This window comes from Polypterus senegalus, chromosome 14 (genome assembly GCF_016835505.1).
Source record: "Polypterus senegalus isolate Bchr_013 chromosome 14, ASM1683550v1, whole genome shotgun sequence".
Classification (NCBI taxonomy): Eukaryota; Metazoa; Chordata; class Cladistia; order Polypteriformes; family Polypteridae; genus Polypterus; species Polypterus senegalus.
In genome coordinates this window covers 42,561,973-42,634,061 of record NC_053167.1, presented here as the reverse complement: position 1 = coordinate 42,634,061, position 72,089 = coordinate 42,561,973, and the positions used below count along the sequence as shown (strand labels likewise).

Below are 72,089 nucleotides of genomic sequence, written 5' to 3'. Positions count from 1 at the left end.
AGATATGGAAGAAGATGATCCGCTGTGGCAACCGAAAGAAGAAGAAGGGAACATTTTAATTAGGTTTCTCCCTGCTATCTACTTGAAGTCTATAAAATTACAAATACTGAAACATTTTTGCTTTGCATTTGTAAAGAAAAAAAAATCTTCATTTTTGAATCTCTCGAGGAGATGTGAAGATCAATATGCCAAGAACACTAAATTGCAGAATTCCTTCCTTATATTCTTGTTTGCACACAACTCTTATTTGAATAGCTAATATTTAGAAACAAATAAAATGGTATCACAACCCATGACAGAAATGAAAATCATTATAATAACAGAATCTGTGGTGCTTATCAAATTTAAAAATGTGTTGACATTGTATAATGATTCTTGATTCAACTGAGAATTTAGCATATACAGTACATTAATGCAGTAAATAAACAATCATGCAAACTAATGGCAGACTAATTATAACCCCGAGCCTTCTCTTTATTTTGTGAAACAGAACAAGTCTCAAAATAACAGAAGAGAACTACAGAAAATTGAGGCAATAATACTTAAAACGTGAGGTCTCCTGTTCATTATTACTCTAACATTTAATTATGTGGATCCAATAAGTCAAAGGATGGTCTGATAAAATCATGAAATCCTCCTTTGAACACTTAATTATCATTGATAAAAAATTCCAATTCATCTCTAAATATACATTTAAGGTAACTTTAATATTACTGTAAAAATAATTTAATTTTAATTATTCTGTGCAAATTACTTTTTGGGTACAAAACAGTTTTCTTTTTTGGTACAGTAACAAAGTAGGGGTATAACAGGAATGGAAACTAGATAAGAACATTGTTTCTAAATATCTGTTTCTCTTTGGGTCTGAGTGAGAGGAGTAGCCTACAGGAGAAGATGGAGTACCTCCAGACTTGTTTAAGTCAACATTTGATCATCTTTCAAAAATGTTGGGATAGAAGGTCCTCCATTTTACAATGAAAACCTGAGGGATGGTGGCAGGATTGGCTCACCAGCCACCGTAAAAAAGCTTCACACTGTTTCAGTGTGGTGCTGAGGTATCACCCGCTGCACTCGGGCCCCAGTCCAGGTGGTTTGTCGTGTGGTGGGTGTGGCAATGAGTGCATACTCCAGACCCAATACATAACCTAATTTTTTAAATATAAACTGCTAAACCTGACTAGTTTGTAAAAAGAGATTTGCATCCTGTGGTGTTTGTGAGAGCACCAGAGAAACGAAAGAGTGAGCAGCAAGAAGGCTGAGAGAAATAAAGTATTTTGTTTTTTTGCATGATAAAGTGTGCTAGCATAAGTTGTGTCATCAACGGCACTCTTGGTCAGTGCAAAAACAGAACACATTATGCTTTTTAATTTTTTTCTGTTATTGAGAAGCATATTTAATAAGATAAAGCATTAACATTTTATGAAGTTGTATTAAAGACAGCGTTTCTCAACCTTTAAGTATTTGCGAGCCCAGTTTTCATAACAGTTTTAATCGCGCCCCCCCTAACACTTTTTTGAAATTTAGTTGCATATTTTATTATACCTACTTAACTTTTATCGACATTTATCTAAATCTATATTTATTGTTCTAGTATCAGTATGTAGTTTAAGTTCATTTGTTTTGGTTTCAACAGATGTTTTTTTCATATTTTTGATTCTTGTTTTCTTTTTTTCACATCTTCGCCCCCCCCTTTTTGTTACTTCGCGCTCCCCTAGGGGACCCGCCCCACAGGTTGAGAACCACTGATTTAAGATTTAGCTATCTTAAGTATTTACAGTTATCATTACTACATTTTATGAAGAACAATTTTAATTCACAGCTGTCAGCTAGAAAACATTCACCGTGAGAACGATTAAAAACAAGTTTTCAATTCATATTATAGCAAAAGAGTAAAAAAGACTAGTGAGATCTCTGCTGCAACAAGTTCTTTGGTATCATAATAACTGTAGCCAGGTTTCAGCCAGCAATGATGAAAATACATCCAAAGAATGTCCAAACTATAATAATAATAATAGTAATAATAATAATACATTTTATTTGAAGCGCCTTTCAAAAAACTCAAGGTCACTGTACAATCAGATAAAAATTAAACATTCAATAACTTAAAAATTTAAAATCCAAATAAAACAACACAAGTAACAATTACAGTGAATAAGCAATTCTGAACAGATGAGTTTTAAGATTAACCTGAAATTGGTGAAGGGTAGTCATGTTCCTAAGGTAAGCAGGTAATGAGTTCCATAAGGAGGGTGCCGATCTGCTAAATGCTCGGTATCCCATCGTGACAAGACGTGCTGGTGGATTATTTAAGTTGATGGAAGAAGAGGATCTGAGCATGTGAGAAGGTTTAGTGACTTGTAGGAGCTGTGAGAGATATGTAGGGGCAAGATTATGAATAGCCTTATATGTAAGGACTAAAATTTTATAGTTGACCCTAAACTTTATTGGCAGCCAATGAAGCTGCTGAATAACAGGTGTAATGTGATCAGAATAGGGTGTTTTAGTAATTATACGAGCAGCCAAATTCTGAACAAGTTGAAGTTTATGTAGTAACTTTTGGGGCAGACCAAAGAGAAGTGAGTTGCAATAGTCCAGGCGGGAGGTGGCCAAACTGTTGACTAAAATAGCAGTAGAATCATTTGACAAAGATGGACGCAGGCGATTAATGTTACGCAGATGGAAGTAAGCTGCTCGGGTAACAGAACTAATGTGAGACTGAAAAGACAACGTGCTATCCAGAATTACACCAAGGCTTTTCATCTGATCTGTACAGGTAACAGATGTGTTGTCTATTAATACTGAGATCTTTGATGCATTCACAATTGCAGATTTCGTGCCCATAAGAAGCACCTCAGTTTTATTACAGTTCAACTGCAAGAAGTTAGAAGAAAACCAAGACTTGATCTCAGCAAGGCAATTAGTAAGTGAGGATGGTGGAAGCGATGCAGATGGTGAAGTTGAGATATATAACTGGGTATCATCTGCATAACAATGAAAGTTTATCTTCCATTTACGAAAAATGACACCCAAAGAAAGCAGATAAATGATAAACAGCAAGGGGCCAAGGACAGAACCTTGAGGAACCCCAGATACTACGGGAGTGGGAGTAGAGGTACATGTGTCCAGCTGAATGAATTGAGCTCTGTCTGTAAGATATGACTTAAACCAAGTTAACGGAATGTGAGAAATACCTAGTGCAGATAACCTTTTTAGTAAGGTGGAATGACAGACAGTGTCAAATGTAGCACTGAGGTCAAGAAGAACAAGGATTGTGATTAGGCCTGAGTCTGCAGCCACTAAAAGATCATTAATGTTCTTAATTAGTGCCGTCTCAGTGCTGTAAAAATATCGAAAGTTTTCAATTCATATTATAGTAAAAGAGTAAAAAAGAGACTAGTGAGATCTCTGCTGCAACAAGTTCTTTAGTATCATAATAACTGTAGCCAGGTTTCAGCCAGCAATGATGAAAATACATCCAAAGAAGTCAATTTAAAATGTAATGGATGAAAGTGTTTGCTACTGGTTGTGCCAGTTAGGAGCTCAGTCACTAGTGGGAATAAAATTATAAAGGAACTCTTGAATATTTTCTTTCAGTTTCATGCTGCTCATTTCTTGCATATGTATGTATGTCTTAGATTGAACAAAACATCCCAAAGACCCACTAAGGTTGAGTATGTGAAACCTGAGTAGAAAGATGCAAACAACAAAATGCTCAACATTTTACACCTGCTTGTGATGTCATATAAATGAGAATTTTCAGCCTGACGTATTGGAAATTACAGGTCACCACCTGCATCTTGTGGAGTCTCAGTATCATACACATATTACGCGATGGCTAGAAAAATCAAAGGACATAATATGAGTACAAATACTTGTGAAAGAGCATCACATACAATAAACTATAATTGGAAGGACTAGTTATTGCATCAAATCACAGAAACCAATATCCATGTGTTTAGATCAATGTTCGTTTCACTGTGATGCTACATTAGTTTCTTTACATAAACTGAATTCTTACTGTTTCAAATGCATAAGTCCTTGACATGGCAACATAAGATAAGGTTAAATGAAAATATGCAAAGATTTCCAGCAGTTTCCCTTTAACTTATAATAACAGATAGATAGATAGATAGATAGATAGATAGATAGATAGATAGATAGATAGATAGATAGATAGATAGATTTATTTATTTCCCAGGAGGGAATGTGGCTTTTAAAGAAGCTCTTTAAATAAATAAATACATAAACAGCTCTAAAAGTAAGTAAATAAGTAAATAAATAAATATACACTCACACTTTGGTCTGAACACACACTGGAATTAGTATAAAGCAAGAAAAATTAAAAAAGAAAAAAAAATTTGACTTGGCTGTCATAGTCACAGTGAGGCATTATGCAGATGTATTACTGTTTGTATGAAGGAGCCCCCAGTACCGTTTCTTGACACACTTCTACTGAATAATTTGTTGGCTGAAAGTCCTCAGTGTTAGTGTGTCAGAGAGTGGATGTGCAGCATTGTTCATAATGGCACTCCGTTTTATTTTAATTCTCTTCTTTGCTACGACCTTAGTGTGTGCTATAGCTGAGCCTGCCTTTTCAATTAGCCTGTTGATTCAGTGGACCTCTCTTGATGTGATGTTACCAGCCCAGCACACCACAGAGTAGAAAATTACAGCAGCCATCACAGAGTTATAAAAGATGTGAAAGATGGAACTCAGTCCCCTCAGGAAAATAAGAGCTCATTCTGCCATTTCTTATATAGTCCCTCTGTGTTCTGAGACCAGTCCAACCTGTCATTAATGTGGACCATCAAGTAATTGTAGGAGTGGAGCACCTGTACATCCACATCATCTGAAACATTCTGCAAGTGACATGACCTGGTGTTATATTTTGTAGTCAGAGGTGTACAGAGTAAAGATAAAAGGAATCAGGACTGTTCCTTGTGGTGATCCAGTGTTGTTCACATCCATATCAGAAACACAGCCCTTGAGTCTCACAGGGATGGCTGGATGGTACTGAAGGTGCTGGAGAAATCAAAAAACATAATCCTTGCTGCCAGCATTGTCCAGGTGGGAATAAGCCCTATGGAGCAGACAGATAATTACATCCACCAGTCCAGTCTTTGTCGAATAGGCAAACTGCAGTGGGCCCAGGTGGTCTACCACAAGAGGACTCATGTAGTGCAGGACCAGCCTTTCAAAGGTTTTCATGATGTGACCCTACATCTTCACTTCCTCATCATAAGGCTGCACAGCCTTCTCATGGCACATCGTGTTAATAAATATTTTAATGTCAATGTAATGTAAAGGGGGCTATATTCCTTCTCAGTACCATACATCTATGCATGCAATCTGCACTGAAATTTACAGCATATCTACTATAATAATAATAATAATAATAATAATAATAATAATAATAATAATAATAATAATACATTTTATTTGAAGCCTTTCAAAAAACTCAAGGTCACTGTACAATCAGATAAAAATTAAACATTCAATAACTTAAAAATTTAAAATCCAAATAAAACAACACAAGTAACAATTACAGTGAATAAGCAATTCTGAACAGATGAGTTTTAAGATTAACCTGAAATTGGTGAAGGGTAGTCATGTTCCTAAGGTAAGCAGGTAATGAGTTCCATAAGGAGGGTGCCGATCTGCTAAATGCTCGGTATCCCATCGTGACAAGACGTGCTGGTGGATTATTTAAGTTGATGGAAGAAGAGGATCTGAGCATGCGAGAAGGTTTAGCGACTTGTAGGAGCTGTGAGAGATATGTAGGGGCAAGATTATGAATAGCCTTATATGTAAGGACTAAAATTTTATAGTTGACCCTAAACTTTATTGGCAGCCAATGAAGCTGCTGAATAACAGGTGTAATGTGATCAGAATAGGGTGTTTTAGTAATTATACGAGCAGCCGAATTCTGAACAAGTTGAAGTTTATGCAGTAACTTTTGGGGCAGACCAAAGAGAAGTGAGTTGCAATAGTCCAGACGGGAGGTGACCAAACTGTTGACTAAAATAGCAGTAGAATCATTTGACAAAGATGGACGCAGGCGATTAATGTTACGCAGATGGAAGTAAGCTGCTCGGGTAACAGAACTAATGTGAGACTGAAAAGACAATGTGCTATCCAGAATTACACCAAGGCTTTTCATCTGATCTGTACAGGTAACAGATGTGTTGTCTATTAATACTGAGATCTTTGATGCCTTCGCAATTGCAGATTTCGTGCCCATAAGAAGCACCTCAGTTTTATTAGAGTTCAACTGCAAGAAGTTAGAAGAAAACCAAGACTTGATCTCAACAAGGCAATCAGTAAGTGAGAATGGTGAAAGCGATGCAGATGGTGAAGTTGAGATATATAACTGGGTATCATCTGCGTAACAATGAAAGTTTATCTTCCATTTACGAAAAATGACACCCAAAGGAAGCAGATAAATGATAAACAGCAAGGGGCCAAGGACAGAACCTTGAGGAACCCCAGATACTACGGGAGTGGAAGTAGAGGTACATGTGTCCAGCTGAATGAATTGAGCTCTGTCTGTAAGATATGACTTAAACCAAGTTAACGGAATGTGAGAAATACCTAGTGCAGATAACCTTTTTAGTAAGGTGGAATGACAGACAGTGTCAAATGCAGCACTGAGGTCAAGAAGAACAAGGATTGTGATTAGGCCTGAGTCTGCAGCCACTAAAAGATCATTAATGATCTTAATTAGTGCCGTCTCAGTGCTGTAAAAACATCGAAAGCCTGACTGGAATGGTTCGTATAAACTGTTAGCAGATAAATGCTGATGTAGTTGAGAAGCCACAGTTTTTTCAAGAACCTTTGAAATAAAAGGAAGATTAGAAATTGGCCGAAAATTATTAAAGTCAGTAGGGTCATCCCCAGGTTTTTTCAGTAAGGGGTGAATCACTGCAGTTTTCATAGACTGGTGAACAATTCCAGTGGAAAGTGATGAGTGAATAATTGAAACAACAAGAGGAGCTAGCGAGGGAAGGCAGGCTTTAACCAGAACAGTGAGAATTGGATCCAGGTGACAGGTCGAAGGCTTAGAGCTATTGATGAGATCCATGATTTCTGAGGTGGAGGGAAGCTCAAACATAGAAAATGAATGAGTAGGAGGAGGAAAATCATCAATGGTGGAGTCAATAGCAGCAGAGCTTAAATTATAATGTATTGCCTGGATTTTATCATTAAAGAATGTCATTAAAGTGTTACAGAATTCGTTAGAAAGGCAGTGCAAGGAAAGAGAGTCTGGAGGACTTGTTAGCGATCTGAGCAGGGAAAAAAGTGTTCCGGAGTTCCCCTTGTTGGAAGAAATTAGGGCAGTAAAATAGGCAGCTTTAGCATGCCGTATGCTGTCCCTATAGTGATGCATATGGCTGAAATACATCTCTTTATGAACATTAAGACCTGTCTTCTTGTACAACCTTTAGATTTTAAAATGCACAAAGTTGGTGTAAACCATGGGGCAGTATGTGTAAATGAAACTGATCGGGTTTTGAGTGGGACTACCGAATTCAAAATGTCAAGAAGTCCTTCGTTATAAAAGTTAACTAAATCTGACGGAGAAATAGTTTGTAATGATTCCACAAATGCATCAGTACCTAATTGAAAATTGTCCATGTTGATATTTTTAAAATTCCTAAAAGTTATTACACGTTGAGGTTTGATGGTGTAGACAGTAAGAGTCATATTAAATGTAAGAAGAAAATGATCTGAAGAGGGAAATTCTTCCGCAGTACAATCATTTGGAGTGAGTCCAGTACAGCAAATCAAATCCAAAATATGTCCTTTGAAATGTGTCGGGGTTTCCATAAACTGCTAAAAGTCAAAGTTATCAAGGCAAGAAATAAAATCTTTGGTCGCCAAGGACTTACTGTTATCCAAATGAATGTTAAAAACACCCATTATTATTATGTTTGAAGATAACGAGGACAAATAAGCTAAAAAAGCAGAAAAGTCATGCAGAAACTCTTTGTTGAATTTAGGGGAACGGTAAATAGTTGCAACAATGGTGGGAATAGAGTCAGGTAGTTGACAAACAAGAGACTCAAATGAACCATAGGAAGAAACTGTCAGCGGCGTAACTCGCATTGTCTCGCGGTAGAGTATCGCGAGACCTCCTCCACGACCAGAGTTGCGAGGTTGCGCCATGTAAACAAACCCAGGAGGTGTTGTTTTGTTGAGCAAAGTAAAGTCCTGGGGTTGCTGCCATGTCTCATTTAAAGAAAGAATGTCGATTTTACGATCCGTAAGAAGATCCTGAATGAGATGGGTCTTTCCTGTAAGAGAACGGATGTTAAGATGAGCAAAATTGATGGAATCCTCGCTGAGATGAGCAGGAGCGCTAGCCACCGTAGCTAGGCTGGCTAACACACTCGGATCCGAGGCTCTGCCAGATGGCCTCAGCGGTGGACGAGAAGTGGACCAGTAAGAGGTTATTGAAGCTCGAGTATCCTGTTGAAAATTCCGGCGGGAGCCTCTGTGGATATATCTCTGTCGTGGCTGAAAAAAGATGTCCGGGAAGGTTAACAGGACGTCCATAGGAGATCCAGTCAACCTTGGTCGGAGTCGAAGAAGATCCGCCGCCGAATATTGATACAGGCCCAAACCGGCTGAATCATCGTCGACAGGAGGCAAAGGGCCAGAACAAGACAGGTAAGAGCCCTGCATATCCAGTTTCTTTGCACTGATCCTGCCATCGTTAGAAGTTGTTAACCGTACCCAGCAATCCGATAAGATTTCAAATCGAGTTCAATTTGGTCAAAAAGTTTAAAGCTTACTTGAAAAGTTCACAGAAAGTCCACAAAACTTGTTATGAATTGTTCAAGAAATGCTTAAAAGAAGTTAATTAAAAAGTATTTAGAATTTAACCTTTCACCACCACCACTCACCTTGGAGGTCAATCATCACCCGAAAGATCACCTATCACCTAATAACAGCAAACAGAAGTATTTTATGTTGGACCTTTCTATCATGGACGTCATCTTAGGATGCTTTTCAAGTACAACTCTATAGTACATTTGTATAAATTATCTGCTTTAATGTTGGAGTGCAGGAGACATGGATCAAATCCCCTATGTGTGCCTACTGATGTTGAATAGTCTTTAATCCACTATTTACATATTCTTGGATTAAACAGGAATTTCACAGGATTTGTTTGGTATCAAGAAAAAAAGTGTAACTAATGAGTCTGAAATTTTTCTGAGAAATACCTTTTACTAGATGTATCAGCTTTAATAGGACTGCCCAACAAGAAGAAATACCTAGGATCAAATGAAATAAGATGTGATTAACTAATGCACAAAATTAAATAGATGTTTGTCAATTTCATTTTAGGTGACACAGTGGCTAGCATTTCTCATCATCTCATTAATCACATTTGATTCAGTGATCCTTTATTGCAGGTTCACTGGTTTTCTCTCTGAGTGAAGTTTGCTCAGACTCCCTGTGTCGGTATAGGTTTGCTCAGGGTAGTCTGATTTTCATCCAATATCCATAAATACATGTTGTTTATGTTACTTTAAATGGTACAGTAAGTTTTGAGTGACGCTGTCCGTATTAGTGGGCAAAGAAATGGACTGGCACCAGCTTTATGTACCCATAAGAAAGGCTTCGGAATATTATGCTACATATTTTTAAACTTCACTATGATATTCCACTCATCAAAAAAGGTAATTTTACTAATTTCTTTATAAGATTAAAACATAGCGTATTTTTAGATTTTTAATGCAGATAGTAATGTGTGTGCCCTGCGGTGGGCTGGCGCCCTGCCCAGGGTTTCTTTCCTGCCTTGCGCCCTGTGTTGGCTGGGATTGGCTCCAGCAGACCCCTGCGACACCGTAGTTATGATGTAGTGGGTTGGATAATGGATGGATGGATAGTAATGGTTGTTTGATACATTTCCTAAAATGTAGGCAAAATCTAATGGGTTCTGCAAATGAGCAAACATCCCCTACTCAATAGATTGTTACCCACTTCAGGTGAACTCCGTTAACATTCAAATAACTTTAAATTTGACCATGGTATAATCCTACACTGATGGATAAAAGCAAAAGTACATTATAGATTCAAAAAGGCAACACTGAACTGCATGTAACAATAAACACATGAAAAATATGAAGCTTTGGTGTACTTTAAAATTATCCTGAACAGCTAAAAGTTTCTTAACATGAGAAAAAAAAAATCCACTCAGCCTTGAATCCAAAAAAAAAGATGACATGGCTCTGTTGTGTTATTGCACTAAAACACTTGTTATCACAACATTCGCCACAAGAAATGTTCAGACATCTGCAACTTAAGACACAATGCAAAATACTGAAAGCAGCACCTCCCCAGTGTTGTACACATAACAAACATGCAGCAGAATGACAAAATGTGTCAAAACTGGAAAATCCAAAGTAAAGACCAGAAAACAGAGCAGAGATATTCTAGTTACATTTAGCAGAAATAAGGCAAATTGCTTTCCTCTGAAGTATAAACTCAACACGACTAAAATGTAAGCAATAAAGAAAAAGCAAAAAAGATAAATACATTTATATTACCTTATTCCCATGCTGTATGCTTTTTGCAGCAACAGTTCAATGTGGAACAGCAACAAGACCAATGAAAGCTGCAGTAGAAATTGCTTTCCCACAGTATCTGAAAGATTGATGCCCCTCCACACTACAACGCTTTTTTTTTTTACATCAGTCTCCACTTTTGCTTTTCATCCACACTGCCCAAACAGGATTGGTAAAAGTGAATATTTTTGAAAACTCAGATTATAATCACACTCTGATTGGTTTGTGCTTATTATGTGGCCTTTCCCTGATTGGATCCTGCTCATTTCAACATCTCATTCCCTGATTGGTCACCCTTCATGAATGAAATTGTATTCCAACATAGCATGCATAGAAGCTTGTTGCTCTGCTTACCTCTATGCATCTAAATTGCATTTTGTGCATTTTTAGTGCTTCATTTATGGACAAAGGACAAATTATTCACTAGTAGCTACAATTCTGTGATATTATTATTGTTGGCAAATAATTCACTAGTAGCTACAATTCTGTGATATTATTATTGTTGGCAAATAATTCACCAGTAGTAACAGTTCTGTGATAAATCCCAGTTTTGTGATAAGTAATGGCTGGCAGCATTACCAACCCTTCAAGGACTTTTTCTCCAATGTGCACATGCCCAGTGCAGAACATCTATATCATATGCTTTTCTTTGTTACTTTTGTGTGAAAAGTGATACTTTTTGAAACGGTGTGAACATGCTAGTATGAACAAACTTTTTAAAATGAAAACATAGTAGTGAGAACATATTCTGACACAGCAAAACAAACAATCAACATTAACTTAAGATTTTTTTAATCAGCAAGAACAGACACTCACATTCATATCTCTACATGCTGGCATTGCCAATAAAAGTTTGGCATTAATGCAGTGGCCTCTTATGACCTATAAACTGTCTATGGGGAAGCTCTGCCAGGCCTTTATGCAGCAATCACTGGGCATGAAAGTACTGTATGAAATATGTTTCTGTGTTGTCCTGAAACCCATCATAAAAAAGACAGCAAACAAAGTTTCATTCCATTTTATTCCCATAAATGCCTGTTATGTCCACCCTATATTTCATTTCCACAAGTATTTATCATACAAAAGAGAGGTTTGGGATTTCCCAGCTGCCTGTGAAATGTTCTAAATTGCATTACCTTTGAAATCAACACACAAGCATGCAAAATACAATTAAATGTTCTGTCAAGCTGCTGCATCACCAAACACTATACGTGTAAGCTGTCCCTTAAAAAACCTGACTGTCCCTATTTAAATATAAAAACAGGATGCATTGAATGTATACTCTTGTTATGATTTTGTGTATTTTCTTAATTTTTCTTCTGTATTTTATTTCCATTTTGTTCTAAATATTTTTGATTTTTTTGATTATCTTGTGTGTCTCTCTTATTTTGTATATATTTTTAATTCACATTTTCACTGTAATTTTGTGCCATATTGTTGGTTGCAATACAGTCCCATTGCCATCATGTGATGGCAGGAAGTTCCGCATTGTGACATTACAAACCAGGAAGTATATAAGGCTAAGGCAGGCTACACCAAGGTTCCGACTTTGGTTTGATATGGGCCATTTTGGAGCAATCTCCTTGGTCATTGCCATGGTAATCTATCTACTGTATCTATCTATCTATCTATCTATCTATTTTTGAAATCTCTGAGATTTAGATAAACATGGTGTTAGTGTGTGATTATTGTGATTTGGTTCGCCTTTAAAACTTGATGACACCAGCTTGACTGTACGACAATTTTCACTATCACATTCTGAGTCATTATACTCATCTTGTGTTTTTCAACCACATTTTTTGCCTCTTCAGTTTCTTGGGTTATCTTTAATTATTTTTTTCTGTCTTTTACCATTTTTGGTAGAATAATCTTGCTTTTGATGCCAGGTACTGAATAATCAACATTATCATCATTTTCACTTAGCAATACGCTAAACTGGGTAGACTAGGCCTTTATGCTTTCAGAAGCTTTTTTCAAAAAATCCTATGGGAATTCACTCACTTCAGGACCAGCTGAGGAATTGTGTCCCTTGAGCGTGTCCTGTTTCTTCCTCAGGTTTTATCCTAGTTCTACGTGCCTTGTACAGCCCCCATTAGAAATGCTGTAGAGATGTAGCTTTTGATTTATAACACAGTCTACATTGAAGGATTTAGCTCCCTCTTGACCACCACTTTAACCACAGTCTTGTACAACATCCACAAAACTGCTACCACTATAATTAAAAGAATTGGTCAACCTCAAAATTACTTCTTATCTCACAAATGAGCAATACTCTGAGGGAAAAAAACTTCTTCACTTTGTGCAGCTATTCATCACTTACCTAAAAAGAATACTGCTTTTTTTAAGAGATCAGATGTCGAATTTAGAAGTGCTGATTCTAATCTCAACCCCATCACACTGTGCTGGAAACAAATTCAGTACACACAGGAGATGACTATCGAATGAAGCCAAGAGTACAAGAACATCTGCAAACATGTATGCAATGTTTAAGTTAGCAAATTATCGTCAGCTGCACCTTGATTTCTTGTCAATGAAAAGAACAGAAGACAAGATACACCCTTGATGTAGTCCAGTGTCAATAGTGAAGGGCTTAATCTAACGCCACGTAGGCAAGCACAATTCTTACTAACAAATACAGAAATATTCTAGCACACAGAAACAGACCCAGGAACACCAAAATACTTTGAGGTACACAGCAATACAGTTTTCCAAATCATCAAAGAGTGTGTACAGTAAACAGGACTATCAAATTCCCATGACACCTCAAATATCTGTGTAAGGGTAATAAGTTGGTTTCATTGTTCCACAGTCAGGACAGAATCTGCATTGGATCTGGAGTTCAGATATTGGGCAGAGTCTCCCCGTCAGTGCCCCAGCATATTCTTTCCTAGGGAGGCCTAGGAGTGTAAGCCTTTGGTAAGTGATGTACACCTTCTTTCCTTCTTTTTTTTTAAAAAAGGATCAACACTCCAATCTGCCAGTCCTGAGGCTTCCCCCAACTCCTCACACGCAACACAAAAGGGGATGCTAGGTAAAACATGCCCAAAATTTAAAGTACCTTCACCATTTATAGTCAGATATCATCCATAGCTGGAGCCTTGCCAATAAGGAGCTTTTCATTCACCACAGTGAGTGACCTATTCCTAATCAATGTTTCTAGCACTGTCTCCTCAGAAGAGAGTGTATCCACTGGCTTAAAGAGTCTGACAAAGTGCTCCTAACACCACTTGAAAATATCACTATTTGAGATCAATGCAGAGCTTAGAACAGTCAGGACAATGTCCTGGCTACCTCTCCTGAGTCAAACCATTTGCCAAAGCCTTTTTGAAGCCATGGACAATTAATTTTGACAACATCAAGAAACTCTACTGACCAACTGGCTTTGGGTACTGTTGCATCTGCTGCATTTCTGTCAGCTCTGTGTCCCTTAAACTTTCACATCGTCCTGCTAACATTGCACAAAGACCTCTTTATTGAACTAGACAGCCTGACTTACTGCTAATGGCAAGAGAGACCAGAGTTTGCTTCAATAACATAAACTTGCCTATACTGTAAAGATGTTCAACATAGACCTGTCAGACTCTGTGTTCCTGACCTCTCCCAAGATGTAGGTAAAGCCCTCCGAGTTGTAAGAGTTGAACTCAATCCTAACAGAAGAATCCAGTTGTCACACCCAGGAAACCCAAACAACCCCTCATAGTCTTTCAGGTCTGTCCAGGTCTGTCCAGCTAGAGCCTCAACTCTTTAAGCCATGTCTCAACCAAATGGTGATCAGTTAATTGTTTAGAAATTTGTTATTTAAGAGTCCCGAATATATGACTGCAGCCTAGAAGTTACAAATCCATTGTTGTTCATTGATATTTGGCACGCTGGCACATGGTATACTTGTAAACATCTTTTTGTTTGAGCCTGGTGGTCATTTTGGACAATCCATGACTGGCATAGAAAACCAATAACAAATCATTACTCAGGTTCAAATCCACCAAGTCTCTCCTAGAGAGTAAAATAGCCTTAACAAGTATTTATAAAATAAAACATTTATTTTTAGTAAAAATGTTCCGTAGGGCACAAAAGGTATTGCTGAGCAGAAGCAACAAGGCAACCCAAAGCAAAAGGTCTCAAAATAGTATATCCAAAAAAAGAGCACAAGGTCAAAAATCCAGAATTACAATAAGTACAGAAGAATCACAGAACTCACCCAAACCCCCAAGTGCATTAAAAAGAACTACCAGGAACTGTGGGGGATCCTGTGGATTTATAGGGTGGAGGGCAGTTCCCTGTGGTGATTGGCGAGAGACTGAATGAAAGTAATATACAAATAAAACAATGACCCAAAAGATAACTAAAATGCATAAAACACGGATATGAACTGCAGCCAGGGGAGGAACCAGGAAATATAACATAATAGTGTGTAGCAGTGAGTCAGAGTATTTTTCAACTTGGTTCAATACAACTGAATCTGGCCAAACAACATCCGTCGCCCAGCCATCAGACTATTACTGGCAAACACCACTTGCATGCCTGGTTGCAGGAGTGGATCTGGATATCCATGCTCTTGGTTCTCTTTGATTAAATTACGAGTATCATGAGTATCATGAATTAATGGATTACTTGAAGACAAGCTGCTATATGTGGTTTTATCAGGTTCACATCACACCAGAAAATGGAATTATAAGGATCACTGGGAAATGAAAGTCCTCCCACCAATCCAAGCACACAATCATAGAAGGAGACTGAAAACATCTAAATAAGCATAAGCTGCCATATTTGGGGTATTCATAAGAAATGTAATGACTTTTTTCTTCATGAGGTTGAAGTACATAATAAACAAGAAAAGATTCATTAGATATCTGAAATATTAAAATGTTCTAAATATTCTTGATTGTAATAGAAAATCATTTTTCATCCTCTTTCAGAGGTCTGTAGAGTGATAGATGCCAGGTGAATGATAAAAAAGTAATAAAAAATCTGAATTTCATATGTTTGAAATGTGTCATTTTTAACCTTCTGGGAGAAGCTCTTAAGGTGTTAGGACCACCAGTAAAAGCACCAGCATTCATCAAATTATGATCAGCAAATCTTTAGAAATCTTTAAAAATAAATTAATGTTTGCAAAAGTGCTCTGTGGCACAAAATAAGCAAACAAGGCACAGCCAGGGATGCCAGAAAAGGCAACAGAAGTAGAAGGTAAAGGATTTCTAACCACAAATCCTGACTACAATGTCAAAACTAGAACAGTAGGTGAAAAATCCAGTAAATCACAAATAATCAAAAAGCAATAAACACAAGAGAATTCACCACCAACACCAGCACAGACTTTATAGGCCTGAGTGCAGTCCATTGAGTCTTTGAGAGGCCCTGCCTCTTGGGGGACCAACCACAAAACACATGGATCAGATACGTAGATACATAGAAACTAAATGATAAACAAATTAACCAAAAATGAACAAAGCAAACATATAAAACAGCATCTGAATCCCAGCCAAAGGAGGAATCCTGCTTGAAAACTTTACTAGTGAGTCAGGAGGCACAAAAAAAAAAAAACTGAAATGATTTCAATATGTTCATAAATAATTTCTTATGAACACAATATGGTTGCCAATTATTCACAGTGGAAAAGTAACACATAGAACAAATATCTGTTAATGAAACATGAATGTGACACCACAGTAACAAGGATAAACTTTGGCAGTTGTGTTCTTTCTCCCAAGGCTTATGTGTTTTGTCCATGGCTTCCAGTTCTCCTTTTCATTCAGTTCTACATCAAAACATTTTCAGTACTTCAGGCAGATTGAGTTCAACAGAAGACACATCATTTACCACTTTAGTAAACATTTCCTATGTTTTTTTTTTTAATTATTAATGCCCAACACAGAGTGGCTGATGCTCTTAACGAATATATGATGATTTTTCTGCATGTGAATTTGATTCTCAGATGCTTTCTTTTCCTTCTGTCCCCATCTTGTTTCCATTGCTCTAGCTGAATGGCAATTGAAAAGCCTGTCCTCAAATGGCATGAGGGGATGTTGCAATAGGCTTACAGCAAAGTGTGTGCACAAGTTTCTTGTTTAGGAGCATTTGGGATTTATCATGAATATGATCAAATGTAATTTACATGCAACTTCAGTTAATTGGAAGATTTATGAGTAAAATGTAAAAATGTGCCCCAGTATTTGATAAAAGAAGCTCATTGTATCTGTTAACAATAAAAATGGAAGACCCTCCGTACATTTCTTAGGCTATGTCTGAGGTTTATGGAAAGCACACAGAGAAAAACAAAACAAAAATACTTTGGTATTGATGAAATAAAAGAAAACCAGTTCTTGATGAAAATAAACATTTGGACAAGTGATTGCAATTATATGCATTTCCGTGAACATTTTAGAATTTATTAGCACAAAGAAATCTGGGATTAGCAAATACAAATATATATATAATTTAAATTAGTTATAACTTTGTAAGTATATGCGATAGAAAGAATTTGTAAAAAGGATTAGAAAGCTTGATGTATCTAGTTTTTTTTAGTCTTTAGAAGTTTTATTTTTGCCGTATTTGGGGAACTGAAAATCCACAGGAGTCTGTTGAACATGAAAGAGATTCTCACAAAGTTAATGTCTGGTGTGCTTTGGGAAAAAAATCGAGTTATAGGGTCATTCTTTTTTGAAGGGCGTGTTGTTAATGGTGATAGCTATTTAGAAATGCTGCAAAACTACTTTATTCCTCAACTTGAATAATTAGGACTGATAGAGAATACAATGTTTCAACAAGATGGTGTTCCTTGACACTTTGCTTTGCATGTTAGACGGTTTCTACATGAGAAATTCCCTAACAGATGGATTGGAAGAGGTGAACCATTTTCTTGGCCTCCACATTTGCCAGATTTGACTTCATTGGATTTCTTTTTATGGGGACATGTGAAAACGAATGTTTATTCAACCAAATCTTGATCATTAGAAGTATTACAAGTTAGGATAACTGATGTGATTGCTGGTATTACTGAAAATCAGCTTGAAAATGTTTTCAGAGAACTACAGAATCGTATTACCCTTTGTATTAGTAATGATGGTGGACATGTTGAAAATTAACAAGAACAATAAAAAATGCAAGTTTTTCTTCTTTCTAATCCTTTCTAGAGATTCTTTCTATCACATATATTTACAAAATTACAACTATTTTAAATTGCACATGGACTTTATGGACACTCTGTATATATATATATATATATATATATATATATATATATATATATATATATATATATATATTGGACCACCAGGGGGAGTATAACCGCCAGGACACAACTCACATTTATTTTTCTACATGGAAAATGCTTACTCTTGTTTCTCATCTCACAGCACAGTCACAATAAGCACAGTTCTCTTCCTTCTCCACTTTCTTTCCCTTCGTCTCCACACCTCCTGGCAAGCTTCATTTTCTTCCACCCGACTCTGGCTCCCCAAGTAGTGGCTGCTGGCTCCTTTTATAAGGCACCCAGGTGCTCATTGACCTACTTAAGTCAACACTTCTGGAACCCAATAGGGCTGCACCAAACTCCCATGGAGCACTGCAGGAGTCTGAGGCACAACTGCAACCCAATGTGGCCATATGCCACAATATATATAAAAATAAAGCAGGAGAAGTTTGGCATGCTGAGATGGATTGTCACATTCTTGCAATTTGTTCGTTCTAGTATTGGTTTTCAGAATAATGTGCAGCAGGAGATGGTGAAGCAGCTTGTGTTAGACAGTATGCTTTCATTTCATGGTACTTAGCATCAATCAACATGTAATGGTGGTGACTAAGTAATTATTGCAGTATTAAAATGTTTTAAACATTCAAAATATATGATATCAACTAAAAAGAAAGTGTCAAAAATTAATAAATAAACTAAACAGAAAAGAGTCAAAAATAAGTAAATAAATAAATAATCCCACCATAAGTCTTTAAAGATAAGTAGTGGACTTAAATATCTATTATTTGTTTAATTTAATACAAAAAATAATTTCACTATAGAAATATTACAAACAAAACAAAAACCAATAATACACAATAACATACATCTTAAAGAAATTGACTCCTAATTTAACTGTAAACACAAAAGTTAAATACATTAAAAACTGACTGAGGAGAATATTCTAAACACTCTAAATTAGAAAAAAATGTTCCTTCCTGTTGTACCTGTAATTTTAAAGTATGGGACCAGATGATGAAATAAAGTAAAAAAAAAAAAACAAAACAGGCAATATTAGTAAACCAGAATCAAAGAGCTCTAACTGATAGTCAAAACGATACTGAATAAAGTGTATAGCCAGGAATTCAAACAACAAAGAAAATGTGAGAGAAACATGTTGTGTATTCACAATCTTGAACAACTAGAAAGTGCACAACACTGACCTTTTTATTGCTCTGACCCTGTAATGTCACACTCTGTACACTTCCTATTGATCCTACACAGCAATGACATAATAACAACAAACAAGTAATTAGTCAAATTCTGGCCTAACGCTATGTCATTGTTTTCTGTATTCTTATGGAACCACAAAAGGTTTAGCCTCAAACATTCCACACTGATTACAGAATGAACTGGGGGGTGGGGAGTAATCTCTTCCAGGTAATGGAACTTCATCTAAGGGCATTTCTGGAATGGCATATTTTGACTTTGCTCTCCAATTATCCTTCCTTACTGCAGACTGAGAGTAAAGTGGCCAGCTGCAGATTCTTAACAGCTCTTCTTTTTACTCTACTAAAATTAAAATCTTAGGCACTGTATTATGACCAGGTGATAAGTTATACATTACTTTTTTGGATCAAATTTTGACCAGGTCCTCAGTGGCACCAGCATACCCCAGTTTTCCAGATCTCTGCAAAGATTTCCAGATGTATTGAAAGCAAGCATGACTGGATTAAGGCATCTCAGACCTTGGAGATATTCTTGATGATCCTAGCCTCTGTACATTTCAGGCACTGCTATGCTACTCCATTCTTTTCCTTCTTTTTTACCACTTACTAAGGTCTGCCATTTAATATACAACTAGCATCACTACTCCCATTACACCCTTTTATTAAAATGTATAACCGAGTACCCTTATACCCAAGACCAGTAGCAGCCCTCTCTTCAAGGTTGCACAAAACCTCCCGCTGTCCCTTGCCCATTCAGTTTATTTAACAAAAAAAATCTCTCCATAACTCCTCCACTTTCATGGCCCACCATTTTCAAAAATATTGGCAATTAGTCCAGGAATCCCAATCTTCAAATTATCTAGTTCGTATTACTACTCAGGATTTACCTGATCCTTAGAAGATGATTTGCTTTGAGGCAAACCTCAGATGCCCACTGCTTTCTATTTCAAACTAGGGCTTTAGGAACCTTCCTTCATACATTTGGGGAATGTGCCACCGCTGCTGCCATTTCGTCTAAAGCTGCTACCTTTATGTCTTCTATCTTTTCTATGGTTATGCCTCTGACACCTCAGATATTTTTATTGCTGTGCCTTACTCTCCCATCTCTTAGTTCTATTTAAACAAAAACTATTTTTTCCTTGGGACAATCACTGTCATTTCAGCTCTGGCCTTCTGTTGGAATTCACCATAGTCTCTTTCTGTTAAAATGTGGAAGGTACCTTTAATCAGCCTTACCTGATTATGTTGTCCCATCTGCTAGAATTAATGAGGGATCTGGGACCAATACTGCCAAATGGCATTAACCTGATGATATAATAATGAACCAAACACTCAGTCATCCACGTTGATAACTGGATCTGCGTCTCATGGGACATTGGGTCTCCTGGTCCGACAGTGCCTCTTCTGCTCAGTGCAATCAGATCTTCCATCTTGTTTCAGATAAAATGTGAGGGTGTGGGTGGGCACTGAGGACAGTATTCTTGCTGTCTATTGGATAAAATAATATCAGGCTGCAAAAAAAAAAAAATCAGGAATTTTTCTAAGCATTTTGCCACTCTTTGGTAACTTATCAATATTCATGAGTGGGGCGGAGCCTTTAACTAATACAGTAATCCCTCCTCGATCGCGGGGGTTGCGTTCCAGAACCCCACGCGATAAGTCAAAATCCGCGAAGTAGAAAACATATGTTTGTATGGTTATTTTTATATATTTTAAGCCTTTAGAAACTCTCCCACATTGTTTATAAATATTCTCCACACAGTTATACAGTAAACCCTCGTTTATCACGGTTAATCCGCTCCAGACAGATAAATGAATTTCCACGAAGTAGGATTCTTTATTTATAAATCTAATATTTTCGCAGTTAGAGCACTGAAAACCTGTTTACGACCTTCTAAATACATTTTTTAACATTATTAGAGCCAATGAAGGGATCAATGTGAAGATAGCCTTTCAGCATTTTTTAGAGGAGCGTCCGTCCGTATCTTCTAAGCAAACAGCCTCTGTGCAAACAGCCCCTCTACTCACACCCTATTCGTCAGGAGCAGAGAATGTCAGAGAGAGTGAGAGAGACAGAGAAAAGCAAACAATGAAAAATCAATACGGGCTGTAAGAGCTTTTAAGTGTGTGAAGCACCGCGCGGGAAGCATATTGTATATCATTGAGGAGTTTTATTTAATACGTAATACGTGCTCTGATTGGGCAGCTTCTCAGCCATCCGCCAATAGCGTCCCTTGTATGAAATCAACTGGGCAAACAAACTGAGGAAGCATGTACCATAAATTGAAAGACCCATTGTTCGCAGAAATCCGCAAACCAGCGAAAAATCCGTGATATATATTTAGATGTGCTTACATTTAAAATCCGCGATGGAGTGAAGCCGCGAAAGTCGAAGCGCAATATAGCGAGGGATAACTGTACACACAATGTTATGTAAATGAAAGCTTTAAAGCAAGTTTTAGAATAAACTGAAACTGAACCATTAGTTGTATCAAACAACAGTGATGGCAATGTAAACTGTTGCATGACTGATCAACCATAATATGCTTGGTAACTTCACAGTGTTCACAATTCAATGCTTATATTGGAGGGAAATGCAGAAGTCACTAAGCCTTTCACTGTGGTAGCCTATAGTAACACAATGAGCATGTCCATCGTACAGATCAGGCAATGGCATTCTACCTTCTCGTGTGCAAGTAATGGAAAAAATATTATAAGAAAAGTATGCAAACACACTCCTTCTGTCCTGAATGCAACATTGGGCTGTGCATTGAGGACTGTTTGAAAGTGCATCACATGAAGGATATGTACTAAATCTGCATCACTACAGCAGTGACATACCTTTCCTACTGTATTGTATAAAGGATTCTACAAAAAAAATGGCATACCGGGAGAATGTGATTAACCTTAAAATGAAATAGAAATGTTAAAAATGAATTGCTTAGATTTCAAAGCTCTAATTTAAATGCATACTTTTGTATTTAAAGCCAAAAGAAAACAAAGAAAAGATGAAATGGAGCAGCTGATCATAACACAGCTCTTTGAATATGATTATCAAACCTTATTACTAAACCTTAATTAATCCTTTGAAATAATGCCTAAAGTGCAGTCCCAAAGGACAAAACCAGAATTCAAAAACCAAGGAAACCTAAAAGAGCAAAGCCTACACTCAAAAAAGCTACAAAAGGCAATGCCTGAACACTGCATTGTTGTTGCCCTCTCTTCTGTTTGCTGTGATACTATTAAAGTAAAAGCTATGTAATATTTGGCAGCTCCAGGGAAGTGAGCAAAAAGTAAAGGGGCATGCCATGTTAGACTAGAAAATAAGGAACAGGATTAACAGTTAAATAAAGTCTTATTACAAAAGCAAAAAGTGGGAAGACGCTGAACATGGAATAAAGTGGAGCCATGGATAGAGCCCAAGATAATTTGTGCCACAGAATAAGTAAATAAGTTGTATTTGCACAGACTAAAGCCAATGAGTACATTAATATGTGCTTTAATAACTTAGCTATTCACAGAAATCCATTTTCAAAAATGCCATAAACTCCCTTATTTTTCTTAGAAAAATCTTGAAATTGGTTTCTAAGAAACTAGCAAAACATACATAAACGTCTCTGCTAGTAACACAGGTAAACCCCTAATCCGAATTGCAGTTAAGGATTTTGTAGTCTGCACATATTCTTTGCAATTCAACGCAATGGTAATAAGATACATTTCCTAAGGCAAGTGCTTGGGCAAGTAATTCTTCTTCTTACTGAAATAATATAATCCAATATTTTAGAAATTGCCACATTTATGTTGATGAGCTGACCGTACATTGCTAAGCTCAGCAGCACAATCTCAGGAGACACAGGCTCCATGCTAGTTTTTGGATTCACGGCTGCTGAAGGTGGAAAGATTTAATACTAAAGTGAGAACTGCTGTTGACATACTAGTTGCACCTGAAAAGACAGTTAAAAAATCTTCTAGCATTATTATACCATGGAAGACCCAAAAAGTGTCAGATTTAAAGAGAACATGCCATAGAGGTGAGCGTAAATGGAGGAAGACTAAACTAACTATCCACTATGAAATATTAAAAGTTAAAATAACAGAATACAATAACACTGTCCGTCTTGAGAGGCGCTGCTATTTCTCTAAGATTATAAATAACAATGCTAGTAATCCCAGAGTCTTATTCTCTATGATAGATCGTCTGCTAAACCCAGGTAACTCAAAGGAATGTCTCCTAAGTACTTCCAGTAAAACCTGTAAGGCTATCGCTGTATTTTTCAATCAAAAAATTAATGATATTAGAAATAACATAATATATCCTTCCAACACTAAGGATCCTCCTAAACCCCAGCATTCTGTTATAAACAAATTAAACTCTTTCACTAGGATAGATTTATCTGATTTACAAAAAAATAATATCTCAATTAAAACCCTCCACCTGCGTCCTTGACCCAATATCAACAAATTTTTTCAAAGAAGTATCGGGCGTGCTAATTGATAATGTTCTTGACATAGTAAATTTGTCATTAGATACGGGGGTCTTCCCAGACTGTCTTAAGGCTGCTGTAGTTAAACCCCTACTTAAGAAACATAATCTTGACCCCTCAGCTCTTGAAAATTTTAGACCCATCTCTAACCTGCCTTTCTTAAGTAAAGTTCTAGAGAAGGCAGTCATTATGCAGTTAAATGACCACCTAAATAAACATGTTATTCTTCATAAATTTCAGTCGGGTTTTAGAACAAATCACAGTACAGAAACTGCACTCGTTAAAGTAGTAAATGATTTGCGAGTGAACGCAGACAGAGGCCATTTATCTGTTCTCATTCTCTTAGATCTGAGTGCTGCATTTGACACCATTGATCATAATATTCTTAGAAATCGCCTTAGTCAATGGGTGGGCCTCTCTGGCAGTGTCTTAAATTGGTTTGAATCCTACCTGGCAGGGAGAAAATTCTTTTGTTAGTTGTGGGAATTACAACTCAAAGACGCATGATATTCTATACTGTGTTCCACAAGGCTCTATCCTGGGTCCGCTGCTCTTCTCAATCTACATGCTTCCGTTAGGTCAGATTATCTCAGGGCACAACGTGAGCTACCACAGCTATGCTGATGACACTCAGCTGTACTTATCAATAGCACCTGATGACCCCGATTCTCTTGATTCACTAACACAATGTCTGACTTGTATCTCAGAATGGATGAATAGTAACTTTCTCAAGTTAAATAAAGAGAAAACTGAAATCTTAGTGATTGGCAATAATGGATACAATGAGGCTATTAGAAATAAACTAGATACAATAGGTTTAAAAGTCAAGACGGAGGTAAAAAGCAGAAACATAGCTAAAGTTAGACCTCTTATATCACTGAAAGATGCTGAGAAATTAGTTCCCGTGTTTGTTTTCAGTGGACTAGATTACTGTAACGCACTCCTCTCAGGACTACCCAAAAAAGACATAAATCGTTTGCAACTAGTGCAGAATGCAGCTGCTAGAATCCTAAATAGGAAAAGAAAATCTGAGCACATTTCTCCAGTTTTGATGCCACTACACTGGTTGCCAGTGTCATTTAGGATTGACTTTAAAATTCTGCTCATGGTTTATAAAGCATTAAATAATCTCGCCCCATCTTATATATCGGAATGTCTGACACGTTATATTCCAAATCGTAACCTCAGATCCTCAAATGAGTGTCTCCTTAGAATTCCAAGAACAAAACTTAAAAGAAGTGGTGAGGAGGCCTTCTGCTGTTATGCACCTAAAATATGGAATAGCCTGCCAATAGGAATTCGCCAGGCTAATACAGTAGAACACTTTAAAACACTGCTGAAAACACATTACTTTAACATGGCCTTTCTATAACTTCACTTTAACTTAATCCTGATACTCTGTATGTCCAATTCATCATAATAACTATTCATGGTGGCTCTAAAATCTGTACTGACCCCTACTCTCTCTTCTGTTTCTTTTTCCGGTTTCTTTGTGGTGGTGGCCTGCGCCACCTCCACCTACTCAAAGCACCATGATGCTCCAACAATGATGGATGGATTAAAAGGTAGAAGTCTACGTGACCATTATCTTCAAGTCCTTCCGTGAGAACCCTAAATCCAAAGAGGACTGTTTCATTTATGTTAGGTAAAATGCCCAGAGGGGACTGGGCAGTCTAATGGTCTGGAATCCCTACAGATTTTATTTTTTTCTGGAGTTTTTTTTTTGTTTGTTTTTTCTGTCCACCTTGGCCATTGGACCTTACTCTTATTCTATGTTAATTAATGTTGACTTATTTTATTTTCTTACTCTGTCTTATTTTTCTATTCTTCATTATGTAAAGCACTTTGAGCTACTTTTTGTATGAAAATGTTCTATATAAATAAATGTTGTTGTTGATGATGACGTTTAGCTCTTTTTTGCACAGTTTAATGATGTTGGAGCATTTTGGTAAGGGAGAACTCCGTATTTGAACTTGTTAATGTAAACGAGTGTTTTTAAGAAAGCAGGTTTCCATATAAATCAGGTTACTCACCTTATCACAGCTACACGTGTGCGTGTAAATGCACTTATGTTATTGGAGTACAGATTCTGAAGGATTAATCCTCAACCAACAGCATAGCAAGCCAGTCTAGTACTCTGATGTGGAATGTATCAAGTTAATGAAAGTATTGTTTGCAGATTAAGGTACTAATACTTTTGAAAACTAAAAAAATATTATAGCTCTTTCTAATTATGAATTTCTTTCAGAATAAATTAATAAAGGTTAAGTGACTTTCACAGGGTCACGCAATGAGCCAAGTTAGGAACTCAACTGGTAATCTTAACACTTAAAGTCCAATGCGTTAGCCACTTCTGTATTTCCTGCCTCTTCTAGCTATGTTAAAAATAAAATTGAAAGTGACTTGTAAACAGCTGCACATGAATATGACAATATGGCAATAACAGAAATCTTTTCAAATAAAACAGAAGGGAACAATTATAATATAAATGGATTCACTATTTATACAAAACAGGCAAGTTTGAAAAGGTGGACGCGCAACCATACACCGCAATGAAAATATATACAGAAAGCTGTTTCAAATGGAAACTGGGTAAAAATTGAATTAGAATATTGCGGTAGAACAGAAAACTGAACAGACAGAGGTTAGATGTCGGAAATATGCTATAGTCTCCCTAAGAGTTAGTTGGAAGAACAAGTGAAACCACTGGAAATGGTATTTCCGAAATATGCATGCCTTAGGACATCTCTATGTAGGAGGACACCAGAATTGCCTTAAACAAAACATGCCGGGAGATCAGGTGACAAAACCAAGATGTTAAGCAAAAACCAAAGTCAAAAATTCAAAGATCAAAGTTGTAACCAAAAGCACAAAAGGGACTGGAATTTTAAGCACACAAGATATTTATGGGTAATTTGTGAACTCAGATATGGAAGAGACGCTACAGGTTACCTTTTAACAAGATAGATAGATAGATAGATAGATAGATACTTTATTAATCCCAAGGGAAAATTCAAACTTTGTAAGTATATGTGATAGAAAGAATTCGTAAAAAGGATTAGAAAGCTTGCTGTATCTAGTTTTTTTTAGTCTTTAGAAGTTTTATTTTTGCTGTATTTGGGGAACTGAAAATCCACAGGAGTCTGTTGAACGTGAAAGAGATTCTCACAAAGTTAATGTGTGGTGTGCTTTGGGAAAAAAATCGAGTTATAGGGCCATTCTTTTTCGAAGGGCGTGTTGTTAATGGTGATAGCTATTTAGAAATGCTGCAAAATTACTTTATTCGTCAACTTGAACAATTAGGACTGATAGAGAATACAGTGTTTCAACAAGATGGTGTTCCTTATCACTTTGCTTTGCATGTTAGACAGTTTCTACATGAGAAATTCCCCAACAGATGGATTGAAAGAATAGGACCATTTTCTTGGCCTCCACATTTGCCAGATTTTTATTATATATTATATATAAATATTTATATGTTTACTTATAAAATTTAAACTAGGCTCTGTAGCTTGAATATGATAATAAAAATGGGATTCATGAACAAAACAAAAAATACAAAAAAATTTGTTTTGACAATTAAACAAGAAAGAAATTATTAAAATGGGTATACCCTAATGCTTGCTTTGTGCTCTGCTATCCAGAATGTTATGATAAGTTATGTTACAAAATATTAAAATCTGTTTATTGATAATTAAATTCAGGCTCTGCATACGGAACCCAACCTCTTGAAAACTAAAAACCACAACTAGATACTACAACAGAATTAAAAGGGCCTGATAAACTCACTTCAGAGTGGGACAGAAGAAGGCCCTGATGGCTACCCTGCCAGATTTTATAAAACATTCTCAATTAAGTTATTTCCCCTTTTATTAGCAACATTTACAGAAGCTAGAGACAATAAAATTCTACCCCAAAATTTTTCACCAAGCATTAATTAACATATTTCCTAAGCAAAATAAGGACTTATTACAATGTGCATCATACAGACCAAACTCACTTCTGAATAATGATGTAAAGATACTGTCCAAAGTTGTAGCTAGAAGGATTTAGAAAGTGCAGGCTTAGGTAGTATAACAAGACCAAACTGGATTTATGAAAGGCAGACACTTACCTTCCAATCTCCGTCACCTGTTTAATGTAACATATTCACCCACAAAGTGAAACACCCTGGAGATATTATTATCGTTGGATGTAGAAAAAGCATTTGATATAGTTGAATGGAACTATCTTTTTACTACATTGGAGAAATTTGGGTTTGTCCAAAACATCTGTGATTGGATCAAACTACTGTATACCAGTCCAGAAGCTTCTGTCTGTATTAACAACATTATTTCAGACTACTTCAAACTAGAAAAGGGTACTAGAAAAGGATGCCCTTTGTCACCACTGCTTTTTACAATCTCTATTGAGCCACTGGCAGTTCATTGTCAAAATGCTTATGAGATAAAGGGGATTATCAGAGAAGAACTTGAACAGAAAATGTCTCTATTTGCAGATGATATGGTACTGTATACAGTATATCAGATCCACAAAACACTGTGCCTGCAGTCCTAACAGCACTAACAGAATTTCAAAAGATTTCTGGTCTCAAAATTAATTTGAATAAAACTTTGCTCTTTCCAGTGAACTCTCAAGCACACAACATTAGATTGGACACCTCCCCTTTTATCATTGCAGATCAGTTTAAATACCTAGGGGTAAACATTACAAGTAAACATAAAGCTCTTTATCAATAAAATTTTGCTGTCTGCATGGAAAAATTTAAGTAAGACCCACATATATTGTCTACCCTTCATCACACTTTAGCTGGAAGAATTAACACTGTCAAGATGAATATCCTTCCTAGGCTTCTTTTTCTGGGTCAAAGCATTCCAATATACATCAATAAATCATTTTTAAGAAGTTAGATTCAATCATAACCTCATTTATTTGGAATTCAAAACTATATCTAAAGGGCAACCCTACAAAGACCTAAGGCAGAAGGTGGCATGGCTTTACCTAACTTTCAATTTTATTACTGGGAGGCAAATATACAAACTATAAAAACCTGGACATTGACACAAATAAATGAACATACACAGGCTTGGTCCACAAAAGAAATAAAATCCTGCAGTACTTCTTTATATTCCTTGCTTTGTATCCCAGTAAATACAAGTTATTACCAATATAATAACAACCCAATTGTGCTTCATTCACTCGGAATATGGGACCAATGCAAGAAGTATTTTAAAATAGAGAAGCTTTTATCTGTGGCACCTCTGCACAGTAACCACCTTTTTCTACCATGTCAAACATACACAGTTTTTAATGTCTGGAAAACATTCAGGATTAATTCACTTAGAGATCTGTACATTGACAAAGTCTTCGCATCCTACAAACAATTACACTCCAAATTTAACTTTCCAGCAACACATTTCTTTATCTACCTCCAAATTAGAAACTTTGCTAAACAAAACCTGCCCAATTTTCCTCACCTCCCACCAACCTCCATTCTGGGAAAAAAAATATTGATCAGTCTCAGATAACATTTCTGTAATATGCAAAAACTTTTTAAAGTCCCTCCATTTCAAAGAATCCAGAGTACAGTGAGAAAAGGATCTCTCACTCAACATTTCAAAAAAGGAGTGGAAGATAGCAATGCACAGAATTCACTCGAGCTCCATATGAGCAAAGCATACAATTATTCAACTTAAAATTATATACCGAGCACATGTCTTGTTTAAAATTGTCCAAAATGTTTCCATGGCAAGACCCATCCTGCAAACATTACAATCAAGTTGCAGCCTCATTGGGTCATATGTTTTGGATGTGCACCAAATTAACATCATTTTGGACCAAAATCTTTAAATGCCTATCAGACAGCCTTGGAGTCACAATCCCCCTAATCTACTAACAGCTGTGTTTGGTGTACTTCCAGATGGGCTTAAAGTGGAGAAGGACAAACAAACTGTAATTTCTCTATTTGCATGTAGACTCTTGCTCAACTGGAAGAACCCTAACTCACCTCTTTTAATTCAGTGGGTAACTGATGTTATATATTATTTGAAATTGAAAAAAATCTAATTTTCACTTAGAGGATCTGTATAAAACTTTTTTAAAATCTGGCAGGATCTAATAAATAACATTTTAGAATTAGCATTTAAATTGAGGAAGTGGATTCTCTTCCCTTTTTTATTCTATTTATTTATTTACTTACTAACTTATTTTTCCTACTATTAAAGTTTTATTCTGTTGGCCTAGCTCTCTTTCTCATGGGTGGGGATTGATTTGATTCAAACCTAGTTTTGTAAAATTGGACTTGCTTGTATGGATGTTATTTGATTTTAATAAATTCAATAAAATGATTTAAAAAAATAAATGAATAAATTCAGGATCAAAGTCACAGAAGGCTGGAGTCTATTCCAGAAGCCCACAATGAGAGTTTGTTCCTCATTTGTGATGACTTTTTCCATAAAGAAAGAATTTTAATATGTTAAATTGTGTCTGGAATTAACATATCATTTTCTTTTGGTTTGACTAGTGTCCGGTAGTGGTTACCGCAGACAATTTAGCGACTTTTTGAGGAAATGTTGACTTCATTATGAACTTTAATAATCTCTCTCTCTTTCATATATATATATATATATATATATATATATATATATATATATATATATATATATATATATATATATATACAGGAAGCTCTGCAGTCTACTTGTGACTTCACGCTGTAGGAAGATAAGTAAATAAATCAAGGTAAATAACATTCGATTTGGCTTTTATATAAGTAACTTGTGAATGTTTTTCATATAAAGACCATGCGAAAGCATAATCAAAAATAGGACTTTGCACAATACCATGGTGAGCTTTGTGCTGCTTTTTCTTTGAAGGATGCGTGTGTGGCACATTGACTGGCAGGATGATGCCTAACCTGTTGCTGCATCCAAATGGTGCAGCTGTGTTGTTCTTATATGTGAGTGGACATTTCTTGCGGGGAGGGCTTCTGTTCTCTTTCTCCAATATAGAACCCTTATCATCATCTGTGTTCTCCTGTTACAGAACATCTTTAAGTGAAAACAGAAGTGTCAGATCAGGGATAGTGTTAACATGACTGGGAAAATAAAGCTGAAATAAAAAAAAAATGCTAACCTTTACAAGTGCCATAAATTTACAGCGGCCGTTACAGACTCAAATTAAATGTATGTTCTTATTGTATAATAGTAACAATAAGAGCAGCTCAATTCTCAAAACGTAGGCGTCTGGGGTTAAAACCAGCAACTTTTTGATTACCAGTCAGCAGTTCTTACCGTTACACCACCAAAGCAGTCGTATTCTCATTCTTTCCTAGGGCACAAAGCAGAAGCGGAAGCAGACAATGGCTGACAGTGAGATAAACTGCGTTGTCAAAGAACTCCAGGCTCTCGACATCCAGTTTCAGAAACTCCTGTCCAGACTGAGGTACCTGAGAGATATGAAGACTTGTCTGCTGGAAAAACCCTCCCCAACATATGAGATCATCACAGCAAATTGCGGTTCAGTAATATCGACTCCACGCTGTGCTGCTTACTTTGAAGGCCAAGTGAGCTTTACCCCTGTGCCTCGTCGTTGGAACGATGACATCAATGATGAAGAAAATGGCCTGTTTCAGCTATGCAGGCGGGGGTTAAAGGCTAGAACACCTCCATCGGCACAGGCAAGCATCCCCACCCAGAACCGATTCGACCCTCTCCGTGCCCCCAGTTTGCCTTCTATCCCAGGTGATGTATTTGTGATTAGAGATTCAATCGTACCAAAACCTAAATATCTCTTGCCCTAATCAGAAAACTGCTGTCTCGTTTCCGGGTGCTCGTGTCCGATATGTTATGAAACGAGTGCCGACAATCTTCGAGAGGCACAAGAACAGGGCAGTTGGATACATTGTGGTACACGCCAGGGTAAACAACGTGAGACACCGATATTCGGAGATTCTCAAGTTGGAGCTCTCAGCACTTATTAAAGTCACGAAGGAGAGGACCCTGGCTGCAAGAATCTTCATCTCGGTTCCCCTACCTCTCGTTATAAGATTGAACGAGTACTACAGTCATCTGCTGGTTTAAACATCTGGCTGAAATGCTTCTGCGAGAGTCAAAACATCGGGTTCGTAGACAACTGGGACCTCTTCTGGGAGAGGCCACTTTTCTTCAAGTGGGATGGTCTGTGTCCAAATAGATTCGGCGCCCAGATCCTCTCCAAAAACATCGCTAAGATAATTTGTCTTTCTTGACTGTCTACTTTTTCTCCTAACATTTTCCATAATGTTTTGCTAGGACGTGATCATTCTGTAACAAAATCTTCCTCCAAAGTGCACTGCATTAATACTTTAATAACTAACCTCAATGCATGTAAAAAAACTAGGCAGTGCGGCATAAATACGAATAACTTAATTACAATTAAACCTCTTGATGAACAATATATTAAAACTATAAAAACAGATTTCAGATTAAATAAAAAATATGCACAGAGTGGCGCTAATAAAAATAACTTAATTTCTATCTCAAATTTAGCAAACATTTTCTCCAGCCGATTAAAGTGTAAAGATGTCGGCAAATTCAAGTCCTTTCAGTATCTTGCCATTGTTATTCATGGAGTTTCTGAGTTTCTAGTATTATCCGTGTATAGACCTCCTAAATACAATACGTTTTTCTTTGAGGAATTCTCAGACTTGGTGTCAATTGCAATTACGAACTATGACACATTCTTAATAGTCAGTGACTTTAATTTTCATATCGATAATTAGTGTGACCCGAAAGTAGAAGAATTCATGAACCTCCTGGACTCTTTTGATTTGAGCCAGCACATTAGTCTGCCTACACACAAAGCAGGTCATACGTTAGATTTAGTAATTACTAAAGGACTAAAAGTTGATGTGAAACAGATCATTGATATTGGCCAATCAGACCATTTTCTCTTACTATTTTATATAGAAATAATGATAGAAAATATTCACATTGCACATTGTTAAAAAACGCTTCTGTGATTCATCAGCAGCTTCAAAATTTATAAACAATCTAAGCAACCAGTCCATTTGTAGTACTTACTACAATAGTGAGAATAATGTAAATAGTGAGGTGGAAAATTTTAATTCTAAGGTGAGAGCTGCTGCTGACATAATTGCACCTGAAAAGATAGTTAAAAAATCTTCTAGCACTGTTATACCATGGAAGACCCAAGAATGTCTGATTTAAAGAGAACATGCGGGAGAGCTGAGCGTAAATGGAGAAAAACTAAACAGATTATCCCCTATGAGATATTGAAGGTTAAAACAACAGAATACAACAACAAAAAATAAATAATGTTAGTAATCCCAGAGTCTTGTTCTCTACAATTTATTGTCTGCTAAATCCAGGTCACTCAATGGAATGCCTCCAAAATACTTCCAGTGAAACTTGTAAGGCTATTGCTGTATTTTTTAATCAAAAAATTAATGATATTAGAAATAATATAGTACATCTCCGCAGTACTAACCCTTTTAAACCCTGGTACTCCATTATAAACATTAGATACGGGGGTCTTCCCAGACTGTCTTAAGACTACTGTAGACCTATTTCTAACCTGCCTTTCTTAAGTAAAATTCTAGAGAAGACAGTCATTATGCAGCTTAATGAGCACCTCAATAAACATGCTATTCTTGATAAGTTTCAGTCGGGTTTTAGAACAAATCACAGTATAGAAACTGCACTCGTTAAAGTAGTAAATGACTTGCGAGTAAATGCAGACAGAAGCCATTTATCTGTTCTCATCCTCTTAGATCTAAGTGCCGAATCTGATACCATTAATCACAATATTCTTAGAAATCGCCTTATTCAGTGGGTGGGCCTCTCTGGCAGTGTCTTAAATTGGCTTGAATCCAAACTGGCAGGTAGAAAATTCTGTGTAACTTCTAGTAATTATACTTCAAAGACACATGATATTCTATATGGTGTTCCACAAGGCTCTTTTTGATTTACATGCTTCCGTTATCTCAGATTATCTAAAGGCATAATACAATAATACAATACAATTTATTTTTGTATAGCCCAAAATCACACAAGTGCCGTAATGGGCTTTAACAGGCCCTGCCTCTTGACAGCCCCCCAGCCTTGACTCTCTGAGAAGACAAGGAAAAACTCCCAAAAAACCTTGTAGGGAAAAATGGAAGAAACCTCGGAAAGGCAGTTCAAAGAGAGACCCCTTTCCAGGTAGGTTGGGTGCAGTGGGTGTCAAAAGTAGGGGTCAATACAATACACAGAACAGAACAAAATAAATCCCCAATACGGTATAAAAATAAAAATTTTAGAAGTACATAGCAGTTTAACAGTAGATGATATCACATAATAGGTTTGGATTTTTTAGAGTCCTGGAGACCTCATCCATCTAGCTGCCTCCCCATTTGGCCATTCCACGGCTGAAACAGTGCTGCAATCCGATGAAAGGACCCTCTTTCCCATGATTCCTGTGATCCTCCATCAGGGATGACTTTACCATAGGCAGGCAAACAACTTGGCAGGTGGGCCGTGGCACCAATGCCACATTTGGTACCGAGAAGAAACAGAATAGGTGAGGGTTAGTATTCAAATATAATTATCATGTTACTTATGTTTAGTGCTAATGACTAACAACAGAGATGAAGTATGTACAGTTAATCAGCAGCTCTAGTCAGGATATGCTAAACTGAAGTAGTGAGTCTTCAGCCGGGATTTAAAGGCTGAGACCGAAGGGGCATCTCTTATGGAAGCAGGAAGACCATTCCACAGTTTAGGGGCCCTGTAACTAAAAGCTCGACCTCCCACTGTTATTTTATTAATCCTTGGAATCCTAAGCAGACCGGCATCTTGAGATCTTAATGTGCGCTCAGGTTTGTAAGTCATGATAAGTTCAGACAAGTAAGCGGACCTTGGCCATTTAATGCTTTATATGTTAAAAGGAGGATTTTGAAATCTGCCCTAAACTTAACTGGGAGCCAGTGTAAGATTTAAGAACTGGAGTTATGTGTTCATATTTTCTTGTTCTTGTAATAATTCTTGCAGCGCATTTTGGATTAACTGGAGGCTGTATAGAGAACAGTTTGAACAGCCAGTGAACACCGCATTGCAGTAGTCAATCCTACTAGAGATAAATGCATGAATTAATTTCTCACAATCCTGTTTATTTAGAAAGCGCCTTAATTTCCTAACATTTTTAAGATGGAAAAACATGTTTTGGACAACTTTGTAATATGCTTTAAATGACATGCTAGAGTCAAAGATAACTCCTAGATTGCGGGCTGATTCAGTAAAATTAATTGGGATTCCAACTGAGTTAAATGATGACAAAATATTGCTGTGATCAGCGTCATTCCCTCCAACAATTAACATCTCTGTTTTATCTGTATTTAAAGACAAGTAGTTCTCATTCATCCATTCCTTTAATTCACTAACACAACTAATTAAAGACAACATCGGAGAAACTTCACTTGATTTAAATGAAAGGTATAACTGGGTGTCATCTGCATGAGTGAAAATTAACATTATGTTTCCTAATGAGAGATCCCAGTGGAAGCATGTAAAGTGAAAACAGTAAAGGTCCCAGTACTGAGCCCTGGACACCATATTGAACTTCTGTGTATAATGATGGAGTACTGTCAGCACATTTCTGTACATATTGGAATCGATTTGATAAATAAGAACTGAACCAAGCAGCACGGGCCTGTAAGCCCAACATCATTTTCTAGCCTGTGCAGTAAAATAGAATGGTCAATGGTGTCAAATGCTGCACTTAAGTCCAACAACATAATTACAGTGGAGTTTCCTTCATCAGAGGATATCAGAATGTCATTTACAACCCGTGTTAGTGCCGTTTCTGTACTATGACCAGTGCGAAAGCCAGACTGGAATTTCTCAAATAAATTGTAATGCATAAGGTGTGACTGAAGCTGACTGGCGACTACTTTTTCTAGTATTTTAGAGAGAAATGGTAAATTTGAAATAGGCCTATAGTTATTTAGTATGTGTGGGTCTAGGTCTGACTTTTTAAGTAAAGGTTTAATGACTGACACTTTTAGTGCATCAGGTACTGTGCCATGCAATAATGAACTATTGATAATGTTTAGAATAGGGCTGCAAGAACATCCATTGCACTTTTACTAGTTTTGTTGGCACTGGATCTAGGGAACAAGTAGTGGGCTTCATTTTAGTAATTAAAGTTAAGACTTCCTGCTCAGTTACAGGATTAAAATTACTAAAGTGCTGAATGCAATGTGAGCAGGGTCTGCTAAGCTAGTATTTGGTTTGTACTGTGATGCTGAGATCTGGGATCTTATATTTTTAATTTTCTCATTGAAGAAGTTCATAAAGTCTGTACTGCTAATATCTGTTGGTATTTTGCACTGTTGATCTGAATTCCCATTTGTTAATTTAGCCACTGCTCTAAAAGTACCCTAGGATTTTTATTATTGCTATCTATTAATGTAGAATAGTATTCTGAGCGAGCTTTAAAGAGGGCTTTTTTATATTTATTAACACTCTCTGTCCATGCAATTTGAAAGACATGTAGCTTTGTTGTTCTCCATCTGGCTCCAGTTTTCGACACTCTAATTTAAGAGCTCGAGTGTTTTCATTAAACCAGGGAGAGTTTCTATGTGCTTTGATCACTTTTGTTTTAGGGGAGCCACTGTGTCCAGAGCATCTCTCAAGGTCACATTATAATGTGATGTTAGCTGATCTAAATTGTTTTCCACGTTTACATTTGATGTTAACTGATCTAAATGGTTTTCCACAATTACACTCGACTTACTCAAGGTATCTATAAATTTTGAAGCAGAATTACAATCTAGATGTGCACTGTCTTTGTTTTAATCTGTGAGTGCGTTGGCATGGGCAGAACTAAATCAAATGTAATTAAGAAGTGATCGGAAATAACTACATTTAATGGAGTAATATTTAAATTTTGAATTTCAACATTGTAAGTAATAATTAAATCTAATGTGGTTATGATTATGAGTTGGACCTTTGACAATCTGACAAAATCCTACTGAATTTAACAAATAAGTAAAACATTTGCTAAAAGTGTCAGTTTCCACATCAATGTGTACATTAAAATCCCCATCAGAACTACGTGATCATAATTTATAGCCAAATCAGACAGAAGGTTGCTAAATTCAGTCATGAACAATGAATATGGCCCTGGTGGTCTGTAGACTAGCACTATAATTGTGTTGGAATCTGTTTTAATATTTAAAATGAATGCCTCAAAGGATGTAAAGTTGCCTAAATTTTTAGGAGTGATTTGCATTTTGTTACAATGAATTATTCCAAGGCCTCCTCCTCGACCAGAATCTCTAGACTTATGAAGGAACGAGTATCCATCTGGTGACGCCTCAGCTAGGGAACAGTGTCACATTTACTAAGCCAGGTTTCAGTAAGAAGACACAGATCAGATTTTGTACTTAATATATATCATTTACCAAAACAGCTTTAGTGCCAAGAGAGCGAATGTTCAATAAACAGCATTTAAAACTGCATGGTTCTTTCTGAACTGCTGATATATTTTTTGTTTTAATTTGAATTAAATTTCTATTACAGATGCCCCTGGTGGAGTGTCTGGTTTTATCCCTTGGTCTAATTATACACCTTATTTTTGGTTATCAATTAATTTATGGTTTGTATCAAGACTAAATTTACTGGATGCCCCACAACAGGGATTATGGGTAACAGCTTCAGGAAAATAACAGGTGGGATAAACAACAGCCTGTGATTTAAGATCACATGACTGCGGCCTGGATGGTGCTCTAATCAGTCAACCAGGCAGTTTTGCTGCCATATTTTGGGATAATACATAAGATCCCTCCAGTTAGGATGAAGACCATCTCTTCTGAAAAATCCAGGCCTTTCCCAAAAATCATCCCAATTGTTCACAAATGCTATGCTTTTATTTGCACACCAGGTTTCTAGCCAGCAGTGAAGGGAATGCAATCTGCTATAAATTACATCTCCTCTATATGATCTTGGTAAGGGACCAGATAAATTCCGACATTTTCTTTTAGCTTTGGTGCATAGAGAGATGAAGTTCCGCTTTAATAACTTAGATTGCTCTAAATAAATATCATTAGTGCCGACATGCAGCAATAAGGTAGATACTTCATCGGTGACACGGTCCAATGCGGCCTTTATGCCAGAAATCCACTGCGAGGCACTTAACATTAACTGCTGGTTTAACATAGTTTGGAATTCTAACATTCCGCACTATGGAATCGCCAATTATGAGCACTTTATTATTCTCAGTTTCCACAGGCGCTGGAGAGCTGAGAACCTGTTCTGGGTCCAATTGGTGACCTGGGTGCTGGGGACTAAATTTTGGATTCTTAGACCCCGTCTTACTGTTACCCACTCGCCCTGTGGCTGAATTGGTGCTGCTGATTTCGGCCTGCACTGACTACAGTGGGACCTGGAGAGACTGAAGCGAATCAGATGTAGCGAATTGTCTAAACAAACAGAGTCAATCCAATTTTCAGTTTGCCTAATTGCTATCAGGTTCCTAACGCAGTCCTCCAATTCGCGTATTTTCCCGACCAACTCTAAATTAACTAAACTCTTTTGGCAGATGAAGCTGTCTACACTGTCGGCCGGAAAACCTGAGCTGTACATGCTGCAGGACACACAACATATAAATAAGCCCTCAACGGGCAGAGAGCAGATAGAACTTATGTTTAGTGTTGATGTCATCTTCGCCGTTTTTGTAGTTGCGTCGGCGCTTTCTGTGTTCAGTGGAATCACTAAGAGTCTGTCGAATTTAAGATTCCACCACCCGCTGAGCAATCAACTTTCATTTATCACTGCCAGTTATTTCTTCTGGTCAGCTGCCGGCTTTACTGCAGTTGAACTTACTTGGGTGTTTTGCGGAGGGCTATGTGCCTGTGGGAGACGCCGCCGCTCTGTGCTGTGCTTCCGCTCACTGCTCCACTCTGGTGAAGCTGGTGACCATAATGCATAATGTGAGCATAATGTGAGTGATCACAGGCATAATGTGAGCGACCACAGCTATGCTGATTACACACAGCTGTATTTATCAATAGCACCTGACGATCCAGCTCTCTTGATTCACTGATGCAATGTCTCACTTGTGTTACTAAATTGGTGAATAGTAATTTTCTCAAACTAAATAGAGAGAAAACAGAAATTTTAGTGATTGGCAATAATGGATGTAATAAGGTTATTAGAAATAAACTTGATGCATTAGGATTAAAAGTCAAGACGGAGGTAAAGAATTTAGGGGTAACTATTGACTGTGACCTGAATTTTAAATCACATATTAGTCAGATTACTAGGACAGCATTTTTTCACTTAAGAAATATAACAAAAGTTAAACCTCTATTAACATTCCAAGATGCTGAAAAATTAGTTCATGCTTTTGCTTTCAGTCGGCTAGATTATTGTAACTCACTCCCTCTCAGGACTTTCAAAAAAAGCCATCAATCGATTGCAACTTTTGCAGAATGCAGCTGCTAGAATCTTAACTCGGAAAAGAAAATCCGAGCACATCACCCCAGTTTTGATGTCATTACATTGGTTACCTGTGCCATTTAGAATTGACTTTAAAATACTGCTTATGGTTTACAAAGCCTGAAATAATCTCGCTCCATTTTATATTTCGGAATGTCTTACACCTTACACTCCAAATTGGAACCTTACATCTTTCAAATGAGTGTCTGCTTAGAATTCCAAGAGCTAAACTTAAAAGAAGTGGTAAGGCAGCTTTCTGCTGTTATGCACCTAAAATCTGGAATAGCTTGCCAATAGGAATTTTCCAGACTAATACAGTGGAGCAGTTTAAAACACTGCTGAAAACTCATTACTTTAACATGTCTTTCTCATAGCTTCATCTTAGTTAAATCCTGATGCTCTGTATATTCAGTTAATTATCATTATTATTCATGGTGGCTCCAAAATCCATACTAACCCCTACTTTCTCTGCTGTTCTTTTTCCGGTTTTCTGTGGTGGTGATCTGCGCCACCACCACCTAATCAAGGCACCATGATGTCCCTACATTGATGGATTAAAGGCCAGAAGACCACATGACCATCATTATCAAATTCTTCCAAGTGAACCCTGAATACAATGAGCACTGATTGAGGTCATTTAAGTTAGGTAGAATGCCTAGAGTGGACTGGGTGGTCTTGTAGCCTCAGTACCCATGCAGATTTTTTTTTTTTTCTCCAGCCGTCTGCAGTTTTTTCTGTCCTCCCAGGCCATCGGACCTTACTTTTATTCTATGTTAATTAGTGTTCCCTAATTATAATTATTTATTTTGTCTTTTTTCTCTTTCTTCATCATGTGAAGCACTACTGTGCTACATTGTTTGTATGAAAATGTGCTATAGAAATAAATGTTGTTGTTGTTGTATTAAAGGCATGTCAATGTCACAACCTAACGCAAGTTCTTTTTCTGCAGTTACTGTATATTCTTGAATAAAAATGCACTTTTTTTTATACTTGTACCTTTTGTGAAAGTGTTTATTTGATATTTCGACTTCAGGCTTCACACATTATAATCTTCATGACTACATTTTGTCAATTATTACTAAAACATGAAAAACCTTTGTTTTAACAATGTATTTACATAGATTATTGTAGACACAGAACACACGTGAAATGCATGTGTTCCAAATAACGATATATTATTCACTCTATACAACTCCAGGCACGTCAGAGGCCGGTAAATAGAACTAAGAGAACTTTCTGCCCTTTCTGGGTGGTGGTGGTGGTGTTTTGGGGGTATATATCAGGCTGTGCTTGCTGCTTTTGCTGATTGACAAATTTACAACAAAAAAGATGCTGTTGGAGAGGTGCGAAGGGATTTAAGGTGGGCCAGGATTATGAGTTTTTTCATAGGCTTTGGTAATTATAGTGTTAATAAAAGGGGCCGCACTCCCTTGTCCAGGTGAGTCGGAGTTGAGAGGACATAGAGCAACACTTGACTGGAGGAGCTCAGTGTGGTGGTGAAAAGAGAACTATTGGGGAGAGAGAGAGAGAAAGGATATTTGTACTTGTGATTTTTGTTACTTTGTGGAAAATGCTTAATAAACACTTCTTTATTTGGTCCTGGGACTCTGTGTGATCGTGTTTGAGGGTTTGGGGCTTGCTGATGCACCAGTTTCCATCACAATATACAGTATATTGTCACAGACATATACATGGGAGACAGTTTACAGGCTCAAATGAATGTGTTTCTTCGCTGCACCAGGAGTTGGCGCCATACTCCAGCACTTTCACCTCTTTTCCTTTGCAAACTATCAGAAGAGCCAGCTTCCTAAAAATATCACTTATGATTCCGATCCCCATGAACTCACCTCCTAAGTCATCATTTCAGGTTCCGGTCCCCATGAATCTTTCCCCTTCTACCCACTAAATATATAACAGCCATTTTTTCTGTTTCACCTCAGTTCTTTTTTGATGTGTACCCATTTTAATGGGTATGTATAATAGTATAGGAGTCTTCCACTTGAGTAGGAGAACATGAGGAGTAAATAGTATTTATAGTGTAATAACAGATTTTTCTTGACAGCATGTAGCTCCTTCTGGGGTTTCTCTGTCTAATGATGTCACATGATTTGGAGTAACAGTGGATCCAAAACTGTTGAACAAATAAGCTAAGACTTTTTTTCCTCCAATATAATTTATGTATAAGACATTCATAAAAAACATAGCCTAGTCAGGCAGGTGTTTGATAGCATTGTTTAATCCAAGGATTAATAAAATAACAGTGGGAGGTTGAGCTTTTAGTTACAGGGCTCCTAAACTGTGAAATGGTCTGCCTGCTTCTATAAGAGATGCCCCTTCAGTCTCAGCTTTTAAATCCTGGCTGAAGACTCACTACTTCAGTTTAGCATATCCTGACTAGAGCTGCTGATTAACTGTACAGACTGCACCCTCTGTTGTTAGTCATTAGCACTAAAACATAAGTAACATGATAGTTATAATTGAATACTAACCCTCACCTACTCTGTTTCTCTTCTCGGTACTCAAATGTGGCACTTGGTGCTCCGGCCCACCTGCCAAGTTGTTTGCCTGCCTATGGTAACGTCGTCCCTTATGGAGGATAACAGGAATGGTGGGAAAGAGGGGTCCTTTCATCGGATTGGCTGGCCCAGCGCTGTTTCAGCTGTGGAATGGCCAAATGGGGGAGGCAGCTTGATGGATGAGGTCTCCAGGACTCTAAAAATATCCAAATCTTATTATGTGATATCATCTACTGTTAAATTCTTCTACGTACTTCTAAAATTTTGTTTTTTTATTCTGTATTGAGGATTTGTTCTGTTCTGTGTTTTGTATTGTATTGACTCCCTTCTTTTGACACCCACCCACTGCACGCCCAACCTACCTGGAAAGGGGTCTCTCTTTGAACTGCCTTTCCCAAGGTTTCTTCCATTTTCCCTACAAGGGTTTTGGGAGTTTTTCCTTGTCTTCTTAGAGAGTCAAGGCTGGGGAGCTGTCAAGAGGCAAGGCCTGTTAAAGTCCATTGCAGCACTTCCTGTGTGATTTTGGGCTATGCAAAAATAAACTGTATTGCAGCGTTTCTCAACCTTTAAGTATTTGCAACCCAAGTTTTCATAACAATTTTAATCGCGCCTTCCCTAACATTTTTTTGAAATGTAGATGCTTATTTTATTATACCTATTTAACTTTTATCAACATTTATCTAACTCTATATTTATTGTTCTAGTATCAGAATGTAATTTAAGTTAATTTGTTTTGGTTTCAACAAATGTTTTTTTTATATTTTTGATTCTTGTTTTCTTTTTTTCACATCTTCGCGCCCCCCTTTTTGTTACTTTGTGCCACAGGTTGAGAACCATGGCTGTATTGTATTGTATTGTTCAAAATGAAGAAAGCTCTATGTGAAATTTGCAATTTTCTCCCTTTTGTCATGGGTTTTTTGTAGGTATTCAATTCCTGTTTCCATAATGAAGATGTGTTTTTTGGTTTAACTGACAATTTTACCCGACCCTTGTTAGTAAGTGTGAAAACACATATGAGGGTACTCTACAATCAGCTGGCATCCCATTCTAAGTCAATTTCTTACCTTTCACCTAAATAACCAAAAAATAGGCTTGGCCTTCTAGAAACTTTATAATAGAAAAACTGAATTTACAATGCAATGAAATGGAATGAAATAACAAAAGCTGAAATCATCAAAGAGTAGTGTGTGGAACGCATGTAAGATGCATTTGAAAAAAGTGCACATCAAAGAGCATTTTTAGTAGAATCAGGCACCGGAGTGAGTTTTAAAATAGCTGCTTGCTAACAGATATCAAAGCTTTTTAAAATAATAGCTTTATGACATAACTCAAGTTTCAGCAGTAAAAACCTCACTCCTAAGCAGCTCATTCTTTTGAACATTTCACCTGTCTTGAACAGACCAATGACAAAATAATTGTATGCTTCTAAAATGTGAATAAAATTTCTATCAATAATATTCTGAATAAGGACAGTGTCTCATTTATGGACTGTGACAATTACTTATACAGTACATCTAATAATAGTTACTGCTTATTGATGGTAACTTATTTCTTTACTCATATATCTGAAGTCTTTGCAATAACATTTTGTATTTTCAATTTTTCTCTTTCAAAGTCACTGTTGTTAGGGTTAGGGTTAGGGGTTAGGGTTAGACACAAATATACAAAAGTATTTTGCAGAACACAATAAAATATAAAGGACAGCTAGGAACAAGGAACAGCAGTGATTAATCTAAAACTGTAGTTTTAACACATGAGATCTCATCGGATATGCCAGACTCCTGTTCACTATGGATCCAAGCACTAAGACCAGTAACACGCATAAAAATAAAAGTCCCAATAAAAGGCAATCCACACCTGAACTATTATGAATAATGAAAAATCTATGAGTGCATTTATCAGAAAAAGCTTTAAAAAAACAAAAATGTAAAAATCAAATAATATATATAATTAAGAATTAGATCATTATAAATAAATAAGATACCTAAATTGAAGCTGTAACCACAAAGGGGCGCCAGAGAGCCCAAAACTCCAGACACTATAATAATCCACTCAATCTATGAATAAAATAATGGCCTTTTATTGTCTTCAAATACTTCTTCCACAATCCTTTTCAATCAATCAGCCACCATAACTACTGTATATAATAAAGCACAAAAAACCAACATGTCTTCCACCTTCTCCACTTCTGCTGAGTTCTGCCTGCTGCTACACTTCCTTTAATGCTTTCGCTACCATTCTGTCTCCTCTAGGAAGCATTTCCAGGCCAGACAAAGTAGGGTGGTCCTCTCCTGACGGTACCCTCTACCGATCCAAAGGGAACCCGACAGGGCTGCAATTCCAGACTCCATTTCCCTAACACCATTGCAGGTCTCTCCGTATGGGTTCTCATGTGAGGATCACTGCCACCTAGTACATGGGGGATGGAACCACTCTCAAGTTCTGGCTTCAGGTGGTCCATCCATTTTTTTTTATCCTGACTGGGTGCAATTTTTATGTCTTCGTCCTGCCGGTCAATTTGTTTGCATCGTTGCACTGGCCTTCCATCTGTTTAATGGTTACATCCTCTGCTCTTACTGGGATGCTCATCTCCTTCTAAAAAGTTATTCGAAAAAATGAAGCAAGACTCAAAGAGAAAAAAATGCACCTTTATTGATTTGTAGAATCATTATTGTCAGGTGTCTAACATGTCACCTTACCTCAAAACCTTACCTGAAAAATCTTACAAGTTGTTTGCCATACCTTTGCAGACTGAAAATTGCAATTCCATATTCTCTTGAGCACAACAACAGAGAGTACTATTAAATTGTATAATTATGAGATATGGCAAGTTGACAACAGAGACAAGTAAAACAACAATAATTCTTGTGTGTTCTCAACACTGAGGCATTATTGACACTCCTACTTGCACTACTGTACATAAACTAGGCACAGGAATTCAAGTTATAGGCACAAGGAGGCATTCTGATTAACTATGTGGACCTCATTCATATACCATAACATTTTTTCTGTGAGAGCAGCTGGTGTTTAAAGCAATTAAATCCATTTACATTGTTTCCATATAAATTGTACCAAGAAATGTAGCTCAGATGTAATATAAAATGACACATATGAAAATATAGAGTAGAGTTTTCAGTTTAAGCTAGCTGTGTGATAGCACTGTATTCCAATAATTTTAAATGTAAAACAAAAAACAGAGCATACAGAAGATTAAATATGTATATATTTTGTTTTTTATTTTTGAAAAATACAAGTTTAAAAAACAACAAAATTACGCATTAAAAATATATTAATAAATTCACATTTGCATACATCCATCCATCCATTTTCTAACCCGCTGAATCCGAATACAGGGTCACGGGGGTCCGCTGGAGGCAATCCCAGCCAACACAGGGCACAAGGCAGGAACCAATCCTGGGCAAATGTATCACATTTTGCATAACAAGGCAGTCAATCACACCAAGCCTATTACCTGACTCAGAGCCCCCTCTAGTACAACAAAGCATTAAAATTGAAGGTCGCCAACAATACAAACCGCTAACCGCAGACAAAAACAAGAAACCTATTCAAAAATCCAAAGGCCAGAGGAGCAAAGTAAAAAAGGCAGAACCTCTCAGCAAAAAGCCTCTATAGAGGAGTGTGTGGCTTCACAGCGATAATAATAATATAATTCTTTGCAGTTATATAGCGCTTTTCTCATTACTCAAAGCGTTCAGCAATTGCAGGTTAAGGTGATAACACACAATGCCTTAGCACAGTCCTGAGCTCTGAGCGGCCCTTTGATCAGACCACCCTTGTCCTCAGCAGCACCCCTGAGGACTCATCAGCAATTGGAGATTTGTCCCTTATGCTTAATGTTTAACTGAAAACAATTACCAAATAAAAAACACTTAAGAAAAGGAACAGCAAAAAGGGAGAGCCTTTCAAATTATTCTAAAAAAATTACTAAATCCTTTTACTAATATTCATCAAAATGAAAATGTTTTTTTTTTCTCATTTTAATTAATTCATTTCAGCATAATCTCAAACTCGATTTCAAAGGAGATTTGACTACCAGAAGAGTCCACAGACCTTTCTTTGATGTCTCCAACACCCCAGGAGGCAGTGTCGCCTTCTCCTTTATATCTTGTAGTTGAAGAGTGAGGTTACTGTCATAGCAGCACAACACCAAATCACCCATCCATCTCTCCATTCTCTTAACCCAGATTATTCAGGGTAGGGATGAGGGGAGGCTGGAGACCAACATTCCCAGTTGATTTGTGGACTGACTCCTAATTGCCAGGGATAGGAGTGTCACCAGGACATTTAATGTTGGAATCTGAATTGTGTTTAGCCGTATTTCCATGTGTTAAAAGGAAGTGGAACACACATTCTTGGAAATTTCCTGCTGGGAAGCTGTAAACTCTTTTTGGCAATGATCACAGACTGAGATCTAAAATTCAAATACAGTGACTAGTGCTATGTCCCAAATCACTGACCCTAGACGACAGTTCAGGCAGGTTTATATTGGTAAATGCTAATCTATAGTCTATAAACAGAAACCAGATAAGCAATACTGTAAGTATTGTGTTTGTGAGAATTACGTGTAAACTCTTAGAATTCACTCAAGTTCTTGTTGTCCTGTGCCTCCTGACTCATTGGTATTAGAAACGCTCCACATATGACATGCTATTCGAGTCATCTTGACATCTAGTTATGCAACAGTTTTGTTTTGGTTTACCTTCTATTTGTGACCCTTTTGACCTCAAAACCCATCATTTTAGGCCATTTTGGACCATATTATGTGCAGGAAATTACACCCTTATGATAAACCAATAGTTGTCTTCAGAAAAAATAATTATGAGGGCTTGAAGTTGTACATACCACAGCAAGGTGGCAAAGTTACTCCTTTTCATAAACCTCAGAGAAAATGGAGATCAGTTTTATAGGCATGTAGAGTGTTGTTTTATGCTATTTTAAAGTTGCTGATCACAAATATATTTTTGATTTTTGATTCTTCACCGATGATCCTAGCCCTCACAGAGCCACTCCCAGAAGTTTGAAAATGACAAATTTCAAACATTTGCATGTGGGGTATTATCTTCTTATATAATACGCTATTGTGGAGGTCCATTCGTCTGTCCAGGATTTTAAATCACCTGTAGCTCGCAAACCATTTGAACTATTGACCTGAAATTTGGTACAAATATACTATGTGACGTAGACTATCTGCTTTCGGCGTGATGATTGACCTCCAGGATTATTCCTCTTTCTATTTTTATTTTATTGTAGAATAGGGCATCATTCTCATCTCTACCACCTTCGCCGTCACTTCCCCTACCTCTTCATATCTTAAATCATTCTTGAGGCAGATTGAAGACTTAGTGCCACCTTAAGTGAAAAATTAAGGAAAACGTACTAAGTAATTGCAACACAAACACTGACTTAATCAGTTTGAATGCGAAAAGATGCCGAGGAAAGAAAAGAAGCAGGCCGCTCTGGTGGAGAAAAGAAGAGCTGCTCATGAAGCAGCAAACGCATCAACCTGTGAGCAAACGAATGCTAAACGTACAGAGAAAGAGTATGAAAACTGTGAATGCTCAAGTCAAGTGTATTCACTGCACGTTATCGGGCAGTGCGCCGTTGCTGGTTTTAGACTATTATTTCAAGTTCAGTAGTTATTAATATGATGCTATTTTGGGTTTTTGATCCTTTATTAGGTATTTAGCCCTCTAGAGGATGAAAAATTACAAAATTCTTTTAATGGTCGATAAATTGAAACAAATATTTTAATATTTCAAATATTTGACAGAAGTCTTATAGTTTATTATGTACTTCTACCTCATGAAGTAAATCATGACATTTCTTCTGAGCACCCCAATTAGGGTGTAAAACAAGGAAGAGACTGTATCCTCTATAGACCTGTTACTGTGATATGCAGACTGGACAGGAGCTAAGCTAACAGGGATGTTAGCGTTAGTGTCTCCTATTAACTGCCTGTCAAAGTACTTAGGTTTAACTGACTTAAATGCTACTGGGTAATTTATTGTGACACTGCACACAAATTTTGTTGAATACTGGAATCAATGTGGTTTAAACTTTTCATAAAGGCATCTGGCCTCGACAGGTTTTGAGGACATGACTTTTTAAGTGTTTATTCATTTAAGAGATTTATTGACAAATGCAACAGAGCTACCAAGAGCTGACAACGCCTGTGCCAACATTTCATCAAATATCTATACAAATACATAACATATTACAATATATAATAATATCTAGCAATAATCTTATATTGGTGATTTCAAACTTTTGAGCGTTAGTGTAAGTACTGCACACACTAACACACAAATACACACAATACTGTTCAAAATCATTGGCACCTGAGAAAAAATGCTGCATAGCAGGAATGTTTAAAAAAATAAGACCAAGGCTTCCAAGAAAGTATAGTAAACAGAAAAAAAAACATAAATTAAATGATTATATTAGTGTGACTTAAAATAGCATACATTCTCTTAGGTCTCTGATTGTGATTCCGTTGTGATCGGTTGTTCCAGGCCACAGTTCCATTGCAGACTGTTGTTGTCCACCTGGCTTATGTCTGTCAAGTAATCCCAGATTTTGACATCAGGGTTCTGTGGGGGCCATTCCATTAGTTGCAGGATTCCTGTTCCTTTTTTTCATTGCAGATAGTATTTTTTATATATGTTGGCCATGTATTTAGGGTCATTATAATGCTGCAGAATAAACTGGGATCAATCAGAAACCTCCCTGATGGTAGTGCATGATGGGTACAAATCTGCTTGCATTTCTCAGCATAGAGAGGTACATCATTTTTGGACAAATCAGCAATTCCCTTTGCAGAAATGCAGCCCCAAACCTGTAAGGAACCTTCTCCGTTTTTCACAGTTGCCTGCAGACATTTATCCATGTACAATTCTCCAGCCCTTTCAAGGACATACTGCCACCTGTTACAGCAAAAAAAATAAAAGATTCAAATTTTGTCTCATCAGACCTGAGCACCTTCTGTTACTTAGTTCTTTTGTTTTTATGCATAGGTGAATCATTTGGCTTTACTTCCATGAAAACCACTTCTGAAAAGACATCTCCGGACTATAATTGGGTGTACCAGGGTTTCAATGTTTTCTGCCAGTTCTGAGTTCATAGTAGTGTCAGACGTATTTTCATTTCGAAGCAAAGTAAGCTCATTTGCTACTGTCAGGTTCCATGGCTGGCCACTGCATTTCAGGATCTCAACCTTGCATGTTTTCTTGTGCTTCTGCCAAAGGGTTTGGATGGCACCTCTGGAAACATCTGTCTACTGTAAAATTTCTGTTTTGAGAAATCTGCATGATGCAGGATGACCACCTTATGTCTTGTCACATGTGCTCTTTTGCCACAATATAAAATTTGTAGGTAAACCACTGGATCTACTGCAGCCTTGCGTTTTTGATATGGTTGTCCCTTACTTAGTTTTATTCCCTCTCCATTGCTGCTTCTGTTTCAGTTAATTACTTTGGTTCAACCTGTTGTTATATTTGCTTCTTCAAGCAGTGGGCTATATGTTATTTTAACTGGACAAGGGTTATTGCTATATTAGCTTTTTCTTTAAGGACATTTAGATATCTTACTGTATTGCTTCATTTTGTGCAAAAGGAATGTTTGAAACTCTTGGTCTTTTCTATTGACACACCAGTCCAGAAGACATATAATATTATGTACGGCTAATATTTTTGTGAACTATCTGAAGTGCCACAGACGTTTACACAGCCAGATTGGTCGCAGGTACCTTTCCATGCCAGGAAGCCTTTATAATGGATGGCCAGGGGGAGACATCCTTTCAGAGACATAAATTCCTCCTGTACACTGAGTGGCAGCATCCCCCTGGTGGACATCCCATTTGTGCACTCACAGGACAGTATGGCGACTGTGGTTCCAATAGGCAGCCCTGTTGGGGTACTTGGATGCCACCAGCAGGAGTTGCCAAAATGATATTCCTCTGTCCTAGGGAGATTACACCCATCCTGAAAGTGCTTCTTGGTGGCAATGCTGTTGCACCGCAATTAATCCTGGGTTCGAGCTGATAAGGAGCTGCTACACCTCTAGAAAACATATAAAAAGGTATTTTCTGTAAAAAAAAAAAAAAACATTAATTGGAGCCAGGATTGAAGTGTTGTAGTTGTGGCTGGGTGTTGGTGTTGTCTGGGTCACAATATACTGTATATATACAGGGTGTCCATAAAGTCTGTGTGCAATTTAAAATAGTTGTAACTTTGTAAGTATATGTGATAGAAAGAATCTGTAAAAAGGATTAGAAAGAAGAAACACTTATATTTCTTTATTGTTCTTGTTAATTTTCAACATGTCAACCATCATTACTAATACAAAGGGTAATATGATTCTGTAGTTCTTGGAAAACATTTTCAAGCTGATTTTCAGTAATACCAGCAATCACAACAAGTCTTCTAAAGATCGAGATTTGGTTGAGTAAACATTAATTTTCACATGTTCCCATAAAAAGAAATCCAATGGAGTCAAATCTGGCAAATGTGGAGGCCATGAAAATGGTCCATCTCTTCCAATCCATCTGTTAGGGAATTTCTCATGTAGAAACTGTCTAACATGCAAAACAAAGTGTCAAGGAACACCATCTTGTTGAAACACTGTATTCTCTATGAGTCCTAACTGTTCAAGTTGAGGAATAAAGTAGTTTTGCAGCATTTCTAAATCGCTATCACCATTAACAACACGCCCTTCAAAAAAGAATGGCCCTATAACTCGATTTTTTTCCCAAAGCACACCACACATTAACTTTGTGAGAATCTCTTTCACGTTCAACAGACTCCTGTGGATTTTCAGTTCCCCAAATACAGCAAAAATAAAACTTCTAAAGACTAAAAAAAACTAGATACAGCAAGCTTTCTAATCCTTTTTACGAATTCTTTCTATCACATATACTTACAAAATTACAAAGCTTGAATTTTCCCTTGGGATTAATAAAGTGTCTATCTATTGTGGAGGATGGCCGGCTGTTTATCCCGGCCAATACCCCCAAGACACCAGGTGGAGCCCTCCTTGCAGCATGGAGGTCCCCAGAAGACCAGCAGGGCATCATGGACAATGGAGTTTTTATGCACCGCCCTGCTGGATGCCATGGGGGCCATGAGAGGGAGCTGCAGGGAGGACTGAAGAGTTCTTCGTGCCCTATGACCCGGAAGTTCGTCATAGGAAGAGCAAAGGGGTTCCGGGGTGAGAAAAGCATTGTTTACCCTGACCCGGAAGGAATAAGGACTTATGGACTGTTGGATTGGGAACACTTCCGGTCGGGAATATAAAAGGACTGTGGGAACTCCCAGGCAATGAGCTGAGTTGGGAGGCAGGGTGGCTAAGCGTCTGGGAGTGGAGGATTGTGATTTATTGGTTATTGTTTATTGAAGAATAGTGGAGTGGTGGTGCTTTGTGCACAATTATTATTATAATAAATAATTATTGGATTTTTATCTGGTGTCTGACGTGTGGTCTGAGGGTACAAGGGTGCGAGAAAACCCTAATCTGTCACACTATCTATCTATCTATCTATCTATCTATCTATCTATCTATCTATCTATCTATCTATCTATCTAAGTTACAACTATTTTAAATTGCACACAGACTTTATGGACACCAAATATACACATCTTGAGGACATGACGAAAACTGGTGTCCATGGAGGAAAGTCAATACAGGTGTGCAGGATTGACAAAATCCATGTATACAAAATCTAGACACAATATTTTAAATTAAGATTTGGAATGCATCGTATAAAAGCACTCCCTACTGTGCCACCATGCCATCCAATGGTAATTTTAACTCCACATTATTCTGTATTGCAATAAGTAGGTTCTGAAACGAATGAACAAATAAATCAATTTCCTTACAGATTTACAGTTCATAGTAGTAAAGAACTTCACTACTGAAAGATCACAAGAGACAGGTTCCATATTGGTTGGAACAATAAAAAAAGATTTACATTACAAGAGAAATAAAATGAAGACATACAGGGAAATGGATAAAGCCTGCAAATGTCTTGGCATCCATTCAGAAAACAGAACAATGCACTGAATGGACAAAGCAAAAGGCATATTGAAAATGCTGCTTGACAGCTTTATGTTTGCCAGGAGCTGAACTGGGACCAGCTGCTCGGAAGACAGTTATGCTACACTCAGGTCCATGAACACCGAAGATCTGCTAAGAAGAAGGTAAAATCACATAGCTCATCAGAAATATCACTGATAAAAACTGTGGCTGGGCCACTTTTAAAAAATGAGCAAGAAATACTATAGGTATTCATTTTCATCTTGAATACTGAGCAAACACAAGAGAAGAGTTTTACAGAGTTAAATACGCATTGAGATCAGAGCTTTAGGCATAATAAGAAGGGTAGCAACAGATATGCTCAGCTGTTACACGGAGTTACTGGACATAGTGAGCATGAAATTAAATGAATATGGGTGTTTGCTTTCAGTGTGTAAATATCAAAAGTTATTGTAATTTATACAGGAAATCAATGCAATCAATCCAGTGGAGGGATTATTACGTTATCATTAAAGTTATCAAGTTATGGCTCTCATCCAGCTCTTATGACAACAACAGGTGGAATTCACATGATACAGTATTGTACTTAACATATACAATCTATTTTCTTTCAATCATGGTTTTGCTAATGTGACCAGTCACTTACCGAAAGGGAGAAGTGCTGCTGATTACTAATTACAAATCACAGAATGAAAATTAATTACAACGGGACATTTTTCACAGTTTTATTCTTGCTTGCACTTAATCTGTGAACTTGAATTTAGTGCTGCATCAAGACTAGCAAGTAAAATAAAAGCACTTGACACATAAATTATTATGTCCTATTATTATCAGAACTATGCAACTGCTGCTGCCTTATGAGGCTGTCATCAGTGGCAGGCGGTAAATACCACACGGAGGGTGGATTGTACTTATTTTCATTTTATATGTATGCAATCAACTGATGACTGAAGAAGCATTTCATTAGTTACAAAAGATCTGGAGAGTAAAATAAGAAGGAGCCTAACATGGGAAACATTGCATATTATTTCAGACAGTTTTATTTGCTATTTAACTCAAGTACAACCAAGGGTACTTTTTCTTTTATTACTATTAATATTGTTTATAGGCAGGGACCCTCAGGGTAGCCTTACTTACCCAAAATAGATTAAAAGGAGAGAAAGTACAAAAAATGTTCTTTATTAAGAAAGTGAAAATTAAGAGGACAGAAACAAATCCTGGGCCTGCCTAAGCATATCTTAAACTGCTTGCTGCCTGTTAGGTTAGGCAGCTCACCTCTGTGCCCACCACAGTACCACATCAAATAGCTCCCTTTCGCACCTCCTGTCTCTCGCTCGCTCACTCACTCTTTAGATGCTTACCTTTGTACCTCCAACCAGCAGAGTGCTCACACCACTCTTCAGCTAGTATGCCTAAGGCCATGAGATAACTTTAATCCCTGTCACGTCTATCCAATTTTCGGAAGAATTTCTGGGGTCGGAGTGACTTCCCATTTATTCCAGGAACAGGAGCCCAGGACGCCTGCTTGATGCCTCTGTGTCCTTGAGACTTCAGTTACCCTAAAATGGACAGATGTCTCAGTCTACCTCTATTATTGCAAGGATGGCACAGTCCCATAGGCTTATGTCTAACACCATGTGCTCTGTATCAGCCAGGAAGTGTTTCCACCTTTGAAATCCTCTCCTTGGCCTCAATAACTCTTTATCCCTGCCTACTGCTGAGCCACTTGACACCTACTGTAAATCCAGGGGAACCATTGAGTACTTGAACATAGGCTGCACTTCTTTCTCCCTCTTTCTGCCATTCTGGTGTGTCTGCTTAATGCCAATCCACACATTCAAGGTAGTCCCTGCATTCCCAAACTGTCATGTGTAGGACCTTTCCTGCCATCAGCATGGCTCTCTCACACTCACTCAGGGAGGTTCACCACAGGGTCTATCCCTCCATAGTGTGATCCTCCTCATAATATTGATCATTAATTTATTATTTATTTCAGTACTGATTGGTAAATTCCATGCATTTTAAATAACATTAATTTCATTTCACTCTGTATAGTTCCTTTGTTAGTATGCTATTCCTTGGGGAACTTTATATCGAGATCAGAACTGGAAGAGAAGCAAAGCTCACAAAATCTAGAGACAACAGGCCAAGGATGGTGGATAATCATTAAGATGCCTGCCATGAATCTGTCAGGACATGAACTGCACTGGAACATGGGGCAGAACAGCAAAGACTTGTTTATTCAGCCTGTCCTGTCTCGTATGATGCTGTCACTCTTAGACAAAGTAGTTGTAGTACTAGGGTGTTGTACCATGTTAGCCATTGTGGATGTGGTGAGAAGTCAAGCAAAATGGCACCTTTTATTGGCTAACTAGAAAGATTACAATATGCAAGCTCTGGAGGCAACTCAGGCCCCTTCTTCATTTACATGCTCATAATGATGAATTTTGTGTTTATAAAAGTAAAGAAGCCACTTTACACAACAATTCTTGGCATCTTTGCCTTGCACTCATACTCAATGTACACAGTCAGACTCTGAGCATGCGCAGGAGCCACAGGATTCAGAGGTCAAGTACTCTGTGGATGAGATCACCAGAGCCTGCCCTGTTTGGAGGAATACTACAGACAAAACTAAGTAAATAAATAAACAACAGGAAACATATTCCATGATACTTTTATTTTTAATACCCAATTTTCATTCTCTTCTTTATTTATTATCACATTTCACAGTAGTTTCATGTATATAATTTTGAGTATACCTGTATATACACCTACATACTTTTAAAAGTCACATAAAAGAATCTGCTAAGCAAAACAATGTAAATGTAACCTGGAATTGTTGTCAAAGGACATATTTTCTTCTTGAATTTCTTGATTATTCCACAACATCAAAATAATTTATTCAACTTACTGCTATTAACAGAACTGGGGGGTATTTTCCGTACATCGCTTAAATCATCTGAGATCAGATGCCTCATCCTGGATGAGTGATGCCAGTGAAACTTATCCAGGATAAGTCGGTTTTTCAAATGCAGCGGTGTGGTAGATTAGTCTAGCTGGATCTAATCATCCGAGGTGAATGAAAAGCCCATATATATTGAGTCTAGAAAACATGATCAGCAAGTCTTTGATAGGCTGTAACAAAATGACGAATGAACGGGTGCATTTTTTTGTTCAAACAAGTGGAGCAGGGCCTGTTATTCAAAGGATATGAAGAATTTCAAGATTTAATATGCACAAGGGGTAACACTGCAAAAGCAGCCCAAACCAGAAAAGACGGCTGGCAAAAAGTGGCCGGCAAATTAAACGCGTAAGTAGTGTGCATTGTATTTACTGAATGCACCGTTTCATTTCCTATGTGTCAGATTAATTATTATTTAATGTCATAATTCCAGATCAAACGTGAGCACAATGAGAACATGGGAACAGGTTAAAGTGAAGCACAAGAATATACTTCAAACTGGTAAATATTGGTATATAAGTATTTAAAGAATTGTTGACATAAAGAATCATATATAATATAAAAAAACATAAATTTTAAAGCTAATAAGAAGGCAGACAAGCAAAAAACAGGTGGAGGTCCACGCGGTCCAGACCTAACCCCTGCAGAAGAGTTGGCTCTCCAGCAAAATGTCCATCGTCCTGTTTCTGAGGGCATTCCAGGGGGAAACTCCTCCTCAGAACCAGTGGCAGAATGCAGTGGTCACTTCATTTCAGGTAAAGGATGGTCATTGCATATATTTGTCCTCAATGTGTGCCATAGGTATGTTCCATATAGCCCTCTTTTTTGTTGGGTCAGTTGCAGGGAATATCATATACCTGGAACTTGTGTCTGACCAACAAGATATTGACGAAGGTCAAATATTTGATGAAGACACTGTGTCTGATTATTCATCAGAAGGAGAGGTACATTTTCCAAATAATGTTTGATCAAACTCCACTCTGATCAGTCCCATGTGCCTCAAACACATTTGGAAATCTTGGGTAATGAGAATGTTAGGCTGATTGTGAGATTCTTTATGGAACTGTGGATGTTTTTGCCTGTGTATTACCTACCTGCAATGGCATGAAACGCCTCTTTTAGTCTGCACACGCAGGTGTCCAGGAAACACTATAAAAACCCAAAGGAAATATTTCAGAGCCAAACAGACTTTACGAATTGCTTGGCAAACTGCAGTTTTAGATAAGATTTTCCGCATCGCCTACAGTATATAAAAAAAATGCCACTTGCAAAAAACCTCAAAGAAATGCATACTGTCTGTGTGGTTGTGAGAACCCGACTTAGCCTAGTTTGACTTTGAATATAAGGTGCTAATAAATCTTTGAGGAAAAATATTCCCCCTCAGCTAAAGCGGTATCTTTTGAAAAGAATTTCCTCAGGGAGCAATAAAGGATCTTGCCGATCGTGCAAAACACTCTCTATATGAAATTCTTGTCTTATAATTTGCGCACCGATTTCAATTGGTTGCTCATTCATGAACGGTAAAGCCATGACTGAATGAATTCCATGCACGGACACTGATTAAGTGTGTGAGCTAATCCTTGTTTACATAGAACAAACCTGCTCGGAGCAGGTTTGAGGATTTGGATGTCAACACATGACAACACATCCAGCAAAAGTTTCGAAAAACCAACAGATCCAGGATCATGCCAAATCGCCAAATAATTGTAAAACCATGAATGGAAATATAACCGGACCAGGGGCTTCATGTATAAATGGTGCGTATGCACAAAAATGTTGTATAGTCTGGTTTCCACGCTCACACGTGATATATAAAAACTAAACTTGCCGTAAAGCCACACACATTTTCACGCCAGCTAAATCCTTGGCATACGCAAGTGTGGTTTCCCTTTCTTTTTTAGATCCAGATCACTGACGCGGCTTCATCAAATACAGTAATCCCTCGCTATATCGCGCTTTGACTTTTGCGGCTTCACTCTGTCGCGGATTTTATATGAAAGCATAACTAAATATATAACGCAGATTTTTCGCTGCTTCGCGGGTTCTGCGGACAATGTGTCTTTTTACTTCCTGTACATGCTTCCTCAGTTGGTGAGCCCAGTTGATTTCATACAAGGGACGCTATTGGCGGATGGCTGAGAAGCTTACCAATCAGAGCACGCAGTTAAGTTCTCCTGACTGAGAAGCTAACCAATCAGAGCATGCAGTTGAGTTCCAGCGTGCTGAATGCAGTGTTAACCAGGAAGTCTCGTCTCGCTCATTCAGCATCAACATGTTTCGCTGTATAAAGAGTTGTGCTCTTTTGTGTTTATCTTTGTGCATAGTCAAGCCCTTCATTATGGCTCCAAAACGATCTGCTACTGCTTCAGGGGCCGTGCCCAAGCGCAAAAAGAAGATGTTAATGATTGCCGAAAAGGTAAACGTTTTGGATTTGTTGAAGGCTACGATTCTTTTTATTTAAAAAGTAGGAAAGGAATATAAGATCTACGGCCGCAGTGTCCTCTTAACCAGGGTGCAAAACGAGTTGTAAGTGGATGTAATAAGGCAGTAGTCTGGATGGAATCTGCTTTAGGGATTTGGATTGAAGACTGCCAGAAGAAGAACGGGCTTTAACGCTCTCCTTTGTTGTGCAGTAAAATTAAACGCATTGTTATCAGACAAGTCATCATGTCATTGTTGGTGAGTAATCATAATTAATTTTCTTCTTACAGTGCTGTACACACATTTACACTATACTATTTTTCTTGCATTGTACGTATTTATTACTGGTGGCCTGTCTATCGTAATAGCTGTAACATATGTGATATCGGAGACACTCGATATCTTTAAAATAATATTTAGGTTTTACAGTATATAAACAGTGTGTTTATATACATAATTTCAATGAATCTTACCTAATATCTAAGAGAATACAAAGGGATTATGCTGTATAACTCTGCTGGGAATATTTATAAACAGTGTGGGAGAGTTTATAAGGGCTTAAAATATATCAAAATAACCATACAAACATATGGTTTCTACTTCATGATTTTTCACCTATCGCGGGGGGGTCTGGAACGCAACCCCCGCGATCGAGGAGGGATTACTGTACACTGAAATTAATTGTTTATTAGTTTACGGCATCTGATTGAAATTAACCCATAACAATATAATGGTCCACAAAATGGTCCAACTATTCCAAATACCATAGCTGCTTTAGCGTTGTTACTCTAAAGTATTTATCCCACTGTATCTGAGTGTGGAATCACAGCTCTACAGCAGCTTATCGGAAAGAGTATTATCGGGATAGAGCATCAAGCACACGCTGCCTCAGCCATGCTGTCTATTTGAACTGCTTTCACAAGACAAACGCTTTTCAAAGCCTTTCCTGTACGGACATCGTGTTTCAAAAACAGTTTCATCCCAAGAACTATAAATACAATCAATCAGTCCATCAAGTGCTCCTTGTAGAACTGTTTGGACTTATAAGTACAATTACTTCATTGTAAACTTGCATTACAGTTATAATATTGTACAACCTGAGCCACTTTATAAAGCATGTATTTACATATGATGATGATATCATTTTTAAGATGAAACGAGGCAAAATATGTTTATTACATTATACAGATAAAATTTTAACATCATTTAAATAATCTATATTGTTAATTTAATATGTGAGGACACGGTGTCACTGCACTAGCACCGAACTGGCGCCCCGTTCAGGGATTGTTCCTGCCTCGCGCTATATTCTTGCTGGGATTGGCGTGATCCAGGATGGATAGATGGATAGAATAATTAAACATTGTGACAGATAGAGGGCGCTATAGTCAATAATCACAATCCACCACTCCCAGACACGCCGCCACCCTTCCACCCAGCTCCATGTCTGGTATCTTTCCCAGTCTTTCATAGTCCCTGACCTGGAAGTGTTTCCAATCCTTCAGTCACGTGACTTCCTATCACTTCCCAGTCAGATCAAAAGTCCTCTTCTTCATCCCGGAAGTGCGTCATTCCCTCTGTCACCTTGACTAAAATGTACTTTCGGGTTATAGGTGAAACCAAAGTCTCTGTGCCTTCCTGCAGCGTCCCCTGGAGGTCCCCATGGTATCCAGCAGGGCTGTGATGAAAAACTCCACTGTCCATGATGCCCTGCTGGAACTCGGGGCACCTCTATGTTACATGCAGGGCTCCACCTGGCAGCCTGGGGGTATTGGCCGAGATGAAAGGCAGGCCATATCCCACAGTACTCTCCCCCCAGCGAAGAACCATGGTTCGAAGCGTCCAGCTCCGCGGGGACGTCTTCCTACAGGAGGTGTTATTGGTCGGGCCTTGGCACTGTCCTGTATACTCCCGGTAGAACCTAGGGGGAACATTAAATAAATGAGTCATCTTATCCCCTGCCCCCAGGGACAATTTCTCCATTTGTGGCCCGGCTGGCGGCATACGTAGCACAGCCGCCGCCCCCTTGTTCGTATCCCTCTGCAAGACTGGAAGCATTTCGGAAAGTCATGCTCCGCCCCATTATCAGCTGAGGAGATTTCCACAGCCACCCTTGAGCTTTCAAGTCCCTTTTCTATTTTGTCAGAAGACCCCCGTTTTACTTTAGGGATATCCTGTTTAATCTGGGGCTTGTTCACAGTTTGGGTCTCTCTATTAGTTAAAGAGAGCCCTTTTACTGTCTGAACCCCTTTTGATTTGTAAATGACCTGGGGCGGCGTCTTCAGCTTCGCATCACTCCGGGAGACAGCACTATTCAGCTGCTCCGGCTCGATCGATGCTTCCCCCGCTCCCTCGATCATGGTTTCCGACACCCTTGTAGGGCTCGCAGTGAACTGGCATCCACTACTAATTACCTGCGGGCCTATGTCACTCTCAGTGCCTCTATTATGCACAGTACGGGTCTCGCTTACCTGTACCACCGCATTGTTTAACACTGGAGGCTCCGCTGCAGGTACTCGTTTACCTTCCTTAATGGCGTTTCGGCTGTCTCCCCCAGTTCCTCGATCACTTTCTTGATCGTCTGCAGTATCTGAAAAAAACTGCTTATGGGCTTGATTAGCTTCTCAAGTTCCCACAAGTCCGCAATGTTATTTAATTCGGCCGGAGGCAGGCTAAAACCATCACTTGCCATACCTTCCGGCCGGGAGCCAATGAACACGGCCGCTCCTGGCATGTGTTCTGACGGGTCTCGTGGAGGCTTCTGGGAATTGGAGTTCTTTGTGTCTGAGGACCGAGTCGCAATCTGCCTTTACTAATTTGTCGGCAGACCGACCAGCCATTTCTCGGCCATCCTTACCTTCTTGCGGGGTGAGTGGTGCTTTGCTTGCCTCCCCCTTCCCCTTCGGAAAGCTCAAGTCCGTCTTCTTAGGGGCAAAGCTGACTGCTTCCTTCCAAGAACTCTTCTGGGCAGGTCACGTGTTCTACGCCAGCACCCGACTTGCAGAAGTCCTTTGTTTTCCCCTCCAGCTAAACTGAGAGCGCACAGCCATCCTCGGAAGATTTGTTTGCCTCCCGCAGAAACTCCGGATGACATTCTCCGAGGTATGTGCATGGTACTAAATGAGATGTTTTAAATATATGTTCATTAAATATGCTGGCACATACCTCGGCGTATTTATCTTCCTCCGGAGGCTTCTCCCGTGATGCGCAGCCGCTCTGTAATCCTTCCTGGGTGTCGGCCATGGTGAGTGGATCTCCTTCGCTGCCGGTCTGCTTCTGCTTCTTTTTTCCCATGACGGACTTGGTATGGGTGAACGAGGGTTCAGGCGATTTGGCCTGCATTTTCAGACGTTGTCAACTTGGGGTTCTCTGTACACAGAAATTTATTTTCAGGTCCTCTGCCAAACCGACGGCCAGAGAATCCTGCCGACTATTCCACTGAGACAGATAGCACCCTCTATCGTCCTCTTGAACCCTTGGACAATATGTCAGACACCAGGTAAAAGTCCAATAATTATTTATTTGAACTATAATACAGTGCACAAGCATCCTCCTCTCCACAATACTCATAAATACAATAACCAATACTCAATAATCACAATCCACCACTCCCAGACACGTTGCCACCCTTCCACCCAGCTTAGCTCCATGTCTGGTATCTTTCCCAGTCTTTTATAGTCCCTGACCCGGAAGTGTTTTCAATCCTTAAGTCACGTGACTACCTATCACTTCTGGGTCAGTCCTCTTCTTCATCCCAGAAGTGCGTCATTCCCTCTGTCACCTTGACTAAGACATACCTCTGTGTTATAGGTGAAACCAAAGTCTCTGTGCCTTCCTGCAGCGTCCCCTGGAGGTCCCCATGGTATCCAGCAGGGCTGTGATGAAAAACTCCACTGTCCATGATGCCCTGCTGGAATTCGGGGCACCTCTATGTTGCATGCAGGGTTCCAACTGGCGGCCTGGGGGTATTGGCCGAGATGAAAGGCAGGCCATATCCCACAACATGTACTACGAAGGTATTTTCAATGTTCCTTAAAAGTTTTGAAGAATCAGCGTTCTAAGCTTACAAATGGCTTGACATCTATTATAGAGCTGATTGTGTGGCGATTGGTTACTTGGAGAAAGAAAAGGAAGGACAGGAACTGAGGGTTTAGTACATTTGAAAGAGACAGCACTGCTACAATAAATTATTTCATTGAAGGTTGCGCATGGCACAGCAAGCATCTTGCATGAGGCAGGAACAATCTCGGGACAGGGCACCAGCTCATCTATCACTGCGCCACAGTGTTCCCATGTTTAATAACATGCTTTAATTTCTATCATTGTGAAAATAATATCAAGTAAACATCTCAGTATTTAAATTATTCAGAGAGCTGCAATGTCATGAATGTAATGGATTCTGTGTCCTGTCAGAGGAAGAGAAAGCCTGTTTAAGAAGCAACTGATTCACAAGCATAGAGCACACAGAAGAACACATAGAATACGATGTGTTTAACATGTTACTTTAGTTACGATGTTATTTGAGAAACTAGTAAATTAAAAGATTTTAAGATGAAGCTTATGATGTTCTACTTTAATGACAAAATAAACTATTTGATTAAAGTGGAAATTTCGAGATTAAAGTTCCGTGCTTTTTTCCCCACTGTGTGCCTATTTTTTTTTCTTTTCTCTGTACCCTAATAAGCTTTCATATGACTCTCAGACAGTGGGCTACAACTCGCCTTTTCACGGCAACTTTGATATATGACGATTTTTTTTTCGGCCACTGTGCGATTTGTGAACTTGAACTTTTGAGTTTCTCCACCTGTCTCTGTCACTCGATCAACTTCCTTTTGTTGTTTATACCACTGTTTAAACCAACATATAGTATGTTTTTCCTTGCCTCCACTTGGTATTCACTGAAATCCTTCTATTTCCCCCCGTGCTCATGCCATTATCTTTTCACAGAATGCTGAGCTTAAGGGCTATTTATATTGATTTGCATATTCAAAGAGGTGTAATTCTGGTAGGAGTTGGGGAGTGGCAGCAGGTGCTTGCACGTGTGTTACTTTTCATGCCAACCGGGATTTACATAGCAGAAGAACGTGGAAATTGGCATACGCACAGATTTATGCATTTGGATTTTTTTCTGTGCATACACGTATTTCCGCTTTTGTTCGTACGCCATGTTTTACTGTGAATTCTACGCACGGTGTTATGCAAGAGGCCCCAGGAGATGGACGACTTGAACAGGGCATCAGTAGAAAGAGAAGAGCTGAGTAAACAAAGCCAAAACTGCATAAAGTGCATTGTCAAAGGAACAGGCAAGAAGGTTCTAATGCTTCTTGGAAACACCTTTTAGCTTTCTCTAATAGATAGATAAAACTTTATTTGTCCCCAGCACAAAAATTTGCTGAAAAGGCAGGATATAGAAAAAAAAACTGTCAGAGATACACAAAATATCAAAAATTTCAAATAAGAGTCAGAGAATCAATACATTATAAGCAACATCCGAAAACAGAAAACAATGTTAAGACTCAAAGCAAAGGTCCCATTACTAGCTTCTTTATTTACCCTTAATTATCATTAAAAAGACATTGTCTTAAGTAAGAGAATCATTGAAACTGGGTCACCAGCTTATGTGTGCTGACATTTTTTTTTGGAGGCAGGGTGATGACATCACATGTCAGAAAATATAAGGCAGAAAACAAACCACCGGGACCAGGAAATGAAAGAGAAAAACTGAGGTCTTGGACTGGAAAGGTTTAAACCAGAAAAAAACTAATGATTGCTTCAGAACTAAATCCCAACATGTCAAATGTAAAAAAATGAACTGAATTTGTGTCTCTCTCAAAAGATTTGAAGGTTGCAACTGTACAAAAGATTTGTTTTGAGAATTTAGAAACTTAGACACCACCGATGGCATGTTGCCATCTTAAATAGCATCAAAAACATATGGGCACCATCTCCATTGCTAATTACAACATGGTTACATCAGTTTAAAAATATTCAAATTTATAGCATTTGAAAAATACTGAAATACTGAAAAATTTAGAAATACAAAATGGCAGCTGGAAATTTAAACAAAAAATAAAAATACTCATAACTCAGATTAATATTGGATTAACACATTAGGGGTTTCATGGTTCAAATGGTATTGTTCCCTTGGCTCAAGAATATTCATTTTGTTGTATTCCAACTATTTATTTTCATATTGTGTTACTGATTTTGTGTTTCATTTTATTCTGTCTATGTTGTATTAAGGTAATATTATGAAATTTATTCATATTGTGGCTATTTTGTATTATGTTAATATTATTGTTTTTTTAATTTTTTTGCACTCTCTTCTTTATGTAGAGAATAAGGGGATGAGGCTACCAGATAATGCAGCTGACAATATAACTTTGGCATTTTTTGGTTTTGAACCAGTGTTTTTAGGTTTGAAATTACTTCTTTGTGTGGATATCCTGGCTTTGTTCCTTGCTTTTGTTAAAAGGTATTGCTTTTGATTTGCTGTTAATAATATTTTTGCTTAATTTTAGCTCCTTTAAATTCCCGCCCTGTTTTTACTGTGCTCTTTTTTCAAATCCTGTCTGGCATTTTTAAAATTCAAATAAACTTTGTATTTGTTGTCCTGGACCAAACTTTTTCAACAGTTTTCCTCTCTTCTATTGTGGACATTTTTAAGATTTAGTGTTTAAAAGCCTTGGCTCCATTTTTGGGCATTTGAATTTGGGGCTAGGCTACAGGGGTAGAGGCCCACTCAGTGAGCTTAGGACTGTGTAGAGGAAAAGTCTGGTGCTTTGTGATATTTGTGAAGCCATCATTCCTCTTTATTATTTTTGAGCTGCAGGAACATAATAGTGAGTATTAACAAAAGTGGTGTTATCCATGAAAATGGAAAACAAATGTCGACAAGAAATGTAAACAAATTAATTATAAAAATTACAAATACCTCAGATAAACAAAATACAAAACATGCAAAATCTTATTCCTAGTATTAAATAAATTACATAATCATAACATCATGGGTCATGTGACTAGCAACAAGGTTTGTTTCTTCAAACAATATGGTGGCACCCATGCATCCTTGCTACAAATCAGCAGTGTTCAAACAGGAGAAGCCCAAAACTTAATGGCAGCGTACTGACATCACTTACAGTGGATACAGAAAGTAAACAGACCTCTTCACTTTCTGCACACATTATTTTGTAAATTTAACTTTAATGGATATGTTTGCCATTTTGCCCATCAATTTACATTCAATAAACCCTAATGAAAAAGTGAAAACATGTTTTCAGAAAGGTTTGCAGATTTATTAAAAATCAAAAACTGAAATATTTCATTTCTACAGGGTGGGCCATTTATATGGATACACCTTAATAAAATGGAAATGGTTGGTGATATTAACTTTCTGTTTGTGGCACATTAGTATATGTGAGGGGGGAAACTTTTCAAGATGGGTGGTGACCATGGTGGCCATTTTGAAGTCGGCCATTTTGGATCCAACTTTTGTTTTTTCAATAGGAAGAGGGTCATTTGACACATCAAACTTATTGGGAATTTCACAAGAAAAACAATGGTGTGCTTGGTTTTAACGTAACTTTATTCTTTCATGAGTTATTTACAAGTTTCTCTTTGTTTACAGCCATTGACATGTCGCAGAGGTTAACACGTGAGGAGCGGATAGAAATTGTGTTGATGTCTGGTGAACGCAGTAACCGGGTCATTGCAGCAGATTTCAATGCAAGACACCCTACGAGACCACCCATCTCCCATGCTACAGTTAGCAAACTGCTTGCTAAGTTTCGTGAAACTGGTTCAGTGTTGGATTTGCCAAAATGTGGACGCATGAAAACTGTCACTAATGAAGAAACATCAGTGGCTGTCCTAGCTTCATTCAGCAAGAGCCCACAGCGTAGCACTCGCCGCATGTCACTGGAGAGTGGCATTAGTCGAACATCCCTTTGGCGGATATTAGCTACTCACAAATGGCACCCTTACAAACTCCAGCTACTGCAGCATCTCAACGAGGATGACCCAGATCGGCGCACTGAATTTGCAGAATGGGCAAAACAAAAATTGGAACAGGACCCTCAGTTTACGCTGAAGATTTTGTTCAGTGATGAAGAAAACTTTTATGTGAATGGTGAAGTTAACAAACAAAACCACTGCTATTGGTCTGACACTAACCCACATTGGATAGATCCCTCCAAGACTGTTGGAACAAAAAAATTGATGGTATGGTGTGGTATATGGGGTACAAAGATAGTGGGGCCATTCTTCATCAATGGAAACCTCAAGGCCACTGGATATGCGAAATTGCTACATGATGATGTGTTTCCCTCTTTATGCACTGAAGCTGGCACGTTCCATGAGTTTTTCCAGCAAGATGGTGCACCACCACATTATGGGTGTCAGGTCCGAGCATTCCTAGATGAACAGTTTCCTGGAAAGTGGATTGGTCGTCATTGGCCAGATGAATGGCCCCCAAGGTCTCCCGATCTGACCCCCTTAGACTTTATCTTTGGGGTCATCTGAAGGCAATTGTCTATGCTGTGAAAATACGAGATGTGCAGCACCTGAAACTACGGATACTGGAAGCCTGTGCTAGCATTTCTCCTGCGGTGTTGCTATCAGTGTGTGAAGAGTGGGAGAAGAGGGTTGCATTGACAATCCAACACAATGGGCAGCACATTGAACACATTTTATAAGTGGTCAGAAACTTGTAAATAACTCATGAAAGAATAAAGTTACGTTAAAACCAAGCACACCATTGTTTTTCTTGTGAAATTCCCAATAAGTTTGATGTGTCAAATGACCCTCTTCCTATTGAAAAAACAAAAGTTGGATCCAAAATGGCCGACTTCAAAATGGCCACCATGGTCACCACCCATCTTGAAAAGTTTTCCCCCTCACATATACTAATGTGCCACAAACAGGAAGTTAATATCACCAACCATTCCCATTTTATTAAGGTGTATCCATATAAATGGCCCACCCTGTATTAGTATATAGACCTCTTGCTGTAGCACTCAGAATATGGCTCTGTTTGCTTTACTTATCCCTGAGGTGTGTCTAGTACTTAATTGGAGTCCAAACTGTGATGATTGGTCATAGCTCCCACAATTTACACTGCATGTCAAGACAAAAAGCAAACCATAAAAATCCAAAAGAACTCACTGTAGACCTCCACAATCAAATTGTGGGGCGACATAGTTCAGGGCAAAGGTGGAAAACATTTAATAAAGCTTTGAGCGTTGCCAGGAGCAAACAATCTCAATAGTTGTGAAGGGAAAAACTCTGGAACCACCAGGACTATTCCCAGTGTTAGCTGTGCAGCCCAAAAGAGTAACTGGGAAATGAAGGCCTTGGTGAGGCAGGTGACTAAAAACCCAATGGATGACCACATCAACAGCACTCTGTTAATCAGGCTTTTAGGGTAGAGTGGCTAGACAGAAGCCATTTTTGCGATAAAGGACTCTGACAGCATGAGGAAAATTATCCTTTGGTCTGATAAGACAAAAATTGAACTCTTTGGACAGGATGTCAAGCACTGTGTCTAGTGAAGACCAGGAACTTCTCATCACCTGCTTAATACCATCCCACCAGTGAAGCAACATGAACTGGGAAACTGGTTCAGAGTTGAGGGAAGGATAAATGCATCCAAATACAAAAATGTCTGTGACTGGGGAGTTGATTCACTGCCCAAATCTAGGTGGGCAAAGCTTGTAGGGACTTACCCAAGAAGACTCAAAGCTGTAATTGCTGCCAAAGGGGCTTCCACAAAGTACTGAATTAAGGGTCTGAATAGATACATAGAACTTTATTTTGTCCTCAGGGGAAATTTGGCTTTTTACAGAAGCTCTTTAAAGAAATAAATACATAAATAGGTAGACAAGTAAATAAACAAATAAATACATACATATACATAGCCTGGATCAAGTAGTGTTTCTTGACACAATTTGGCTGAAAAATCCATTGAAAGTCTGAAAATGTGTTTTCACTTTGTTATTATGGGTTATTGAGTGTAAACTAATGAATTTATCCATTTAATATTAAATCTATATTTCAATAAAGTGTGCAGAATGTTTAGGATCTGAATATTTTCTGAATTCTCTACAGTATATATGTTTAAAAAATCACAAAAGAGAAAATGGAACATGACTCACCTTGTTGGATAGTCTACAGAGAAGGCTTTATCATGACATTCCTTCACCTAAAGGTCCATTTTCTGCCATTTTACTGACTGGAGGCTAATAACTGATGTCCAATCACTTACCATTTACTTTGTGTATATGGCAACATTGTTGCACTGCTGAGCTGAGAACATTTGCTGCCCTCAACCAGTAATGAGGTGCTTTCACCCACAGCCAACTGAAGGTCAGTCATTCCTAGTGGTTGTGTCAGCTGTCCTCTATTTACTGGGGGACCACTGTATGTTTCTTTGTAAGTTACATATTCTTTTTCTGGTGATGCAAAAAGTTGTTTTTATGGTACACTTGCTGGATATATTGCCTTCTTGTAATAGTAGTAGTAGTCATAGGAGTAGTATTGCCATTTATGCACATCACCACTTTCCAGCATCTATCCATCACCACTGGTGGTGTATTGTACTCCTTCTCTCTCAGGACCTTGCTGGGCCCCATTCCTGCTCATGTTCACGCCACCCTTTTTTCTATTGCAACTCTTTGTCTGAGAGACACCCTGTCACTGTATGAACAGTAACCTTGTTTCTTAACAATGGGAGTTTTTTTTATTTTAGATTACAATGTTGCTTTCCTGTTGAAGAAATTTTGTTAACACTTTACAGTAGGGGCTTTAAGAGCTTGTGTCAATTAGTCAGTTATTGCTATGAAACACAAACATCTTTGTTAAGATATTGTTGCATAGCAGTAAGTGATTAACAGTGGCACTATACAAAGCCCCTTTTTATATTATTTTCATAAGTGCTTCGTAAGTTTTACTAGGTCCAAACAAGGAATCGTTAAATTTTATATGTATAAACTGCTCAAAAAATGTAAAAGAACACTTTGAAAACACATCAGATCTCAATGGGGAAAAATCATCCTGGATATTTATACTTATATGGACTGGGTAATGTGTTCAAAAGGAAAGGATGCCACATCATTTGATGAAAATGAAAATTATCAACCTACAGAGGGCTGAATTCAAAGACACCCTGAACATCAAAGTGAAAAAATGATGCGACAGCCCGAAATTTCATTGCAGCAACTCCAAATCTTACTCAGTAGTTTGTATGGGCCCCACGTGCTTGTATGCATGCCTGACAACGTCGGGACATGCTCCTAATGAGGCGACGGATGATGGCCTGGGGGATCTCCTCTCAGATATGGACCAGGGCATCACTGAGCCCCTGAACAGTCTGAGATGCAAACTGGTGGTGTCGGATGGACCAAAACATAATGTCCCAGAGGTTTTCTATTGGATTTAGGTCAGGTGAGTGTGGGGGCCAGTCAATGGTATCAATTCCTTCATCCTCCAGGAACTGCCTGTATAGTCTCGCCACATGAGACCAGGCATTGTCATGCACCAGGGGGAACCCAGGACCCACTACACCAGCACAGGGTCTGACAGTAGATCCAAGGATTTCATCCTGATACCTAATGGCAGTCAAGGTGCCGTTGTCTAGCCAGTAGAGGTCTGTTCGTCCCTCCAGACCAGCACTGATCAACGATGTTACAGGCAGCATAATGTTCTCCACAGCTTCTCCAGAACCTTTCACGTCTGTCACATGTCCTCAGGGTGAACTGGCTGTCATCTGTGAAAAGTACAGGATGCCAGTGGTCGACCTGCCAATTCTGGTATTCTATGGCAAATGCCAAAAGAGCTCCACGGTGCCAGGCAGTGAGCACAGGGCCCACTAGAGGACATCGGGCCCTCAGGCCACCCTCATGAAGTCTGTTTCTGAATGTTTGATTAGAGACATTCACACCAGTGGCCTGCTGGAGGTCATTTTGTAGGACTCTGACAGTGCTCATCCTGTTTCTCCTTGCACAAAGGAGCAGATAACGTTCCTGCTGATGGGTTAAGGACCTTCTACAGCCCTGTCCAGCTCTCCTAGAGTAACTGCCTGTCTTCTGGAATCTCCTCCGTGCCCTTGAGACTGTGATGGGAGACACCGCAAACCTTCTGGCAATGGCACATATTGATGTGCCATCCTGGAGAAGTTGGACTACCTGTGCCACCTCTGTAGGGTCCAGGTATCACCTCATGCTACCAGTAGTGACACTGACTTAGTATACGTGTTTAATCCATTCCAGATCCTTGGACATAAGAAATAAAGGGAAAATGATTAATCCATTTCCATGAAAAAAAAATCCTATTGTTATTGGCATATTATAAATTGATGGGGTTGTATAAAATAATTTAAACACTGCTTAATACTAAAATACATAAATACAAAAGAAATTAGATGAAATAAATGAAAATTTAACCTCACTTTACCTTTTAATAACGTCTTTGTTTTTCACAATCGTAGATACCGTCGTTCTCGGCATATGGTATGCAGCAGCCATGTCCCGGAAACGCATGCCACAATCATACTTTTCAACAATCAATTCAAATTTACGTGAAAAAACACAAAATCACATGAAAATTCACAGAGTTATAGCATGGGTTGTTCATTGAATGCTAGCAACTGCCATACTGATGCTCATGGGCAGTCGTGGCTTTGTCTCAAGAGAGGTACACAAGGGTAGCGTGCGGTGTTCTAGCACACAAGTTGTATTCCAAACAAAGGTCGTATACCAAGCAAAATTTTTCGTGTCCAAACAGGATGTACACCAAGTTGGACTTATTCCACAGCGGATGTATACCGAGGTATATATATATTTATATATATAAAACAACGTCTGTCAGTATGCTCCCTATACAATCCTACACTCTTTGACTAATATGGACCAAATTTGCCATTCTTGCTCTCTAGGGCCATATAGACAAGATAGACTACTCTGGAACCCAAACTTTTGACCATTGAGATTCTGTTTTTTTTCTGTGTGCTGATGTTAGCACACCAGTTCCACCTGCTTGCTCAGAACAAGTGTCTGAAATCAGAGTAGCAGACAAAAGAACAGAGATTAACACTGGGTGCTTCTTGTAGAAGGAGTATTGTGCACTTTTTTTGTCGGAGGGGGGTTTGGGGGTGTTGGGTGAGGCTTGATTGAGAGTAGAAATGCAATGCGACATAAAGTAGAATCAAAGGGTTATTGTTTAACTCCTGCTTTATCGACTTTTCTTCCTAATTTAAGCACTACAAACTGTCCACCTTGAACTAAGAAGACGAATCAGACATGATAGCATTATCAAGGTTACAAAGTTACTGCAATTCTGGAACTCAGTCAGACCCCAAAAAACAGATTTTGGACTCACAAGAGCAGAGACCATGATGGAGAAGCAGTGTGGATGATGGGTCGAACAGCTAGTAATAACAACAGGATTACCATTTAAAAAACACATAAACCTTTGCTTTAAATCCTTAATCCGTTCTAAAAAATATACCCGAGCAACAGCAGGTACTTCGGCTAGTTATAACATAAAAATTACTGACTAATAGATACAAGAAGGTAGCACATAACAAAATAACATATAACAAGCAAGCTTTTGCTACAAACTTGGAGAACATTTTTATGTAAACTATATGAAATTTGAATGTCTGTGTAGTTTTTATCTAAAAATAATCGCTAATAAAATTTTAAGGGAACACATTTTTATAAAACATAATGGAGGTGCAAACAGAAATATTACTCCACAGAGCAAAGAAAAAAGAGCTTTCCAAAGTGCAGCTATAATCCTTTTCAGCCCACAAGCTTGAGAATGTGGAGTAATATCAGTTCACTCTGAGCTTGTGAGGCAAACAGACTTTCTAAATATCCGGTCAGCATCATTGTCCTGCTTTGTTCCAACAGCATGTCTCCTTTCCGATACATCATGTTGTATACTGCTTGTAGTTTCCTGTTTTTGACAGAGCTCATTACAGTCTGTCTGCACCTTGGAAGCTCTTATCAAAAAGAGAAAAAGAGCAAAGAAGAAAAAAGTAACATTTCTAATACTGTTGGCGGCAATGTGGCATGACAACAGCCTAACACATATGTGATAAAAGATAAGGTTTTCTGCCTGTGGCCAGGCCAATGGCCTGCTTCATTTTTGCTGATTCCTTATTGACTATTATTCCTTTCCTTCTGCATTTACACTTAATAAATAAAAGAGTGGCAGAATCGGCACAGTCCCAGTAGTGCAGTGCATACTAAATCTCTGCTTGGAATTAGTATCTATCTATCTATCTATCTATCTATCTATCTATCTATCTATCTATCTATCTATCTATCTATTGTGGTCTGTGAGTTTGCCAGTACAAAAAATGGATATAAACATATCGACTAATTCTGGCCCAAGAAATGCTTGTCCATTGTCAGAAGTGAAATCAGGACATTAATTAATTGTGATTCACCCAAAGCAGTACACTTTTACCTAAACTGCTGTTGTATTTTATGTACAGTTAAACACTAAGGAACAACCCGCCTTGCAGTTCCTTAGTAGAAATGATCACACTGTTACTTTAACTGCGTCCGGTTGAACTGCTCTGATGTTCAAATATCCAATTTAGCAGCTTTTGTTTCCTGTTTGTCATGAATATAGGAGTTATTGTGTGTTTCAAACTTTCTTTCACAAGCTTCTTAACGATGAATTTTATATACCTTTTTTGTTCAATTATTTTGTCTATTTCTTTGTTTTTGTACATTTGTTTGACTGTATTTGTGACTTCTTGTTCTTAATTTTAGTGTATACTAAGTCAGGTTACTAAATATTCACATCTAGGATTTGTCTGTTGGATTCTGAACTGAACAGAAGACATGTGCTGTGGGGTAGGGCAGCATGAAACTTACAAATGGTGATAAGAAAGACAGCAGAGTTTTATTTAGCATTGAGTTTTGGAAAATTGCCCAGAAAATTAATTTTGGGTGCAATTTTGCAATTATAAAACTTTAAACTCACCAAAATGAATTTTTTTTGATGAGGTTTAAAAAGGTTTGAGATGGAAAGCAATGAATATTGTTCCCTAAAGGTTATTCCACAGCAGAAACTGCTCCTTCTCCTTCTTAGGCCATTCTCAAATGGCTACTCCAATCTTTCACGGACCTGTCCACTTCTAACTAACTACCTACACACTGACACCACTGATTGATTCTTCCTAGCATTGCTCA

At 38.0% G+C, this 72,089-nt stretch overlaps 1 pseudogene; it reads right to left on the bottom strand.

The window, feature by feature from the left end:
• Positions 1-34,149: 34,149 nt before the first annotated feature.
• On the bottom strand, positions 34,150-60,180 carry LOC120514313 (annotated as a pseudogene).
• Positions 60,181-72,089: the final 11,909 nt, after the last annotated feature.